The sequence below is a fragment of the Papio anubis genome, chromosome 8 (genome assembly GCF_008728515.1).
Source record: "Papio anubis isolate 15944 chromosome 8, Panubis1.0, whole genome shotgun sequence".
Lineage (NCBI taxonomy): Eukaryota > Metazoa > Chordata > Mammalia > Primates > Cercopithecidae > Papio > Papio anubis.
The window spans coordinates 36466086-36529484 of NC_044983.1; the positions used below are offsets into that span (position 1 = coordinate 36466086).

A 63399-nucleotide genomic window follows, 5' to 3' on the forward strand; every position below is an offset into this window, starting at 1 on the left:
AGCGAGAACAAAGGCAGTTGATCAGTCTTTTACATTTATCTATACTACATGTTCTACATCCTTGGGAAACTGTTTCTGTAACATATGCTTGTAACTTTGCAGCTGTACTAGGGAGGTGAAGCAGGAATTTGCTGAGCCTCAAGGAATGTGAAACTGGTGAGCACAGATAAGGCTTGCTGAGCACAGAAGGAAAAACAGGCAGTTAGTATGCTTCTCTAAGTTAGACTACATGGGGTGGGGCGGGGCTACCCTACACTCAGCTTTTGAAGGAAAAAGTAAAACTTTCTTGGTGGTCTTTGATTATACTTGTAAAATTCATTAATTCCTTCTTCACTACTGCTGCAAAACCTTGGTGTGGATATCTACTTTTACTGCACCAGGCAATTGGACCCCATTCTGGTTTAATAACAGTTTCTTCATTTCAGGTTGACAGTAGCCTTCCACCAGCTGCCCCACCTGGTTGGTGTTCAGTTATGGGCCCATATGGGGCTATGGATCATTGCATTATGGTCACTGAAGCCCCAGCCCCACAGGTCCAGCAACTCCCTTTGGTACTTCTGGTATTGAGGACATGGAAGTGATTCTGCCTCAGTTGTGCCACACTGGGGCTTGAAAATTCCTGTGAGGCTAAGTTCATATCTAGAGTTACTAGTGAAGCAGCCACATTGTCTGGGGTAAATACCCGGGGTTGGTCATCTTGGGCCAGGAAATTTAGGACATGGGCACACATGAGGAGTTTAGGAGCAGAGGTTTAATAGGCAAAAGAAAGAGAAAGGAAAACAGCTCTCTCTCTAGTGAGAGAGAGGGGACTTCTGAGAGGAAAAGACCAACCAGCAGCAGATGCACCAGATTTTATAGTCAGGTTTGAGGAGGTGATGTCTGATTTGCATAGGGCTCACAGATTGGTTTGATCAGGTATGATGTTTACAAAGTGTGGGGGAAGGCTGGCCGCCCCACCCTAATCTTGTTATGCAAATGTGTTTTCCCCTTGGCCAGCGCCATCTTGTCTGCTCCTTACTGTACGTATGACTGGCAGAGAAGGGAAGATGGAGCTACCATCTTGAACATGATGGGCTCAACTGCCACCACGTTGTCTTCAACTCAATTTTACAGGCTGCTCTTTGTTAGAAAGGAAAATAATTTGGGGCTGCTTTTCATTAAAAGAAAAACCTTACCAAGGACTTCCCTACCCTCACTATCTACCTATGTAATGTCTTCTTAACTCCTACATCATTACAAGGTCATGGCCCATTCCCTTCTCATCTCCCAAGTAGGCTTTTGTGTGGTGGTAAAAGCCTTATCCCAAATATTTCAGTTATGTTCAGAGTTCTTTCTCTTTTTCTAAGGAACACGTATAATAAACCATTTCTTTTTCTTTTTGTTTCTTTTTGTTTTAATATAGGATCTTGCTCTTGCTCTGTCACCCAGGCTGGAGTGCAGTGGTGCAATCATGGCTCACTGCAGCCTCAAGCTCCTGGGCTCAAGTGATCCTTCCACCTCAGCCTCCCAAGTAGCTGGGACCACAAGAACATGCCACCATGCCTGGCTAATTTTTACTATTTTTTTGTAGAGTTGAGGCCTCGCTATGTTGCCCAGGCTGGTATCAGTCTCCTGGCCTCAAGTGATTCTCCTGCCTCAGCCTCCCAAAGTGCTGGGATTACAGGCGCAAGCCACCATGCCTTGGCCCAATGTCTCTTTTTCTGTGTGTTAAAAAATATACAAAATACTCCTTTTTTGTTGTCAAGTCCAGAAGATCCATCAGTCAAAATAATTGCTTCTTAAATTTATTAACTCCATCCAAAATAACTAATTCTTACAGGTGAGACAATAGTCACAATACTTGCAACTTCCTTTTTAACATTTGTTGTTCTATGCAGAATATCCCAAGCAAAAACTGAGGCAAAAAGTGAACTGATTGTGGAGTGGGGAACTGGTGGCTTTTTAACATTTTAGAGAAATGTATTATGAGTAAGACATCATAATTGGTTTTGAGTGAAATGATTATCTGTATCAGACTTCATCATACAGTTGAGCCAAATGAGATTAAGGACTCTCGTATCCACAATAAAATACTCTAGTTTGTAACTGAGGACCATCATATCACACAGATTTTCCATAAAAACTGAGTGAAGTGAGGTTTTGCGGGGAGATAACTTTCAGGTGGGCCTTGATGTGACAGACAAGGTTAGGAGAGCAGGGTTGGGGAGAACAAGGGCAATCCAGGTGGGGGAAGGCAAAAGTCAGGAGGCAAGACCACATGGAGATGCGGATGGGGTGGGTGCACTGAAAAGCAGTGGGTTCCAACAGGACTGGGCGATCACTTGCTGGACCCACTGAAACACTGAGCTGAGAAGGAGTCTGAGGTTTTTTTGTTTGTTTGTTTGTTTGTTTTTGAGACTGAGTCTGGCTCTGTCGCCCAGGCTGGAGTGCGGTGGCCGGATCTCAGCTCACTGCAAGCTCCGCCTCCCGGGTTCACGCCATTCTCCTGCCTCAGCCTCCCGAGTAGCTGGGACCACAGGCGCCCGCCACTTCGCCCGGCTAGTTTTTTTGTATTTTTTAGTAGAGACGGGGTTTCACCGTGTTAGCCAGGATGGTCTCGATCTCCTGACCTCGTGATCCGCCCGTCTCGGCCTCCCAAAGTGCTGGGATTACAGGCTTGAGCCACCGTGCCTGGCCAGGAGTCTGAGTTTTATCCGAAAGGCAGGTAGCAGCTTCTTAAAGAAAGTTGTAACCTTTCATCAGGGTAGGAAAACTTGAAACAGGAAGACTTGGTTGTGATAATCCCAATGAGCAGTAATAGAACCACAAATAGCAGGCTGGTGGGAGGTAGTAGACCTAAGGAGGGACAAATCTGAGACATGGTGGGGGAGAGTGACAACGAGGACACAGGACACTTTATTCCAGGAAGTATCTTGCTGTTTCACCAAGGGTGGAGTACAGTGGTGCAGTTGTAGCTCACTGAGACCTCAACCTCCTCGGCCCAAGAGATCCTCCCCACTCAGCCTCCCAAAGTATTGGAACTACAGGTGCACACCACCACACCATGCTATTTTATTTCTGATTTGAGCAACACAGGCACAGTGGCTCAGGCTTGTAATCTCAACACTTTGAGAAGCTGAGGCAGGAGGATTGCTTGAGCCCAGGAATTCAAGACCAGCCTGGGCAACATAGCAAGACTCTGTGACATGGTTTGGCTGTGTCCCCACCAAAATCTCATTTTGAACTGTAGTTCCCATAAACCCCATGAGTCATGGGAAGTGGGAGGTTATTGAATCATGGGAATGGTTACCTACATGCTGTTCTCGTGATGCGAGTGAGTTCTCACGAGATCTGATGGCTTTGTAAGGGGCTTTAACCCACTTTGCACTGCCCTTATTCCTGCTAACATGTAAAGGACATGTTTGCTTCCCCTTCCACCATGATTGTAAGTTTCCTGAGGCCTCCCAGCCATGCTGAACTGTGAGTCAATTAAACCTCTTTCCTTTATAAATTACCCAGTCTTGGGTATGTCTTTATTAGAAGCATCAGAACAGACTAATACAGTAAACTGGCACTGGCAGTGGGGTGCTGCTATAAAGATATTCAGAAATGTGCAAGCAACTTTATAACTGGATGACAGGCAGAGGTTGGAACAGTTTGAAGGGCTTAGATGATATGAAAATGTGGGACGCTGGGCACGGTGGCTCAAGCCTGTAATCCCAGCACTTTGGGAGGCCAAGACGGGTGGATCACGAGGTCAGGAGATCGAGACCATCCTGGCTAACATGGTGAAACCCCATCTCTACTAAAAAATACAAAAAAAAAAAACTAGCTGGGTGAGGTGGCGGGCGCCTGTAGTCCCAGCTGCTCGGGAGGCTGAGGCAGGAGAATGGCTTAAACCCGGGAGGCGGAGCTTGCAGTGAGCTGAGATCTGGCCACTGCACTCCAGCCTGGGCAACAGAGCGAGACTCCATCTCAAAAAAAAAAAAAAAAAAATGTGGGGAAGTCTGGAACTTCCTAGAGACTTGGAGGGCTCAGAAGACAGGAAGATGTGGAAAAGTTTAGAACTTCCTAGAGGCTTGTTGAATAGCCTTGATCAAAATACTGAGAGTGATATGGACAGTAAAGTCCAGGCTGAGGTGGTCTCAGATGGAGATGAGAAACTCATTGGAAACTGGAGCAAAGGTCACTCTTGCTATGCAAAGGGACTGTCCGCATTTTGCCCCTGCCCTAGAGATCTGTAGAACTTTGAACTTGAGAGAGATGATTTAGGGTATCTGACAGAAGAAATGTCTAATCAACAAAGCATTCAAGAGGAAGCAGAGCAGAAAAGTTTGGAAAATTTGCAGCCTGATTATGCAATAGAAAAGAAAACCCCATTTTCTGGGGAGAAATTCAAGCCTGCTGCAGAAATTTGCAAAAGTAATAAGCCAAATGTTAATCTCCAAGACAATGTGGAAAATGTCTCCAGGGCAGGGCACGTCAGGGACCTTCAGAGCAGCTCCTCCCATCACAGGTCAGGAGGCCTTGGAGGGAAAATGGTTTCCTTGGCCAGGTCCAGGGCCCCCCTGCTGTGTGCAGCCTAGAGGCTTGGTGTCCTGTGTTCCAGCCACTCCAGCCATGGCTAAAGGGGGCCAAGGTACAGCTCAGGCCATGGCTTCAGAGGGTGCAAGCCCCAAGCCTTGGCAGCTTCCACATGGTGTTGAGCATGCAGGTGCACAGAAGAATTGAGGTTTGGGAACCTCCACCTAGATTTCAGAGGCTGTATGGAAATGCCTGGATGTCCAAGCAGAAGTGTGCTGCAGGGAAGAGCCCTCATGGAGAACTTCTGCTAGGGCAGAGCAGAAAGGAAATGTGGGGTTGGAGTTCCCACACAGAGTCCCCACTGGAGCACTGCCTAGTAGAGCTGTGAGAAGAGGGCCACTGTCCTCCAGACCCCAGAGTGGTAGATCCACCAACAGTTTGCACTGTGTGCCTGGAAAAGCTATAGACACTCAATATCAGCTCATGAAAGCAGCCAGGAGCGGGGCTGTACCCTGTAAAGCCACGGGGCAAAGCTGCCCAAGACTTTGGAAACCCACCTCTTGTATCAGTATTGCTCAGAACAGGTCTCAAGACTGACCATAAACAAGATCTCTGCAGCACTGTGACATGCTTGTGATGGCTATGACACTCACGCTGGAGGTTGCTGGTTTACTGGAATGAGGGCAAGAAACACCTGGCCCACCCAGGGTGGAAAACCACTCAAGGTGTTCCTAAACCACAAACAACGGCATGAGCAATGAGCGATCTGTGCCTTAAGGACACATTCCTGCTGCAGATAACAAGCCAGAGCCTGTCCCTTTGTTCCCCATAAGGAATACTTTTAGTCAATCTATAAACTGCAGAAACGACGTTAATCATGGGCTTACTGTCAATAAATAGGTGGGTCAAACTCTGTTCAAGGCTGTCAGCTCTGAAGGCTGTTAGCCCCCTGATCTCACTGTGCACTCTATTTCTGTGTCTGTGTCTTTATTCCTCTAGTGCCACTGGGTTGGGGTCTCCACGACCAAGCTGGTCTCAGCAAGTGTGACCTGGATGTGATACATGTAGTCAAAGGAGATCATTTTAGAGCTTTAAGATTTGACTGTGGTCTGGAATTGAAACTTGTGTGGGTCCTGTAGCCCCTTTGTTTGGCCAATTTCTCCCATTTGGAATAAGTATTTTTACCCAATGCCTGTAACCTCCATTGTGTCTAGGAAGTAGCTACCTTGCTTTTAATTTTACAGGTTCAGAGGCAGAAGGGACTTTACTTGTCTCAGATGAGACTTTGGACTTGGACTTTTGAGTTCATGTTGGAATGAGCTAAGACTTTGGGGGACTGTTGGGAAGGCATGATTGTGTTTTGAAATGTGAGAACATGAGATTTGGGAGGGGCCGGGGGCAAAATGATATGGTTTGGGTCACCCAAATCTCATCTTTTTTTTTTTTTCCCCAAGATGGAGTCTCACTCTGTCAACAGGCTGGAGGGCAGTGGCGTGATCTTGGCTCACTGACTCCCAGGTTCAAGTGATTCTCCTGCCTCAGCCACACATGTAGCTGGGAATACAGGCATGCACCACCATGCCCAGCTAATTTTTGTATTTTTAGTAGAGACAGGGTTTCACCATGTTAGCCAGAATGGTCTCAATCTCTTGACCTCGTGATCCACCTGCCTTGGCCTCCCAAAGTGCTGGGATTACAGGCATGAGCCACTGTACCTGGCCTCCAAGTCTCATCTTGAACTGTAGCTCCTATAATCCCCACGTTATGGGAGGGAACTGGTAGAAGGTAATTGAATCATGGGGGTGGTTACCTCCATGCTGTTCTTGTGAAGTGAGTGAGTTCTCACAAGATCTGATGGTTTTACAAGTGTTTTCCCACCCTCCCCTTCACTCGGCACTTCTCCTTGATGCCGCCATGTGGAGAAGGATGTGTTTACTTCCCCTTCTGCCATAATTGTAAGTTTCCTGAGGCCTCCCCAGCCATGCCGAACTGTGAGTCAATTAAACTTCTTTCCTTTATAAACTACCCAGTCTCAGGTATATCTTTCTTAGCAGCATGAGAACACACTAATACACTCTGTCTCTACAAAAAAAATAAGAAAAATGAGCCAGGCGTGGTGGCACATGCCAGGAGTTCCAGCTACTAAGGAGGCTAAGGAGGGAGGATTGCTTGAGACAAGAAGGTTGAGGTTGTAGTGAGCCATGATCTGCACTACAGCCTGGGTGACAGGGTAAGACCCTATCTCTTAAAAAACAAACAAACACCACCTGGAAAACATAGAGAAAAGAAAAGCTATCTTTATAATTTATAAATTATGAGAATTGGGAATTCTCATAATTGGGAATCATAATTATGGGAATCATAATCATGAGCATTCTGAATACTGTATTTGAGGATGTGAGAATGGCCTCCATATTTTCACCATGGTAGAATAATTCACACTCCAGTCGGCATCTGCATCAAATCAGCTTTCTGGTAAACTGAGTGAATTAAGCAGTTACTGGAGAGAGAGCTCCTAAAAATATCTTTTTCCTGTTTGGCCATCCTAAACTTCTAACCTGGTGTTCTGGTAGTGATTTTCATTAACCTTATCATGAGAGGGTACCCAGGTTTTTTGTTTTGTTTTTTTCCTTTTTTTTTTTTTTGAGACAGAGTCTCGCTCTATCACCCAGGCTGGAGTGCAGTGGCCAGATCTCAGCTCACTGCAAGCTCCGCCTCCCGGGTTCACGCCATTCTCCGGCCTCAGCCTCCCGAGTAGCTGGGACTACAGGCGCCAGCCACCTCACCCGGCTACTTTTTTGTATTTTTTAGTAGAGACGGGGTTTCACCATGTTAGCCAGGATGGTCTCGATCTCCTGACCTCGTGATCCACCCGTCTCGGCCTCCCAAAGTGCTGGGATTACAGGCTTGAGCCACCGCGCCCGGCCCCCCTTTTTTTTTTAAGCAGAGCTTCACTCTGTTGCACAGGCTGGACTGGAGTGGTGTGATCTCGGTTTACCGCAACCAACTCCACCTCCTGGGTTCAAGCCATTCTCCTGCCTCAGTCTCCTGAGTAGCTGGAACCACAGGCACATGCCACTATGCCCAGCTAATTTTTGTATTTTTAGTAGAGATGGGGTTTCACCATGTTGGCCAGGCTGGTCTCAAACTTCTGACCTCAGGTGATCTGCCTGCCTCAGCTTCCCAAAGTGCTGGGATTACAGGCTTGAACCACACAGGTGAAACCCCATCTCTAGTAAAGATACAAAACTTAGGCGGGCATCATGGCACGTGCCTGAAATCCCAGCAGCTGGGGAGGCTGAGGCAAGAGAATAGCTTCAACCCGAACCCGGGAGGTGGAGGTTGCAGGGAGCTGAGATCGCCCTACTGCACTCAGTCTGGGCGACAAAGCCAGACTCTGTTTCCAAAAAAAAAAAAAAAAAAAGGCTGGGCGCGGTGGCTCACACCTGTAATCTCAGCACTTTGGGAGGCCGAGGAGGGTAGATCACTTGAGATCAGGAGCTGGAGGCCACCGTGGCCAACATGGTGAAACCCTGCCTCTACTAAAAATACAAAAATTAGCTGGGCGTGGTGACAGACACCTGTAATCCCAGCTACTCGGGAGACTGAGGCAAAAGAATCGCTTGAACCTGGGGCGGAGGTTGCAGTGAGCCAAGATCGCACCACTGCACTCCAGCCTGGGCAACAGAGCGAGACTCTCTCAAAAGAAAAAACAAAACAACAAGAAAACACACAATTTTGCGACCATATGTTAAAACTGCTACAATAATATGTATTTGGGAGGAGATACTTAGAGCAAGCATCCCTTTGGAGTACCATCTCTTTGGAGTACCAACACCTGATTTTAGTTTTTATCACCAATTTTAAAATGTCACCTGGCAACTCAGGTCTTTCTTCAATTTTGTTGAAAACCAATAATTGGGAACCAATTGGGAAATCAGTATCTACATATTTTCCATGGCGTTCAGTGGCCCGGACGTTCCTACCCTATTGGTGGACACATCATTGTAAGATTGGAGTGAGGATTGGCGAGGGGTGCGCCCTTCTTGTGTAAAGCGGGAGAAGAGTCTATTGTTAGGCAACATTTTAGGATATAGGATAATAAACATTGGTGTCCTGAAAACGTTCCTGGCCGCAACACTCAGAGCTTTGCATTCTCCAGTTTGGAAACCATGGCTCTGAAAGACTCAACTCACTCCAGTGATGCCAGCCACCAGCTACTGTCGATGACTTCGCAAGTTCGTACTTTCAGTCCACACCTCTTCCTTTCGCTGGGCACCAAACTTGTCTACGTTCCGAGTGTCCCGGCACCCTCCCGGGATTCGCTTTCCACCTCTCACACTAGGAAGCGGCAAGCCGCTTCCGGTGCCCACACCGATCCTCTGCTGCCCGCCCTGGGTCCTCCACCCTCGCCCCTGGAATCGGCCTCCCTAGATTCCCTTCCCTCTGAAGGTCATTTGGAAACGGGCTCCAGGGGGCGACCCTGCGCAGAAAACCAAATTCCATCCGGGTTGGGCAGGGAGTGCTAGTCTCCAAGGAAGACGTTTCCCACTTTCGGTGGTGAGGAGTGTTCGGTGGCACGGCCAGCGCTCTCAAAGCTCCTCCTCTACGCGGGGATATCCAGTCGTAGCCACGAAAATACGCTGCATCCGTCCCTGATTCCAAAGGAAGTCCTAGAGGGAGTCCTACCAACCATCTAGCTTCCTCCGCCTTCCCCGTGCCAGGCCAGCGGCCACCGCAGGCTTGGAGGCCCGGCCCACCTCTGCCCGCGCGACTGGCCTTAAAGCGGTAGTGTAGTTAGGCTTCCTCAGGCAGGCAGTGGACCCACCGCGAGTTTTTCCTGTTTGAAGACTACAGCGTCTCACAACAACGCGCGCGAGAAGAGAGGGTACTCTCGCGAGAAGTCCAGGGGTGGCCGTGATGGCGGCGGCGGGAGCAGGACCCGGCCAGGAAGCGGGTGCCGGGCCTGGCCCAGGAGCGGCCGCAAATGCAACAGCTGCAGAAGAGGGGGAGATGAAGCCGGTGGCAGCGGGAGCAGCCGCTCCTCCTGGAGAGGGGACCTCTGCTCCTCCGACAGCTGAGCCCAGTTCCGGCGAGGCTGAAGGCGGGTAAGAGGTCCTGCGGCCAGAGGAGGACGCGGGAGGGAGGCCCGCCCCTCCTGAATTCCGCGGCTCTTGGAGCCCTGCCGCCCGCCCCCTGCGAACTCAGGCCCAGCCGCCAATGGCTCGCCCTGCCCCTGCGCAGGTTGGCCCGTCCTCTCTCAAGAATATCTCAGATAACGCCCCTTCCGCACCTTTCACGGGCGGTGGGAGTTGAGGCGCCTGTCATTATCACTGACTCTTGCTCCCCGGCAGGAAGCTGGTAGCTCACTCTTTAATGGGAGGCCTTTACATATTCCAGAAAAAAAAAAAAAAAAAAAAAACCAAAAAACTACTTTTGCAGTGCCAGACTGGAAGAAGTAACGGTCACTCTGAAAACAGGGTGGGAGAGCTGCCTCTCTTTGAACCTCTCCCAGGACCACCTCTAACCCAGGTAGATTTGTCTGTAAAAGCTGATTAGGCGTCCGTGTGCTCCGTAGGTCCGCTACTGTCTTGTCCACCTTCTCAATATCCTGACAATACCTTGGGCATCCAGTCTGAGAACAGGCGTAGCTGAAAAAGCTGCAGGAATATGAAGTTCGACTGTAATTTGATCATCATTTTTGGGAATAGGTATTTTGAGGTTTGTTTGTATTGAGAATTCTTGCTTGAGCTCTTTCATTATCTTATAGGGAGGCAAACTTGGTCGATGTAAGCGGTGGTTTGGAGACAGAATCATCTAATGGAAAAGATACACTAGTAAGTATTTCTTTTTAGTTGTTTGCAAGACAACATAGGGTTTGGTTTTAAATTTTTTTTTTGCGGCGGAGCCTCACTCTGTCGCCCAGGCTGGAATGCAGTGGCGCTATCTGGGCTCACTGCAACCTCCTCCCGGGTTCCTGCGATTCTCCTGCCTCACCCTTCCGAATAGCTGGGATTACAGGCACCTGCCAACACACCCAGCTACTTTTTTTTTTTTTTTTTTTTTTAGTAGAGACGGGGTTTCACGATGTTGGCCACGCTGGTCTCCAACTCCTGACCTCAGGTGATTCTCCCTCCTCGGCCTCCCAAAGTGCTGGGATTACAGGCTTGAGATACCGCACGCGGCCTTGTTCTTAAATTTTTAAGCGAATCAAAAATACATTCAGTCCAGGCACGGTGGCTCATGCCTGTAATCCCAGCACTTTGGGAGGCTGAGACCAGCCTGGGCAACATAGGGAGACCCTTGTCCCTTAAAAAAATAAAATAAAGTAAAATACATTCAAGTCAACTGATTTGATTCTCGAATTGCTCTGACACAGGAAGGTGCTGGGGATACGTCAGAGGTGATGGATACTCAGGCGGGCTCCGTGGATGAAGAGAATGGCCGACAGTTGGGTGAAGTAGAGCTGCAATGTGGGATTTGTACAAAATGGTTCACGGCTGACACATTTGGCATAGATACCTCGTGAGTACTTTTCATAGTTTTTGTAAGAATTACTCGGTAAAATAAATCTGAACATGCTCAACAGTTAGTTTCTGGGCAAAATAAATGCGAAGTATTTCCTATGTCTCCTGACTCCTATTCAGCAAGTAGGATGTTGAATCAGGGATTGTTTTAATTCCCTTAGCATGTTATCTGCTTACTGACGGCACAGCCCTGATAGATACAATGGTGGGTATTGTCCCTCCATTTGAGTTTACAACCTGGTTTGGAGACCAAAAAAAATGCAATTACAAACTGTTATATAAACAAATTTAGGACAATATAAACCTTGTGTTGGTGTTTTGGATTTTTCAGAAAGAATTAGTGTATATGTGGATAAAGCCTGTTGTCCCAAATTTGAGATGACCCATGCTCTTTATGCCTGAACCGTCCTCTTTTTCCTTTCTCATTGCTGCTGACTTACTCCTTTAGGTATGTTGTCTGCTCTCCTCAGCAAAGCTATTTCCAATCATGTGCCTCTTCTAGTGAATTAAAATAATATTGTGATTGAGAATGAAAGACTTTTTTCCTTATACCGACTCGTGTCTATTGGAATAACTGTACTGCTCGCTCTTTGTAATGTTCTTTATGGTCTATATTATACTAATACATTTATATAAGACTATATAAAAATAAGGCTGCATATGTGTGTGTTTTCTTGTTTTTTTCTTGCAACCGGGTCTCGCTCTGCTGCCCAGGCTGGAGTGCAATGGCAGGATCACAGCTTGCTGCAGCGTCGAACTTCTGAGCTCAAGGAATCCTCCTGCCTCACCCTTCCAAAGTATTGGGATTACCGGCATGAGCCACCACACCCAGCTTTCCTTTATAATCCGTTGTATACTTTCTAGTTAAAAGGTTAAAATGGGTTTTAGAAATGCTGATGTCTTAATTAACATGTGACTTGTGATTTAGGAAAGAGTGTTTTTAAAAAGAAAGAAAAATACTGAAGGATCAGGAAGAAATAATTGATCTTGGTAGCAACACCTGTTGGGAAAACACACTAGCTAAGTGAGCCTGGTCTCTTAGAGAGGCCTAAGATAGGGCCACTTTTGCCGGAAGAATTTGTTTGGATAGACAGTTTAGGAAAGGAAATTTACTAGTGAGATAACTGGGAGGAATTCAAGGAAAAATCAAATCACAGTTCAAAATTTTGGTAGCTTTGGAGACAAGAGTTTGTAACCGAACTTGAAAAGTTGTATCTAAAGCCCAGTTAGATCCTATCCGTGGTATCAAGTTTAAAAAAAGCAGGGGGCGGGGGCCAGGCACAGTGGCTCACGCCTGTAATCCCAGCACTTTGGGAGGCCGAGGCAGGCTGATCACGAGGTCGGGAGTTGGAAACAAGCCTGACCGATATGGTGAAACCCCGTCTCCAAAAAAAATACAAAAATTAGCTGGGTGCAGTGTTGCACACCTGTAGTCCCAGCTACTCGGGAGGCAGGAGAATCACTTGAACCTGGGAAGCGGAGGTTGCACTCCAGCCTGGGCGACAGAGTGAGACTCTGTCTCAAAAAAAAAAAAAAAGGCAAGGCATGGTGGCTGACACCTGTAATCCCCGCACTTTAGGAGGTGGAGACAGGAGGATGACTTGAGCCCAGGCGTTCTAGACCAGCCTAGGCAACATAGTGCGATCCTATCTCTATGAGAAATAGAAAAAATGAGCTAGGCATGGTGATGCACCCCTGTAGTACCAGCTACTCAGGAGTTTTAGGTGGGAGGATTGCTTAAGCGCCGCAGGTTGAGGCTGCAATGAGCCATGATTGTACCACTGCACTCCTGCCTGTGTAACAGAGTGAAACCCTGTACCCCCCCAAAAAAAAAATAAAGCCCAGTTAGGTGGGATGGATTATCTTTTGCAACTGAGATAGAGAATGTGAGCTAGCAGGGTATGAAAAAGGCTGCTCTTTACACCTGTTTGTGTTTGAATTAAAATAACTATTTACCTACCTATCTTTAGTATGAGGCTTTGCCTTCTGTAAATGAGTTTATCACAATAAACTGTTTAACAGAAGAGGTTCTACAGAGAAGTGAAGGTAAGGAAACTCAGCCTTAACATTTGTAAGAATGTTTCTTAATTCCATGAGGGTAACAATAGTTGGTAAATGCTTGGTAGTCTTCTCTGAGGATACCCTAAGCTAGTTTCAGAGTCCAAGATAAACATTTGTTCTGGTTTCTTCTCTTCTAGCTTAAGCCATTTATACTAAAGGTCTTCTGTCCTTCTGTTACTTTGCCCTTTGCAAGACTAAACTCCTGTCCTTTTCCTGTCACCCTGTGCAATCACTACCATGTTTCCTCAAATGCGTTGATTCCTCTGTTGCATCCCATGTCTGCCATATTGTCTTTCCCCTCCTGGCCTCTTCCTCTCTTGACCTCAAATAGGCAAGTCTTCTCTTGATGTCAGGTGATCTACCCGTCTTGGCCTCTCAAAGTTCTGGGATTACAGGCATGAGCCACCACGCCTGGCCTAGTTACCTACATTTTTAATTCATTTTTTCTTACATTCTGCCTGCCCTTTCCAACCACATCATTGACACCATAGAGATACACCTTAGACTACTTTGTCCTTTTCTACAGCTGGCCTGGCATATTCTTTTTAGGTGCTCAAAAAATAAACTAACAAGATACCTTGTAAGAACAAGTGAGAACCTTCTGGATGCCGAATTGTCCAGTATAATGGATAAAGTCTTATTAATTTTTGTGACAGAAAAATCCAGGTATTTTTAAGAATATGAGCCCTGTTTTGGTTTTGACAACCTTTTTACATTTTAAGACTATGTTGGCCGGGCGCGGTGGCTCAAGCCTGTAATCCCAGCACTTTGGGAGGCCGAGACGGGCGGATCACGAGGTCAGGAGATCGAGACCATGCTGGCTAACACGGTGAAACCCCGTTTCTACTAAAAAATACAAAAAATTAGCCGGGCGAGGTGGCGGGCGCCTGTAGTCCCAGCTACTGGGGAGGCTGAGGCAGGAGAATGGCGTGAACCCAGGAGGCGGAGCTTGCAGTGAGCTGAGATCCGGCCACTGCACTCCAGCCTGGGCGACAGAGTGAGACTCCGTCTCAAAAAAAAAAAAAAAAAAAGACTATGTTAACATATTAACATTTTAATTTACCTGTCACTGAGGGGAATGGATGCATGTTAACTTCTCATAAAGAAGTGGACAGCCTGGGCAACATGGTGAAAGCCTAACTCCATAAAAAAAATACAAAAATTAGCTGGGCATGGTGGCTCATTCTTGTATCCCAGCTACTTGGGGGACTGAAGTGGGAGAATCAACCTGAGCCAGGGAAGGTCAAGTCTGCAGTGAGCTATGATTGTAACACTGCACTCCAGCCTGGGTGGCAGAGTGAGACCCTGTCTTAAAAAAAAAAAAAAAAGAAGAAGAAGAAGAAGTGTGTGTATTCACAAGTTCACTAATTTGTATAATTTGTCTCTTCTGTAGATCCTGTCTACCTTTCATGACCAACTACAGTTTTCACTGCAATGTCTGCCATCACAGTGGGAATACCTATTTCCTCCGGAAGCAAGCAAGTAAGAACAAACTCTGGAGTATTAGAAGATGATTATGCACTGGAAAAGAAAAGGGATCTGGGCTTAGCAGAATCAGGAGACCTTTGCCTAGTAGCTGGTATAAGTTCAGTTGGGGTTTAGCTCTGAATAATTGCAGTTGCCCATTTCAGGTCACATGATGACTCCATTTTGCTGCTGTAATTGTTATTTTCTGGACCACTTATTAATTATTCCCTTGGTAATAGAGATATAGTACTATAGATAACTGTTTCTTCCTTTTTGTTTTTGATAGACTTGAAGGAAATGTGCCTTAGTGCTTTGGCCAACCTGACATGGCAGTCCCGAACGCAGGATGAACATCCGAAGACAATGTTCTCCAAAGATAAGGTAGAGGTGGAATTAATGTAATTGCAATTATACTAAAGAGTTAGGTGGAACTTCTAAATATACTCCCTAACAAGTACTTTCTTCCCAGTTTTTAATGAATATATGACAGTGGATTCAGTGATTACCTTGTTCTTTTTTTCTTTTTTTTTCAAGACGGAGTCTTGCTCTATTGTCCAGGCTGCAGCGCAGTGATGCAATCTCAGCTCACTGCATCCTCTGCCTCCTGGGTTCCAGCGATTCTCCTGCCTCAGCTTCCCGAGTAGCTGGGATTACAGGCTTGCGCCACCACGCCTGGCTAATTTTTTCTATTTTTGGTGGAGACAGGATTTCACCGTGTTGGCCAGGCTGGTCTCCAGCTGACCTCATGATCCCCCGCCTTGGCCTCCCAAAGTGCTGGGATTACAGGTGTGAGCCACCGCACCTGGCCTGTTCTGTTTTTTTTAAGAGAGAATCTCACTCTGTCACCCAGGCTAGAGTGCAGTGGTGTGATTATGGCTCACTGCAGCCTTGACCTCCTGGGCTAAAGCAATTCACCTTCCTTGGCCTCTCAAAGTGCTGGGAGTACAGATGTGAGCCACTGCGCGTGGCCCATTTTTAGTTTATTTTTTCCAAAATTATTTTGAAAATTTTCAAGGTGGAATGTAGCGACACCATCATGGCTCACTGAAGCCTTGACCTCCTAGGTTCAGGTGATCTTCCCACCTCAGCCTCTCGAGTAGCTGGGACTCCAGGTGCACGCCACCACACCCAGCTCATTTTTGTGTGTGTGTTTTTTTTTAAGAGACAGGGTTTCGCCACGTTGCCTAGGCTGGTCGAACTCCTGTACTCAAGTGATCCGTCCGCCTCGGCCTCCCAAGTTGTTGGGATTACAGGTGTGAGCCACTGCACCTGGCCTGTTTCTTCTTCGATTTGCCAGTTAACATTTTGCTACATTTGTTTTATCTCCCCCTATCTCTGTTTTTCTTTTAAGCTGTATGAGACTACCTTGTAGGTATATTTTACCCAATATTCTGTTAATACAATCACAATGCAATGATCATAGTAAAGAAATTTAACATTGATGCAGTACTACTAATTTACAGTTCATATTTGTAGTTTCTCAGGATTATTTTTGTGTTAATAATATCCTCCTCCATAGCTTCTTCCTCCATCCAGGATCTGGTTAGGATCACCCGTTACATTTAGTTGTAATGACTCTTTTGTCTCTAATCAATTAATAAAACAATTCCTTTATTCAGTTGGGTTTTGCTCTATTACCCAGCCCGAAGTGCAGTGGCACAGTCACGGCTCACTACAGCCTCAACCTCCTAGGTTCAAGCTATTCTCCCACCTCAGCTTCCCGAGCAGCTGCACTCATGCTACCACAGCCAGCTAATTAAAAAATTTTTTTATTGGAGATGTGGTCTCACTATGTTGCCCAGCTGGTTTTGACCTCCTGGGCTCAAGTGATCCTCCTGCCTTGGCCTCCCAAAGCTCTGGGAAGACAGGCATGAACCAACACACCCAGCTCCTTTATTTATTTATTTAATGAATTAAAAATTTTAAAGTGCTTAGACAGTTGTTTGGCATGATATTCCTCAATTTGCATTTGACTGTTTCTTCATGATTAGGTTCAGGTTAAACTTTTTTTTTTCCTCTTTAATAGGGACGGGTCTCACTACGTTGCCCAGGCTGTTCTTACACTCCTGGGCTCAAGCAATCCACTGGCCCTGGCCTCCCAAGGTGCTGAGATTAAAGTTGTGAGCCACTGTGCCTGGCCATGTGTTAAACATTTTTGGCAAGATTATATAGGTATCGTGTGTTTTTTAGACCGCCACATCAGGAGGTATATAAGATATTGGTTTGTTTTATTATTAGTGATCCTAAATTTGAGTAGTTGGTTAAGGAGGGAGCATTTTTATCTTTGTGCTAAGTAATCCTTAAGCCATACATTGAGTACCTTATTCTCCTACTCCTTTCAACTAGTGATTTTAGCCACCATTGATTATCCAACCCTGAATCAGTTGTTAGAGTAGTGGTTGTAAATCAGAATACATTCTTCAGTTGCAAGTCTTCTGTAAATAACTTCCCCTCATTCTTTTTTTTCCCTTGGAAATATCACTGTGGATTTTTTTAAAAAATCAATGTGTCCATTGTTGGAAATTTTTTTTTTTTTAAATTGAGATGGAGTCTGGCTCTGTCACCCAGGCTAGAGTGCAGTGGTACGATGTTTTGGCTCACTGCAACTTCTGCCTCCTGGGTTCAAGTAATTATCCTGCCTCAGCTTCCTGAGTAGCTGGGACTACTGGCGCATGCCACCATGCCTGGCTAATTTTTGTATTTTTTGGTAGAGACGGGGTTTAACCATGTTGGCCAGGCTGGTCTCAAACTTCTGACCTCAAGTGATCTGCCCACCTCAGCCTCCCAAAGTGCTGGGATTACAAGCGTGTGCCACTGCGCCCACACTTGCAAATGTTGTTGCATTTTTTTTATTTCTGACCCTCAGATTGTCCCAGATTCAACCATTGTAGCCCTATTGGACTGACTCCTGAAACTCTTTGATACGCCCCCATCCATTTTTGAACTCTTCCTTACTTTCTGGAATAACAAAATATTCCAGGCTTTCTTTGTACTTCCCCTGGTTCCTTTTAGTAAAGATTTAGTTTTCATGGAACTAACTCTGGTGGTGGAACTTTAGAAGATTATCTGCATAGGAGGCCAGAAGATGAAGGTCAAAAGTCGTTTCAGTCATGTAAGCAGGAGTTGGTGAGAGCCACAGTCACAGCAGTGGGGATGGAAGGGAGGCCTGATTGGAATGACATTTCTGAAATTTTAAAATTTATTTGGTGACTGTTTAGGTATAAAAATTGTGAGAGAAGCCGGGCACGGTGGCTCAAGCCTGTAATCCCAGCACTTTGGGAGGCCGAGACGGGTGGATCACAAGGTCAGGAGATCGAGACCATCCTGGCTCACCCGGTGAAACCCCGTTTCTACTAAAAAATACAAAAAACTAGCCGGGCGAGGTGGCGGGCGCCTGTAATCCCAGCTACTCGGAGGCTGAGGCAGGAGAATGGCGTAAACTCGGGAGGCGGAGCTTGCAGTGAGCTGAGATCCGGCCACTGCACTCCAGCCTGGGCGGCAGCGAGACTCTGTCTCAAAAAAAAAAAAAAAATTGTGAGAGAAGAGTCAAGGACAGCTCTTATTGTATCTAGCTTATTTGGGTGATTACTGGTTCTAAGTTATCGGGAGCAAGAATAGAAATCTGAAAAGCAGATTTATGAGGTAAGATACCAAGTTCCATTTTAGTCACAAGAAGTTTGAGGTCCCTTTAGGATGTCCAGATAGATATGTCTCAGCTGGTAGAAATAGGAGCTCAAGAGAGAATAATTTGGGAGTCATCTTCTAATTGATAACCAAGGGACTGTGACAGAGCTTTTCCCTCCAACTGGAGTGTAAGCCCCACATGGCTAAGGTTTGTTTCTACTTGTGGAAATCCCCATAATCTGTATATTGTGTGTATACAATGAAATATTCAGTGATTAAAAGACAAACATGTAAACCTTGTATAACATCATAGGGGGAAAAAACTAACATGGATTTTTCTCTTGATTCTAACAAGGTCTTTGAAAAATGCTGTTTTCTTTCTTTGTCAGCATATTTTTGACTGCAGTGGTAATAGTCTTAATTTATTTTTAAAATTAGGATATTATACCATTTATTGATAAATACTGGGAGTGCATGACAACCAGACAGAGACCTGGGAAAATGACTTGGCCAAATAACATTGTTAAAACAATGGTAAGTAGACTACAATTGATTAGACTTGACATTTAAGAAACCATTGTTCTTTGTAAGAATTAAATAATATTTTATCGTCTCACTGTGAAATGATAAAATTAAAACAACTTAATGTTATATCTTTGAGTGTGAGATACAGCTAATTGTGAATTTTAATAGTTTTTGGACACAGAATCAGTGAGATGCATATTGTGTCTTATGTGAACATTGCCCACATACACCTGGTTTTATGTATTGAAACTTTTGTCCACGGTACTTTTGCAAGAATAATTTTGTATTGAAATTAGAGACCATTTCTTTTCTTCTATTAAAAAAAATGTTATGGGCAATATTGTCCTTAAAATTAAAGAGAACACCTGTGGAGAAGTCAACAGCAAGCTGTTAACAGTGCTTATCTTTGTGAGATAGAAGGATAGGTGAGGATTATGAAAAACTTGGGCACTCTTCGTGTTTTCTTTGTTTGAATTCTTTGATGGTAACGGATTATTTCTTAGAAGGAAAAACAATACTATCTTTTTTGGACACTACACCTAGGAACTGACTTTTGGAGTTGGTGGTTGATTATTCATTCCATACTTTTAAGTATAAAATGTTCATTAATAGTAAAACACTGCTTCTTTTTAGAGTAAAGAAAGAGATGTTTTCTTGGTAAAGGAACACCCAGATCCAGGGAGTAAAGACCCAGAAGAAGATTACCCCAAATTTGGACTTTTGGATCAGGTACATTAATATGTTTTATATTTACTTTTTGATTTTAAGCCACTTGGGGATAGGGAGTCAGGTTCTGTTTACATGTGTATATTTGCCACATAACACACTGCCATTACATGCGCATAGCATCGTGGACTCCAAAAAAATAGTGACTGATACGAGAGTACTCACCTTCAACCAAGAGATCAGTGTCTTACAGTGTTTTAGTTGTGGGTCTTCTCCAAAATGTTATGAATTTCTTCAAATCACTTTATTTTAACTTTAGTTTCCTCACTTGTAACATGTAAAAAATGCTATTTCAAATTACTTCTAATCTTTCTGACATCTCAAATTTTGCTCTTAAAAACATTCTTTGTTGTGAAAATAATTTGTTATGAAGAATTTGTGTTGCATATCTAACATAACAGGCAAATGAAAATTGCCGTTTTTTTGTTCAACAGCAGGGTTCACATTTGGCCAGTCAGAATGTCAAATCTTAAAGCTGTGTCTTTACACGTTTTATTTGCCAGCTTTGAAAATGCAAGATTCAGCCCGGTGCAGTGGCTCATGCCTGTAATCCTAGCACTTTGGGAGACTGAGGCAGGAGGATTGCTTGAGTCCAAGAGTTCGAGACCAGCCTGGACAATATAGCAAGACCGGTCTCTCAAAAAAAAAAAAATGCAAGATTTCACATAGAAATTTAGATTTCTGTCTTGTAAAATGAAAACATCTGACTACATGGGGCCTGAATTCCCACAGGAGCTGAGTGAATGGGGCTTAGGCACTCTGGTTTGCCCTGTGCCCTCTCGTGCCTCTACCCAGGTTGATTGATTAATTGCCACTTATCACCATTCTGAAACTATTCTGGTCCTTACACTTGGCCTGCCTCACGCATACTTGCAAGAGTGCTTGCTGGTCCACAAAACACCCAAGTTTGGGACCCTGCAAGCTTCATTGTTTAGAATTGTCGATTTCAGGCCTGGCATGGTGGCGCACGCCTGTAATCCCAGCACTTTGGGAGGTTGAGGCGGGCAGATCACTTGAGGTCAGGAGTTCAAGACCAGCCTGGCCAACACGGTAAAACCCTGTCTCTACTGAAAATAGAAAAATTAGGCTGGGCATGGTGGCTCACGCCTGTAATCCCAGCACTTTCGGAGGCCAAGGCAAGTGGATCACCTGAGGTTGGGAGTTTTGAGACCAACCTAGCCAACACGGTGAAACCCCATCTCTACTAAAAAATACAGAAATTTATCTGGGTGTGACAGCAGGCGCCTGTAAATCTCAGCTACTTGGGAGGCTGAGGCAAGAGAATCGCTTGAACCTGGGCGGCAGAGGTTTCAGTAAGCCAGTATCAGTGCCACTGCACTCCAGCCTGGGCGACAAGAGTGAAAGTCTGTCTCAAAAAAAAAAAAAAAAAAATTAGCCGGGCATGGTGGTGTGCACCTATAGTCCCAGCTACTCGGGAGGGTAAACCAAGAGAATCGCTTGAACCTGGGAGGCAGAAGTTGTAGTAAGCTGAGATTGTGCCACTGCACTACAGACTGGGCGACAGAGTGAGACTCCATCTAAAAAAAAAAAAAGTCAATTTTAGTTCCCATTCTGTTAGAATTTCTCTTGTTTTATGAGCATCCAGATTGACTGACTTATGTAGACTCCTATTTTAATTGGATATATTTTTGCAGGACCTTAGTAACATTGGTCCTGCTTATGACAACCAAAAACAGAGCAGTGCTGTGTCTACTAGTGGGAATCTAAATGGTAAGTGTTTACATATCTCATTGCTGAAATATTTGGAAGCTATTGAATCCAGTTGTTCCTAGAATTGGCCTTTCTTTGGGTTGACTCTTAACCTGGATACTTACTAAGATGCTTTTATAGTTCAAGCTCAATTTTTAGGAGCTAGCCAAGGATTTGGCAGATGGTAATAGAGGAGAACTTTTTGTCACTTTACAACACAGTTTGCTCTTGAGTCAGACAGGCTTAGCATAAAACAAGGAACCATTTCTTTTTTTTTTTTTTTTTTTTTTTTTTGAGACAGAGTCTTGCTCTGTAGCCCGGGCTGGAGTGCAGTGGCCGGATCTCTGCTCACTGCAAGCTCCGCCTCCCGGGTTTACGCCATTCTCCTGCCTCAGCCTCCGGAGTAGCTGGGACTACAGGCGCCCGCCACCTCGCCCGGCTAGTTTTTTGTATTTTTAGTAGAGACGGGGTTTCACCGTGTTAGCCAGGATGGTCTCGATCTCCTGACCTCGTGATCCGCCCGTCTCGGCCTCCCAAAGTGCTGGGATTACAGGCTTGAGCCACCGCGCCCAGCCAAGGAACCATTTCAAGGTCAGATTTGCTGTGTTTATATCTGTATCCTTGTAACTAACATTAAATTTAGAAAGATTCAGCTCCTCTCCACTCTTTTTCTGCTATTCAGTTGCTACTTTTAACAGATTTCCTGTGCCCATCTTCTAATTTTTCTTGCCCTGAAACTTCAGCTCATTCATGTGATAGCATTTCTATATTAACCACCGAATACAGCTTGTTCTTCTGTTAACCCTTCTAATAATGGGAAAAGCCCTCATTACTAATGGTTATCTAATATGAGTTGGGGTGGCTGAGAGATTTTAGCTGTTCATCTGATACATGGCATCATTAACCTGTCTTTTGGAGTGGTAGGACTTAAATAGCTGATCGTTTCTACTGTTACTAATATTCTAAGATGGGTTGGAAATAGCTAAGTGTGTTGTTTATCTTTTTACAACATATTTTCCCCTTTTAATTGTTAAAATTTGACAAATACATGGTGCCACTTCTGTTCTTACAGGTGGAGCCACTTTTGGAGGTGAATTCCTCCACTGTCTTCTTTCAGCCTCTCAGACTTAAGTATTTTGTGGTTTGGAAAATGCTTTTTGCTGAGCTGTGGTAGAAGCTAAAACTACATAATTTTGAAGCATTGTGAAAATGGCAGCAATAGCACTTAATATGAAACAGTAGTTGAGTTTAATGTTAGTCTTTAAGAGCTTGTATGTTGTCATATTCTGCCTAACATGGCCAGCTACCCCTCTTTTGTATTGTTTGCTCTGTTCTGGATGGATCTGAAGCTTCTTAAAATAATTAAAATGCAAACGACAGTTAAAAATGTAATTCTGGCCAGGCAAGGTGGCTCACGCATGGTATCCCAGCACTTTGGGAGGCCGAGACAGACAGATCACCTGAGGCCAGGAGTTCAAGACCAGCCTGGCCACCATGGCAAAACCCCATCTCTACTAAAAATACAAAAAAATTAGCCGGGCATGGTGGCAGGCACCTGTAATCCCAGCTACTCGGGAGGCTGAGGCAGGAGAATCACTTGAACCCAGGAGGCAGAGGTTGCAGTGAGCCAAGATCATGCCACTGCATTCCAGCTTGGGCAACAGAGCAAGACTCCGTCTCAAAAAAACAAAAACAAAAATGTAATTTTTTTTGATTACAGTGACTTAAACTAGAGATGATGACATTGCAGCAGTTTAACATTAAACTTTTGCCATGTGCGGTGGCTCACGCCTGTAATCCCAGCACTTTGGAAGGCCTAGGTGGGCGGACCACAAGGTCAGGAGGTCGAGACCATCCTGGCTAACACGGTGAAACCCCATCTCTACTAAAAATACAAAAAATTAGCCAGGCGTGGCAGCGTGTGCCTGTAGTCCCAGCTACTTGGGAGGCTGAGGCAGGAGGATGGCGTGAACCCAGGAGGTGGAGCTTGCAGTGAGCCGAGATCGTATCACTGCACTCCAGCGTAGGCGACAGAGCAAGACTCTGTCTCAAAAAAAAATAAATAAATAAAAATCTTTTATGAAAAATAGAATAACATCTGAGGTGTTCATCAAAGGAAATTCTGCATAAGTCTGGTCCTGTATATGCAGAATATGACCCACCTTCAATGTCTTGATCCTTTTTATTGCAGCAGAACTGCTGATAATTCCCAAGCTTGCCCCAAATTAAGATTTAGTACTCTGCAGTTGTTTACGTAAAGGTGTTTTCCTGCAGTTCAGGGACATTTCCTGGAAGAAGGAAAAATAAAACTAATTGAGAGGAATTTGAACCGGACAAAATTTTCAAAGTACCTATTTCAGAAATACACAAGGTAATATTCCTTGTGGCTTTAGTATGTAGCTAAATTTTTTGTATAAAATATGTAAATTTTCTATTCATATTAATTGCTTTTAGTTCCACAAACCAGGTTAATCTAACCTGAATTTTAGTACATTGGCACAATCTTAATAAATGTTGTATTGACGAATGGGTATGGAACTAAAACTTGCCTAGCAAATTGAAAGCCTTCTTTCTTATTTGTGTCATGTGCAACCACGATGGAGATCTAGCAGTACTGGAGAGAAACACCTTTTTAGTACTTCTGTTTCTGTTTTCCATGTTGGATGTATTTTGTCTTGTTGGATATTCAAGTTCAATGCTTTAGCAGATATTGTGCCTTTATGATGTTTATGGACTATATTGTGTAGTTCAAGCAAGTGAACATCGACTTACAGTGAGGATAGTCTCTCTTTATGGGTGTTTATATTAATTTGGATGGAAAAAAAATGTACCCATACAGTTGTTTTCATTCTTTCTAGCTGAGGGTGTTTGGGATCTGAATGAGTGAAAATGCATTTGTGTCACACCCTCAGAAAGTATACTAATAGTTGCAGTTTATTACGAACAAAAGTTGAAACTGTAACCTGACCATCACTAGTGCTGGATTCATTTGAGCTTATTGCCAGAACCCAGTGTTCCGGGACTGTGAGATGCCTAGTAGATTTTTTCAAAACCAGTGTGAAATCCAATATGTCTTTGGAAGGAAATCCTCCTGTGGTGTTACACAAATGCACACTGGGTGTGTTGGTCCCCATGGAATTTCAGTATCCACATGGTGCTTCCCTCATGGCTCATTGAAAGTGATCTGCCTTCTCTTCAAAGGGGGAATTGCAGCAGGAAGCAGCGGAAAAGGACGAGGAGCCAAGCGCAAACAGCAGGATGGAGGGACCACAGGGACCACCAAGAAGGCCCGGAGGTGGGGAGAGTGCCCACCCCACCCCACCTCACTGTTTAAGTATTATTTGGTGCTGGGAAAGTCGAGCTAAGGGAAAAGAGCTCAAGGGTTTAAGGTTTAAAAGCCTGTCGATTTATTTTCCAAACCTTGAGCACTTTGAGGGGCAAAATAACCACAGGTTGGAGGCCGGGCATTGGTGGCTCATGTGTGTAATCCCAGCACTTTGGGAGGTCAAGGCAGGTGGATCACTTGAGACCAGGAGTTTGAGACCAGCCTGGTCAACATGGCAAAATCCCATCTCCACTAAAAATACAAAATTAGGCAGGCGTAGTGGTGAGCACCTGTAATCCCAGCTACTTGGGAGGCTGAGGCAGGAGAATCGCTTGAAGCTGGGAGGCGGGTGGCAGTGAGCCAAGATGATGCCACTGCACTCCATCCTGGGCAACAGAGTGAAACTCCGTCTCGAAAACAAACAAAAATAGTAATCCCAGGTTGGGTGCAGTGGCTCATGCCTATAATTCCAGCACTTTGGGAGGCTGAGACAGGTGGATCACCTGAGGTCAGGAGTTCGAGACCAGCCTGGCCAACATGGTGACCTCATCTCTACTGAAACAAAAAACCAAAAAATTAGCTGGGCCTGGGGGCACATGCCTATAATCCCAGCTACTCGGGAGGCTGAGATGGGAGAATCACTTGAACCCAGGAGGCAGAGGTTGCAGTGAGCTGAGATCACACTATTGCACTCCAGCCTGGGCGACAAGAACGAAACTCTGTCTCAAAAAACAAACCCAAGTTTAAGTATTATGTTTTATACATTTGTTAGTGCAAAATTTATAGTAGTAACAAGGACAGCGTCTTCTGTCATGATAAGCCTGGGGAACCTAGGGAGTGAAGTTCTGTTAAGGCAACTTGAGAAAGGATAGGTGGGGAGGGAATGAAACCAGTGTTGAATGTTAGCTGCTTAACTTTCTGCTTCTCCCTTCTCATGCCTTTTCCCTTCCCTTTGCCTAATATTGAGACAATGAAATCCAGGTTACTTATTTATATATTTTTGTGAGACAGAGTTCTGCTCTGTCGCCCAGGCAGGAGTGCAGTGACGGAATCTCAGCTCACTGCACAAGTTATTTACTTAGATTAGCAAGATAGCAAGTGCTTATGTCTCTGAGTTTCTGTTCATTACTTTATAATAATCAATACACTGAAGAATATCACCCTAATCACCCCCATTCCTCTTCTCCCTTCCACCCCATGATGTACCAGCTCAGTTTCATAGACATCAATTCATGCTTAATAGACCACCGGGAAGATACCCACAATCTGCAAGTAATTTGACCAAAACTACCTTGCTCAATAAAGCTAATCCTTTTCACTTCCTTGTTTTGCCTGAAGAGGGCAGAGTTATCTATTTGAGTAATGAGAAGTATTTGCTGTGAAGTTGCATGTATTCTAGCTGAAATCTAATAAACCAGAGGACTTTCTTACACAGTTGAATGCAGTTGAGTTAGAGGGGGTTTTAGTTTCTTGATTTTATTTTTTCCTTTCTGCAGTGACCCTTTATTTTCTGCTCAGCGCCTTCCCCCTCATGGCTACCCCTTGGAACACCCGTTTAACAAAGATGGCTATCGGTATATTCTAGCTGAGCCTGATCCCCACGCCCCTGACCCCGAGAAGCTGGAACTTGACTGCTGGGCAGGAAAACCTATTCCTGGAGACCTCTACAGAGCCTGCTTGTATGAACGGGTTTTGTTAGCCCTACATGATCGAGGTATGTAAAGTATTGGATATCATATGGATGCAGGGTTACTTTGAACTGCCATCATTAGCCTTGTCAGTCTAGAATTAGGTGTACATCTCAGTCTGTTGCCACTGCCTTACCCCCATCTCAGACTAGATTCTTCCAGAATGTGCAGGAAATTCTGTTCCTTCCTATGAGCTCCAGCCGTTTGATATACATATATATAGTTTTTTAAAACTTTCTATTTTGAACTAATTTTAAACTTGCAGTAAAGTTGCCAAAAATAAGTTTTTTTCTCATCAAGCTTTTCCTAATGATAATATCTTAGAAAACTGTAGTACAGTTATCAAAACTGGGAAATTAACATTGGTAAATATTATCAGCACAACTAAAGAAAGACCTTCTTTCGATTTTACCACTTTTTCCACTCACACTTAATTCTCTTTAGTCTGTTGCAGTTCCAAAGCCATTGTTTATCTTTCATGACCATGATATTTTTTAAGTGTTTTAATGAGTTATTTTGTTGAATATTCCTCAGTGAGGATTTGTCTGATACTTTCTCATGATAAGATTGAAGTTAGGCAGTTTGGGGAAGAATAACACAGAAACAATGTCTTATAGCATCATCTCATGGGATTCGTGATGTCAGTAGGTCTTACTGGTTACGTTGACCATGATAATTTGGTTAAGGCGATTCTGCTAGCTTTCTCCACTGTAAAAAGCTACTGTCTTTCCCTTTATACTTAACAAATGTCTTCAGCAAAAGTACATCGAGTCTATCTATGCAAATATCTTGTTTGTTTTTAAACTTATGTCCACTAATTTTAGCACCCATCAGCGGATATTGTCTGCAACAATTATGACCGTGTTGTTTGATGATTTTCTATTTCCTCTTTCCCTTTTCCATTATTTAATTTATTATTTGTATCAGTATGGACTCATATATATTTACTTTATTCCAGGGAGTGTAATCCAATACCTTATTTTGTTGTTTAAATTATTCCAGCTTTGGCAAGTAGGAGCTTCTTCAAGAAGTTGGTTCTTGTGTTTTTTCAATAAACTGCATCTTTTAAAAAAAAAATTTTTTTCTTACTTTGAGGCATCAAAAGGTGTTCCTGGCCAATTTTATATTTTCTTTGCCCCAGGCCTACTTCTTCACTGAGCTCTGGTTCCTTTGATTGGAGCATATTGTTTAGAAATTAACATCTAGGTGCTCACTTCCGTATAGCACATATACGAAAATTGGAATGATACAGAGAAGATGCGTGGCCCCTGTGCAAGAATAACATGCAAATTTGTGAAGTGTTCCTTATTTTTTTTAAGTAATGAAGTAAATAAACAAATAGAAATTAATAGCTAGGTGTTAGGTGTGCTATTACTAGGCGTCATTGCTTCTAGACTCCCTCAGTGGTCAGAGATAGGAAATGCACATGTGTATGTACAAACCTGCATGTACACACATAACAATTTATATTGATACCTGGGATGACAGCCTTCTTCCTTTCCTTATTTGTAACATCTTCTTCCAACAGTGGGAAATGTGAATAATTAGATAGATAATTATCTACAATATATTTACTTTATTTCACAATATACTTTATTTATTTTGTTATAGAGATCAGGGTCTCACTCTGGCCGGTATGCAGTGATGCAGTCCTGGCTCACTGCAGCCTCAACCTCCTGGGCTCAAGCGATCCTCCTGCCTCAGCCCCCTGAGTAGCTGGGATCACAGGCACACACCACCACACCTAGCTGGGTTTTTTTATTTTAATTTTTTAGAGGTGGGGTCTTACTGTGTTGCCTAGGCTGTTCTGAAACTCCTGGGCTCAAGCCATCATCTTGCCTCAGCCTCCCAGGGTCTTGGGAGTGAGCCACCATACTTGACCTTGTTCATATTTAATATGCACATAAAGTAGTTTCAGAATTTCTTTTTATTTTTTTTGAAATGGAATCTCACCCTGTCACCCAGGCTTGAGTGCAGTGGTGCAATCTCGGCTCACTGCAACCTCTGCCTCCCGGGTTCAAGTGATTCTTCTGCCTCAGCCTCCTGAGTAGCTGGGATTACAGGTACATGCCACCACGCCTGGCTAATTTTTTGTATCTTTAGTAGAGACGGGGTTTCACCATGTTGGCCAGGCTGGTCTTGAACTCCAGACCTCGTGATCTGCCCGCCTCAGCCTCCCAGAGTGCTGGGATTACAGGCGTGAGCCACCGCACCCGGCCAGTTTCAGAATTTCTAACCCCTGGAAGAAACATTTGCTGAGTAGATTATAGCATTTATGTATAGCTCTTTTTTTCTTTAGCCTTGCCATTACTCAGTCCAAGATACTGGTAACTTAGATTAGTTCTTTTCTTCCCCACTTCCTTTAGTGTGGCCATGTCCAGTTAAGTTAGGTTAATTTACTAGTGTTTGATGCCATTTTGGATTCTCCCACATGTTGATTGTTTCTGTGTATGTATGTTTGGAGTGAGGATGTGTGAAACATTACTGTGGTTCTGGGAGTCAGAGTTGTACAGAATGGTTTACAAAATATCACTCCCTCATCACCCCTAAAATGCCCTTCTCATTCTCTTTTTTCCACCATCTTCCCACCCACACTCTAGTTTCTAGTTTATCCTTCCTGTATTTCTTCCCAAATAAGCAGATACAGTACATGTATATATTCTTTTATCTCCTTTTTTTTGGTTTGTTTTTGGGTTTTTTTGGTTTGATTTGTTTTCTGAGGCTGAAAGATAGTGGCGTGATCTCGGCTCACTGCAGCCTTCACCTCCTTGGCTCAAGCAATTCTCATGCTGAAGCCTCCCAAATAGCTGGGACTACAGGTGTGTGCCACCACCCCCGGTTATTTTTGTATTTCTAGTAGAGATGGGGTTTTGCCATGTTGGCCAGGCTGGTCTCAAACTCAGGTGATCACCCATCTCAGCCTCCCAAAGTGCTGGGATCACACATGTGAGCCACTGCGCCCAGCCTTGTCTCCTTTTTTATACATGAATAGCAGTGTACTATAGTCTTTGCTCCATGCAATTATTTATTTTTATTTTTATTTTTATTTTATTTTATTTTGAGAAAGGTTCTTGCTCTGTCATCCAGGCTGCAGTGCAGTGGTGCGATCTCAGCTCACTGCAGCTTCGACCTCCCAGCTCAAGCAGTCTTCCCATCTTAGCCTCCCAAGTAACTGGGACTACAAGCACACATCACTGCACCCAGTTAAATTGTAATTATTTTTTTAGGGGCAAAGTCTCCTTCACTGTGTTGCTCAAGATGGTCTTGAACTCCTGACCTCACGTGATCCTCCTTCCTTGGCCTTCCAAAGTGCTGGGATTACAGGCATGAGCCATTGCATCTGGCCTCATTGTTTGTTTTCAAGATGGGGTCTCTGCCACCCAGGCTGGAGTGCAGTGGTGCAATCATGGCTCACTGCAGCCTCAACCTTCCCTGATAAAATCAGCCTACAAAGCCTCGAAATTCTCTCCCACCTTTTGCCATTTTTTCTTTCTGTGGAAGTCATGGGGTTCTCCCCTGATTATTTATATTGCTCCCTTATCTCACATAATGGCCTGGTAATAAAGTAAGATTCAAACCATATACAGAGGTAGAGAGATGAATTACAATGAATACCTGTCTTAGTCCCTTTGTGTTGCTACAAAGGAGAACCTGAGGCTGGGTAATTTGTAAAGAAAACAGGTTTATTGGGCTGAAAGAAGCATGGCACCAGTGTCTGCTGCTGGTGAGGATCCCAGGCATGTCTACTCATGGCAGAAGGCAAAGCGGAGCAGGCATTAGATGGCAGAGGAAGCAAGACAGGGAGGGAGGTGCCAGGCTCTTTTTAACAACCAACTCCTCAGAAACTAATAGAGTGAAAACTCACTCACACCCCCACACTCCTCATTAATCTGCTCTTGAGGGGTCTGCCCTCATGACCCAAACACCTCCCTTCAGACCCCACCTCCAACATTGGGATCAAATTTCAACCTGCACTTGGGAGGGTCAAATACCCAAGTTACAGCAATACCTTATACACTTTTCACCCAGATTTTAACAGTTCTAGATTTTGCCATGTTTGCTTTATCTGTTTATTTCTTCTTTTTCTGAATTAAAAAAAACACATATCACCCTATATATGCTAAAAACTATGCATCTCTTAAAAAAATGCGGCTATTGGGGCCAGGTGCAGTGGCTCACGCCTGTAATCCCAGCACTTTGGGAGGCTGACACGGGCAGATCACCTGAGGTTGAGAGTTCAAGACCAGCCTGACCAACATGGAGTAACCCCATCTCTACTAAAAATACAAAATTAGCGGGTGCGGTGGCGCATGCCTATAATCCCAGCTACTCGGGAGGCTAAGGCAGGAAAATCTCTTGAACCTGGGAGGCGGTGGAGGTTGCAGTGAGCCGAGATTGTGCCATTGCACTCCAACCTGGGTGACAAGAATGAAACTCCATCTCAAAAAAGAAAAAAAAATGCAGATATTTTCTTTTATAACCGAAATAATTCCTTGCTATTCAAATTCAGTTCATAATCAGATTTCCTTGATTGTCTTAAATACCTGTTCATCTCCTGAAATATTAGTTACAAAAGGAAAATTGTCATTTCGCAGTGGAGAAACCTGGCAGGCATCATCTTGATCAAGTGACCAGAGTGAACATCACTATTTTGATAGCATATATGATACACTGAGGGGCACAACATTACCTCATTGGAGTTCTGAGTAAAAGTAACAATAACCTTGACCTTAAAATGAGGAAACACCAGGTCAGGCACAGTGACTCACGCCTATAATTCCAGCACTTTGGGAGGCTGAAGTGGGTGGAAAACCTGAGTTCAGGAGTTTGGTACCAGCCTGGTCAACATAGCGAAACCCCATCCCTACAAAAATACAAAAATTAGCCAGGCATTATGGCAGGCAACTGTAATCCCAGCCACTCGGGAGGCTGAGGCGGGAGAATCGCTTGAACGCAGAAGCCAGAGGTTGCAGTGAGCTGAGATTGCGCCATCACACTCCAGCCTGGATGACAGAGCGCGAGACTCCATCTCCAAAAAAAGAGAGAGAGAGAGAGAAAACAGAAAACACCAGACAAATGTAACTGAGGGACATTCTGCAAACTGAAATGACCAGTATTCTTCAAAGTGTCAAGCTTATGAAAGGTTGAGGAACTGTTTGAGATTGGAAGAGACTAAGGAGACATGACAACTAAATGAAATGTAGAATCTAGGATTAGAACCTGGGCCAGAAAAGGGGTTATTACTTGGATAATTGGCTTAATTTTAAGACGATCCATGGATTATTTAATAGTGTTGTTAATTTTCTGGTTTTGATGATTACGTTATGATTATACATGATGTGAACATTTGGGAAAACTGAGTGAAGCACACACTAGGACTCTACTATTTTTTGAAAGTCTGAAATTGTTTTAAAACAGTTAAGGTTAGGTGCAGTGGCTCATGCCTGTAATCCCAGAACTTTGAGAGGCCAAGGAGAGCAGATTGCTTGAGTCCAGGAGTTTGAGACCAGCCTGGGCATCGTGGCCAAACCCTGTCTCTACAAAAAATTAGCTGAGTGTAGTAGCACTTGTAGGACCAGCTACTTGGGGGCTGAGGCAGGAGGATTGTTTGAGCCCAGGAATTCAAGGCTGTAGTGAGTCAAGATGACGCCACTGCATTCCAGCCTGAGCAACAGCATGAGACCTTATCTCAAGGGAAAAAAAAAAAGAACTAGTTAAGAGGCTAGGCACAATGGCTCATACCTGTAATCCTGTTACTTGGGGGGCCAACACAAGAAGATCACCTGAGGCCACGAGTTCAAGGCTGTGGTGAGCTGTGGTTGTGCCACGACACTCCAGACTGAGTAAGAGAGCAAGACCCTGGCTCTGAAAAAAAAAAAAAAAAAAGATGGGTGTGGTGGCTCACGCCTATAATTCCAACATTTTGGAAGGCTAAGGCAGGCAGATTTCAAGCCCAGGAGTTCAAGACCAGCCTGGGCAGCATGGCAAAACACCATCTCTACAAAAAAAAAATGAAATATAGAAATTAGCTGGGCATGGTGGCACGTGCCTATAGTCCTAGTTGCTTGGGAGGCTGAGGTGGGAGGATTGCTTGAGCCCGGGAGGCAGAGGTTGCAGTGAGACGAGATCACACCACTGCACTCCAGCCCAGGTAATAGAGTGATACTCTGTCTCAAAAAAAAAAAAAAAAATCTTTTAAACAAAAATTTATTCAAATTAAGTTCCAAACTCATCACCATTGGTTTTTATATTTTAGGGAATATGCAGTATAATTAATATCAATCAGATGTCTTAAAGATAATCAGATGTAGGCCAGACACAGTGATTCAGCCTGTTATTCTAGCACTTTGGGAGGTCAATGCAGGTGGATCACCTGAGGTCAGGAATTCAAGAGCAGCCTGACCAATATGGTGAAACCCCGTCTCTACTAAAAATGTGAACATTAGCCGGGCGTGGTGGCATGCACCTGTAATCCCAGCTACTCAGGAGACTGAGGCAGGAAAATTGCTTGAACCCAGGGGGTGAAGTTTGTGAGCTGAGATCGCACCACTGCCCTCCAGCCTGGGCGACAGAGCGAGACTCTATCTCGAAAAGGAAGGATAATCACATGGAATAAAAACTAGGTAACCTAACGACTTTCTCTTTTTTGTTGCTTTCTCATTCTTTGCCAGTATCTTATGTTGAGATTTTTAAACTCCTCAAACACCTGACCTGATATTTGTGATTTTTAAATTTTGTTTTATTGGACTAATATTTTTGTAGCAATTGTCCCCAAGAACCTCAAATAAATTGCAAGCCTTGTTTTAATCTCTCACCACAGCTCCCCAGTTAAAGATCTCAGATGACCGGCTGACTGTGGTTGGAGAGAAAGGTTACTCTATGGTGAGGGCCTCTCATGGAGTTCGGAAAGGTGCCTGGTACTTTGAAATCACCGTGGATGAGATGCCACCAGATACCGCTGCCAGACTGGGTTGGTCCCAACCCCTAGGTAAGCTGGGGCCTTAATATGGACATCACAGCAGATAGAGAGGATAGACCATCTGGCCAAGGGCTAAGGCTTCAAGGCTGTTGAGTTTACCAGATTGTGGGCATAGAATTCAGTTCCTGAGAGTTGAGCTGGTTTGCAATTCCTGGGATATTTTTGTAACTCTTTGCTTGTGAGAAAGTTTCTAAGCAATTTTACAAAATTAACCAAAAACCATGAATAGGATCTTTTTCCACCAGCAAACCAGATTTGACTTGCAATCTTCTGACTTCCTGTGTATCTTTTTATTGGGACAGGTAATCTTCAAGCTCCTTTAGGTTATGATAAATTTAGCTATTCTTGGCGGAGCAAAAAGGGAACCAAGTTCCACCAGTCCATTGGCAAACACTACTCTTCTGGCTATGGACAGGGAGACATCTTGGGATTTTATATTAATCTTCCTGAAGACACAGAGACAGCCAAGTCATTGCCAGATACATACAAAGATAAGGTGAGTTTGTCCTCCCCCGGCAGATTCCTGGCTTTGAAGATCTGTGGCAGCCAGTGCTTATCTCTGCGGCTTGCGTGATCTCTTAGGAGCTGACCCACAGCTCACGTTTTTTCCTAACCTGTTATGACATTTTCAGAATAACAATCAGTACACAAATAGTCATCCATTCATTCTTCTACCCATCTATCATTTGTCTTTTTTTAGTGCACTGCAGAGAAAATAGACATCAGGACACTTCACTAAGTACTTCAGGATACATAAACTAGAGTTCAACCTGTTTAATTCATTCTTTTGATACAAAATTTATGTAAAATGAAGTATACAAATTTTAACTGTATATTCACTGAGCGTTGAGTTTGACCTAAACTCCTGTTGAAATGTAGGATCCACCAGGCATGATGGTTCATGCCTATAATCCCAACAATTTGGGAGGCCAAGCTGGGAGGATTGCTTGAGCCCACGAGTTCAAGACCAGCCTGGGTAACATCACAAGATCCCATCTCTACAAAAGACTAAAAAAATTAGTAGGGCATGGCAATGGGTGCCTATAGTCCCAACTACTTGAAAAGCTGAGATGGGAAGATAATTCAGCCTAGGAGTTCAATGTTATAGTGAGCTGTGATCACACCACTGTACTCCCCCAAAAAAAGAGATGTAGACACTTACCATCACCTCAGGAAGTTTCCGCCTGCCTTTTCCCAGTTAGTCCCCAACCCCACATAGAGGCAACCACTGTTTTAGCTTTCTTTCCCACTATACTTTAATTTTTACCTCTTCTTGAACTTAAATGGGCTCATGCAGTCTGTGGTCTTTTACATCTGGCTTTTGAGAGTCGTCCATGTTGCTGTGTATATCTGCACACCCTTTTCAGTGCAGGATAGTACTGCATTGCATGAATGTGCCCCAGTGTGTTTATGCGTTTTCCTACTGACAGACACTTGGGCCGTCTCAGGTTTGGGGCTACTATGAACAAGATGCCATGAATATTCTTGTACAAGTCATTTTGGATCATTGGATAGTTACATATTCAGCTTTATAAGAAATTGCCAAACTCTTTTCCCACCATGTATGAGAGTTTTAGTTGCTGACATTTATGATTGTCTGTCAACTTAATTGTAGCCATTTTGATGGGTGTATAGTAATATCTCATTGTGAGTTAAATTAGCATTTCTTTGATGACATACTGGACATTTTTCATGTGCTTTTCAGCCACTCATCTGTTTTTTTGTGAAGTTTCTCTTCAAATATTTTGCCTGTTAATATTGCTATTCTGAGACTTGTCTGTTCATTTTTTTTTTAAGTTTAAATTTTTTTGGTAGAAACAGGGTTTTTTTGGGGTTTTTTTTCCATGTTGCCCAGGCTGGTCTTGAACTGCTGGGCTCAAGCAATCCGCCTGCCTCAGCCTCCCAAAATGCTAGGATTACAGGCATGAGTCACTGCACTTAATAGTGTCTTCTGAGGAACCAAAGTTTTAATTTTTATGAAGTCTAATTTATCAAATTTTTCTTTTATAGTTATTTCTTTCCATGAATTGAAACAAAATCTTTGGCTACTCCCAGTCATGAAGATATTCTCCCATGTTTTCCTTTGAAAATATTATGGTTTTAGCTTTTACGCATAGGTCTCTAATTTACCTTGGATTAATTTTTTTTTTTTTTCTGTAGATGGAGTCTCGCTCTGTTGCCCAGGCTGGAGTGCAATGGCACGATGTTGGCTCACTGCAACCTCCGCCTCACAGGTTCAAGCAATTCTCCAGCCTTAGCCTCCCGATTAGCTGGGATTACAGGCACCCGCCACCACACCCAGCTAATTTTTGTATTTTTAGTGGAGACAGGGTTTCACCATGTTGGTCAGGCTGGTCTTGAACTCCTAACCTCAGATAATCCACCTGCCTCGGCCTCCCAAAGTGCTGGGATTATAGGCATGAGCCACTGTGCCTGGCCACATTAATTTTTACATATAGTATGGAAATTAATTTTTTTTCCATATGATTACACAATTATCCCAGCACCATATGTTAACTCTTTCCTTTCTCCACTGGATTTCTTTGATGCCTTTATTGAAAATCAGATGTTTGTGTTAAGGAAAGGTTTACTTTAGAGCTCTGTATTTCAGTGATCTATTTCTTGTCTTTTATGCCCGTATCACAGTGTCTTGGTTATCATAGCTTTAGAGTAACTCTTTAAATTTGATAGTGAAAGTACTCTGAGTTTATCTAACAACAAGCAGCCTACAGTCTCATTTTTATTGATTATATCACACTACTGACTCTTATTGTACCATCCTGCCTTCTGGAACTCTTTAAATATATACCACACTAATGCCTGGTTTTACAGAACACAGAGGTCTGCACTTAAAGGATTCTGTAGGAGTTTTTTCAATGATTCATTTACATTACAAAAAAAAATTTTTTTTTTTTTAATTGGAAAAAAACAAATTTTTTGACCAGGCACTGTGGCTTCATGCTTGGGAGGCCAAGGCAGGCAAATCACTTGAGGCCAGGAGCTCGAGGCCAGCCTGGGCAACATGGTGAAACCCTGTCTCTACAAAAAATGCAAAAATTAGTTGGGTGTGATGGCACACACCTGTAATCTCAGCTACTCAAGAGGTTGAGGCATGAGAATCTTAAGTCTACTTGAGCCTAGGGGACAGAGGTTGCAGTGAGCCAAGATCGTGCCAGAGAACTCCAGCCTGGATGACAGAGAACAAGATTGTCTCAAAAATAAATAAATAAATAAATAAATAATTTTTAGTGATATGTCCACATGACAGGCTACTATGGATCTATTCAAAATCCACATATATACTGATTATAAAATGGTCTCTAATGTAGTTGCCAAGTTAAAAACTCAGATGCAAGACAAAACCTATAATATGTTACTATTTGTATGGCTTTTTGGGCCTTTTTTTTCTTTCTTTCTTTTTTTTTTTTCTTTCGTATGTTTATCTGGTGTTTTATTTTGAGAGAGTCTCGTTCTGTCACCCAGGCTGGAATGCAGTGGTATGCAGTCTCGGCACACTGCAGCCTCCGCCTCCCAGGTTCAAGCAATTCTCCTGCTTCAGCCTCCTAAGTAGCCAGGATTACAGGCGTGCACCACCACGCCCAGCTAATTTTTATATTTTTAGTAGAGACGGGGTTGCGCCATGTTGGCCAGGCTGGTCTCGAATTCCTGGCCTCATGTGATCTGCCTGCCTCAGCCTCCCAAAATGCTGGGATTAGAAGCGTGAACCACTGCGCTCAGCCACGTGTGTTTTTTAATTTTGAAGACAATATATGCCTGGATTCTCTGGAAGGATACAAGGACACTGGAACGGTGATTACTTTTTGCAGGGGAAACTGAGGATAAGGGGCATAGTAAGAGAGAGAGACTCATTTTATATGCTTGTATATCTTGGGAATTCTTTTTTTCTAACCATGTTTAATACATATATATGTTAAGAAATTGAAATTTTTAAAATTAATGTCATATATTTGTCTGGAAGTGAATAAATAGACTCTTAAGAACCAGTAAGAAAGAGGCGACCCAGAGACCACCTGTGGGAACAGATGGGAAACTAGGACGTGGAAGAAGGTGACCTTCAAAATATTTTCTTTTTTTTTTTTTTTTTTTTTTTTTTTTGAGATGGAGTCTCGCTCTGTCACCCAGGCTGGAGTGCAGTGGCCAGATCTCAGCTCACTGCAAGCTCCACCTCCTGGGTTCATGCCATTCTCCTGCCTCAGCCTCCCAAGTAGCTGGGACTACAGGCACCCGCCACCACCCCCAGCTAATTTTTTTGTATTTTTGGTAGAGACAGGGTTTTACCGTGTTAGCCAGGATGGTCTCGATCTCCTGACCTCGTGATCCACCCCTCTCGGCCTCCCAAAGTGCTGGGATTACAGGCTTGAGCCACCGCGCCCGGCCACCTTCAAAATATTTTCATACAATAAGGGATTGTAGTCTGGTGCGGAGGCTCATGCCTGTAATCCCAGCACTTTGGGAAGCTGAGGCAGGCAGATCACCAGAGGTCAGGAGTTCGAGACCAGCCTGGCCAACATGGCGAAACCCTGTCTTTACTAAAAATTCAAAAAGTAGCCGGGTGTGGTGGCGCATGCCTGTAATCCCAGCTGCCTGGGAGGCTGAGACAGGAGAATTGCTTGAACCTAGGAGGCCGAGGTTGCAGTGAGCCAAGATCACACCACTGCACTCCAGCCTAGGTGACAGAGTGAGACTGTCTCAAAAAAATAAAAAAAGAATAGACCGGGCTCGGTGGCTCACGCCTGTAATCCCAGCACTTTGGGAGACCAAGGCGAGTGGATCACCTGAGGTCAGGAGTTTGAGACCATCCTGGCCAACATAGTGAAACCCCATCTCTAACTAAAGATACAAAAAATTAGCCTGGTGTGGTGGTAGGCACCTGTAATCCCAGCTACTCGGGAGCCTGAGGCAGGAGAATCACTTGAACCCGGGAGATGGAGGTTGCAGTGAGAAGAGATCGCACCATTGCACTCCAGCCTGGGCAACAAGAGCGAAACTCCATCTCAAAAAAAAAAAAAGAGTACGAGATTGTAGACTCAAGAAACTTGTCATTTCTTTCAGTGAGATTATTGGAAAAGATGTGTGAATTTAGCCACTTTTATGGGTATTTTTATTGTGGTATGTATGTATTTATATTATTAAGTATTTTTTCACATTTCTTACTAAAGGCCTTCTGAAAATGTTTTAATAAACATGTGCCATCTGGTATTTTTTAAGAAGTGTGTAATAATTCAAAATCTAGCAAAACTCAACTGCAAAGATTTTTAATATCTGTTGTAGAGCTCAAGGGGTTAACGCTTTGTGTGCGGATGCATTTTTTTTCATGATGATGGAGCCGATGCTTTATTGTGCTTTTTTTTCTTTCTTGGTTTTCAAGGCTTTGATAAAATTCAAGAGTTATTTGTATTTTGAGGAAAAAGATTTTGTGGATAAAGCAGAGAAGAGCCTGAAACAGACTCCCCATAGTGAGGTGAGTCATGGCCATAAGAAAATTAGAATCATAAGGCCTTGAGGGTTAGGACCCATTCCTTCATTATAAAAGTGAGGAACACAAGGCCCAAAGGGGAACAAAGGGGCATCTGGTAGCCCCACTAGCCAGTGGCAAGCTCGCCCTCTGCTTATTGTGTTTTGCTCTTTATGTAGTACCATGCTGCTGCTGTTAGAGGCATGATCCTGTTCTTTCAGGATCATTCTGTAGAGAAATCTGTAAGAGACTGAGGAAGCAAATCCAGTGTCTTTATTCTTTATCAGAGGAGGTATCAAGTCCAAAGGGAGGGAACCTGGAGTGGGAGAGTAGACCTTGTGGTATGGTCCAGGGGCACTAGGAGCTGTAATATCTCACTCAATGTCCTTCAGAACTTTCTCTGCCTCCACTTCCGGAGTTGCTGGAAACATGTCTGCCCAAGGTCATAGGACAGTCAGAGAAAGGCTGGCACATCTGGGCCAACCACAAGGGCCAAAAATAAAAAGGGAAGTTGGGTGGAGAGGAAGAAAGTTAAGCTGGAAACTTTTTTTTTGTAAAAATGCTAATGCTGTAAAGCCACCCAGGACACTAATACAAAGAGATGTAGGTGAAATAAAGTAGAGTTTCAGCTGTTTTTAGGAAAGAAATACTAAAGAGAAAAAATTATTAGATCTAAAGATGTAATAACCAGAAAGCCCCCTCTTGCTAAGAAGAGAAGGCAGCCTTTTCTGAAGAACTGAAGTGGTCAAGAGAGAATATTCAGTCTAATTCTGGGAGAGAAAGGGAAGAACATGAGAATCCAGAGATGTGACGTAAGAGTCTTAGAGAACTTCAAAGTGAAAAAACAGAAGTGAGAACTGACACAAGGGAAAGGGATTGATAAATAAGCACTCTTAAACAGGTGTGGTCCCAAGGAGTCCATGGAAGGCCAGCTTGCTTTAAAAAAAAAAAAGATTGTAGAAATGAGGTCTCACTATGTTGCCCAGGCTAGTCTTGAACTCCTGCCCTCAAGTAATCCTCTCTCCTCGGCCTCCCAGCTTACTTTTATAAATACAGTGCAATGAATAATAAAATATAGAACTGTTTGGTGTATGTAGCACAGGAATTCAGAAAACAAAGCCCAGGAGTTTGAGACCAGCCTGGGCAATATAGTGAGATCCTGTCTCTATAAAAAATTTTTTTTAATTAGCTGGATATGGTGGTGTATGCCTGTAGTCCCAGCTACTTGGGAGGCTGATGTGGGAGGATCACTTGAGCCAAGGAGGTTGAGGCTGCAGTGAGCCAAGATCACACCACTGCACTTCAGCCTGGGTGACAGAGTGAGATCCTGTCTCAAAAAAGAAAAAAAGAAGCCTGAATAGTGCAGATTAACATGCTTGAAAAATCAAAAGTATTATAAAAATTGAAGATACTGTTGTTATTACACAAGTTATGTACTGTCTTTGGGTGTGTGATTAGCAGTCTGGCAGCAGCACTTCTAACATATTTTCCTAGAGAGTTCTTTTTTTGTTCTTTTTTACAATTCTGAAGTAAAATCATGGTTTTTGTTCCAGATAATATTTTATAAAAATGGTGTCAATCAAGGTGTGGCTTACAAAGATATTTTTGAGGGGGTTTACTTTCCAGCCATCTCACTGTACAAGAGCTGCACGGTACGTACATGTTTCCATCCCATGGGCAAAACTTGAGGGAAGCAGATGAATGGGTTGCGATAACAAAGCTACTGAGTGCTGGAAAGAAATCCAAGCAGCCTTAGAGTTGCACGTGTGTTGCTACCATTACTGTTTAGTCCAAAAACAGCTTGGGCATCTTAGGGAGTATTTGCTGGATAGAAAAAGGTCCTGCAATTAGTGTGTGCTATACTTTTCCTTTGAGTGCGTGGTGTGGTGTTACTCTTCAGTAGGAAGGATAAAAATGCACATACACAGATCCTCCTGGTGGGATGTCATGATAACCCACCATTATTAGTCATTGTTGCTTACCTTCATTTTTTTTTTTGAGACAGTGTCTCACTCTGCTGCATAGGCTCACCATAGCCTTGACCTCCTGGGCACAAATGATCCACCTCAGCCTCCTGAGTAGCTGGGGTGTGCTCATTTTTTGGTTTTTGTTTTGGTAAAGACAGGATCTCACTACATTGCCCTGGCTGGTCTCAAAGTCATGGGCTCAAGCAGTTTTCCCAGCTCAGCCTCCCAAAGTGCTGGGATTACAGATAGGCATGAGCTACTATATCTGGCAGGTTTTTTTTTTTTTTAAATATGATCCAGCATGAAGAAGGGTACTATCATTAGGGTCTATTGGTCTTAAAAATATATAGGTAGGTAGGTAGGTAGGTAGGTAGACACAGATGTAGATATATAGAAAAGTTGGAGCCGGGTGCACTGGCTCACGCTTGTAATCCCAGCACTTTGGGAGGCCAAGGTGGGCGGATCACTTGAAGTCGGGTTCGAGACCAGCCTGGCCAACATGGCGAAACCCCATCTCTACTGAAGATACAAAAATTAGCTGGGCTTAGTGGCACATGCCTGTAATTCCAGCTACTCAGGAGTCTGAGGCAGGAGAATCACTTGAACCCGGGAGGCAGAGGTTGCAGTGAGCCAAGATCATGCCACTGCACTCCAGCCTGGTGACAGAGCAAGACTCCGTCTCAAAAAAGAAAGAAAATGCATGAAGATTTCCATGTATTTTCAGTCTGTCAGTAGGCACCATTGAAGCAGGTAAAAAAAAGGAAATCTTTAGGTTGTAAACAGTGTAAACCAAAAACTGTCTTGAGACAGATCTCAATCAATTTAGAAGTTTATTTTGCCAAAGTTAAGGACCTGCCCATAAGAAAAAAACATAGAATCACAGAAACAGTCTGTGGTCTGTGCCTTTCTCCAAGGATGAATTTGATGACTTAAAAATTTTAAAAAAAAGGGCTGGCCGGAGTGGCTCATGGTGGTAATCCCAGTGCTTTGGGAGGCCAATATAAGAATCAGTTGAACCCAGGACCTTGAGACCAGCCTGGGCAACATAGCAAAAACTCCTGTCTACAAAAAATACAAAAAATTAGCCAGGCCTGGTGGTACATGCCTGCAGTCCCAGCTACTTGGGAGGCTGAGGTGGAAGGATCCGCTGAGCCCAGGAGGTCAACGGTGCAGTGAACCATGATCACATTGTTGGCGCTGCAGCCTGGACAATAGAGTCAGAGCCTGTCTCAAAAAAATAAAAAATAAAATAAAGGGGAAATGCGGGCTGGAGGGGAAAGTGGGAGGGTATCGTCATCCACATGTTGCAAGAGAAAAGGAGCAGATAGGGGAAAGTCAATTATGTATTCATCTCATGCCTAGTAAATCGGTACTTCACATAAGGTAAGGTGAACATAAAGTAGCTGCCTATGGGGATATTTAAGCTTTTATCTGTAGGTGTCTGCTTAGCAACAAAAGGAAAGGCAGTTTCTTGCATGACTCAGCTTTCAGCTTAATTTTTTCCTTTTGACAGAGCAAATTGGGGTCCTGAATTTTTATTTTCTTTGACAACAAAAATCAACACTGATCTTTTTTAGTTACCTAATTCTTAATGGACATCAGGATGTTGACCACTTTTAGTAATATTTAATATATATCTCATTTGTTCCATTTATCCCCCGAGTATTGTAGCCACGTTTAAAGTGAAAATTTCCTGTGTCAAATTAACTTTTCCAATATTTTTTGTTCATTTTTTCCATGTCTGCTTGAATTGAATTCGCTCCAGGTTTCCATTAATTTTGGACCATGCTTCAAGTATCCTCCGAAGGATCTCACTTACCGCCCTGTGAGTAACATTACAAATGCCTGCATGCATCCTCGGCATTGCCGTGGCTGCTCTAGTCACCGTGTTCTGTTTCTAATTCCTCCTGCAGATGAGTGACATGGGCTGGGGCGCCGTGGTAGAGCACACCCTGGCTGACGTCTTGTATCACGTGGAGACAGAAGTGGATGGGAGGCGCAGTCCCCCGTGGGAACCCTGACCAGGTCCCTCTTTTCTGTCAAGGACTTTTTGGGGAATAATACTGGGGGTTTTGTTTTTGTTTTTGAACTGTCTCAAATGTTCTCCCAAAGATGCTACAAAACACAGCCTCTCCTTTTAGCAAGTTAAAAGGCTGGGTAGGACTACAGGAGACTGCCTGCCTTTCACCATTTTCTCCCAACTTCCAGTGACTGCTCTTATTTTGTGTACCACAAGCCAACAACCGCTGACTCCAGGATTGTGTAAGCTCCCTGTGAAATCGGTGCTGTACTGCATACCCTGCCAGCTGTGACTTGTTATCCTACTATATTTTCTAAAGAGTGAATAATATTGTCTGAGTAACTTATTTGAAAGACATTTCCTTCTGTGGGCATTGACTCCATCCCACCTGTTTTCCAAGGAAATGGTAACCTGTTTCTGAGAACACCTGAAATCAATGGCTACACATTCCAAACCAATCTAAACGCTATTTCCCTTTGGTGTGGGTTTGGTTTTGTTGTTCATTTTGAAATATACTTTTGAACACTGAGATCCCTAAAACTACTAGATCTCTAGAAGTGTAATTGTGAAAGAAACTTGCTTGCAGCTTTAACAAAATGAGAAACTCTTCCCAAATAAAACTTGTTTTGAAGTTTGTGTGACACTTTGCTTCCCTTCAGGTTGGGTGCCTCTTGGTGACAGTGTTCAGAAATGTAAGCAGCATGAGGAAGGGAGCTGGCACTGGGAGGAAGAGCCAGGTTTCTGACTTGTGTTTTGGCCGCTTTCCTGTTGCTCCTATTCTTGCCAATCAGCCACCCCATTTCCTGTGAAAATCTGCCACCTTGAGGAAAGGAACAAGAATTTTAAAGGGCTAATGCGGCCGGGCGCGGTGGCTAAAGCCTGTAATCCCAGCACTTTGGGAGGCCGAGACGGGCGGATCACGAGGTCAGGAGATCGAGACCATCCTGGCTAACACGGTGAAACCCCGTCTCTACTAAAAAGTACAAAAAACTAGCCGGGCGAGGTGGCGGGCGCCTGTAGTCCCAGCTACTTGGGAGGCTGAGGCAGGAGAATGGCGTAAACCCGGGAGGTGGAGCTTGCAGTGAGCTGAGATCTGGCCACTGCACTCCAGCCTGGGCAACAGAGCGAGACTCCGTCTCAAAAAAAAACAAAAACACGGCCGGGCGCGGTGGCTCAAGCCTGTAATCCCAGCACTTTGGGAGGCCGAGGCGGGTGGATCACGAGGTCAGGAGATCGAGACCATCCTGGCTAACATGGTGAAACCCCGTCTCTACTAAAAATACAAAAAACTAGCCGGGCGTGGTGGCGGGCGCCTGTAGTCCCAGCTACTCGGAGGCTGAGGCGGGAGAATGGCGTGAACTCGGGAGGTGGAGCTTGCGACATGAGCCGAGATCTCCGTCTAAAAAAAAAAAAAAAAAACAAAAACAAAAACAAAAACACAAAACAAAAAAAGGGCTAATGGTCTCCCTCCTGGTCTTCCCTTGGAACGTGGATGTTGATATGTGCAGGTGGTTTCCTGTCTTGCTTATCTTCCTTTGCCCTTAGCTGATGGCTAAAGGGCGGTTTTCAGACTATTAAAGACTGAAATGTAAGAATGAGCCTTCCAGGCACCGTGGCTCATGCCTATAATCCCAGCATTTTGAGACATTAAGACAGAAAGATTGTTCAAGACCGCCTGGGCAACATAGTAAGACTCCTTCTCTGTAAAAAATTACCCAGACGTGATGACACATGCTAGTAGTCCCAGCTACTTTGGAGGCTTAGGTGGGAGGATCCCTCGGGCCCAGGAGTTCCAGGCTGCAGTGAGCCATGTTTGCACCACTGCACTCCAGCTTGGGCAACAGAGCATGACCCTGTGTCCAAAAATAAAAATAAAAAATAAACCTTCCTTTTGGATTCCTATATAGTTTCCTTGTCTTCCTTTTTCTTTTCTTTTCTTTTTTTTTTTTTTTTTTGTTTCTGTTTTGTTTTATTTTGTTTTTTTGAGATGGAGTCTCACTCTGTCACTCAGGCTGGAGTGCAGTGGCACAATCTCAGCTCGCTGCAACCTCCGCCTCCCGGGTTCAAGCAATTCTGCTTCGGCCTCCTGAGTAGGTGGGACTACAGGCACGTGCCACCACACCTGGTTAATTTTTTGTCGTATTTTTAGTAGAGACGGGGTTTCACTGTGTTAGCCAGGATCATCTCGATCTCCTGACCTCATGATGTGCCCACCTCAGCCTCCCAAAGTGGCTGGGATTACAGGCGTGAACCACCACGCCCGGCCTGTCTTCCTTTTTCAATACATCAGTCTTACAGCAAAGACAGCCCTCCCAGGATTGCCCAAAGACTCTCCTGCATTTACCTCTCTACCTTGGTTAATAGATAGAGTGGCTCACCACATGGAGGGTGACATGCTGCTGCAGAGTCACCATGTTAAGCCTGTGACTCTTCTGAATATCTTGTCATTTTCCTGTTTAAGAGAGTTCCCACACTTCAAGACAATATTGGTATTTTAACATAGTAGCATTGACTAATGTATTTGTCTCCTAATGAATCACCCAGACAGGTTGATTTGGCCACTCTGTATCTCTGAACAGGAAAACTTGTACAGGTCGAGTGTGATTGGAGGCTGAGGCTCAGCCCTAGACACCTATTAATGCATGAGCTGGTCTTCAAGGGCAGACCTGGTTATAAAGCTTCTAGGTCATCGGAGTTTGAGGGACTCCAAGAAAATGAGGGTGGTGTTATTTAGAGGAAGCTGAATGTTAATTCTTTGTAATAGAAATTATACCATATATAAGTTGTATACCCACTCTCCATCTAAATTATAAAATTAGCTTTCTGTATATATTTCATTTTCACAAATCAAAGGTTACAGGTAATGATGTTCTTCTCAAACATCAAAAGTGTGTGTGTGTTTTAATACAGTTCATTTGAAGGGCTCAGAGAATATCTACTCTTCACATAGTCCTATATAAAATAGTTTCTGTAATCAGATCAACAGTGATAACTTGTTTTATTCCAGTGTAAAATTAAACAAGTGGAAAATATCTCCACAGAGACCAGAAAGGCACAATTACATAGTTTGAAGGAGGCAATTAGAATCCAGCAAACGAGTGGGTTTGTTAAAAGCCCATTTCTTGACTGTCGGCCTGTTCTCTTGAAACTAGAACATATGTTGCTTTAAGATATCTTTAAACACGTAACTGTTTTCTCTTAGCTGGTAGTGGATGATAATTCCATTTGAGAAATACTTTTCTACAACTATCCTCTCTCAACTCTGAGGCACTTAGGTAAACAATAACTTTATCCATGCAAAAAATAAACTAAGAAACAATCCGAATAAATTATAATAAATACCTCTACTAGTTGTAAAATTTTAATATCTCAATAAATACCACAGTGTTCCCACTAATGCTGTTTTTTAATTTAGTTTGTCATAATTTGGTTTCATCAACTCCTTTGTCTTTTTTTTTTTGAGATGAGGTCTTACTATCTTGCCCAGACTGGTTTCAAACTGCCCTCCAGCAGTTCTCCCACCTCAGCCTTCAGAGTAGCTGGCATTGTGGGTGGGCACCACTGTGCCCAGTTCCTGCTTTCTAATAAATAAGCCAGAGCTCTGTCTCCAAATGGTGCAAATCATCAATGCTGTTAAAACAAGAATGGAAAACTTTCACGTGGTGATGGTGATTTTTTTCATCCTCCCTACCCTCCCATCCCAGTGTGTGCGTGTGTGTATAATTTTTTTTTTTTTTTTTTTAAGACACCCTTGCTCTGTCGCCCAGACTGGAGTACAGTGGCTCGATCTTGGATCACTGCAACCTCCGCCTCTCGGGTTCAGGCAATTCTCCTGCCTCAGCCTCCCAAGTAGCTGGGATTACAGGCATGCACCGCCACGCCCAGCTCATTTGGTATTTTTAGTAGAGATGGGGTTTCTCCATGTTAGTCAGGCTGGTCTCCCCCGTCGGGCGATCGCCTGCCTTGGCCTTCCAAAGGGTTGGGATTACAGGCGGGAGCCACCTCGCATAAATTCTCTTGACTTTTGAGAAAGGAAATTTGCTTTCACCATATTACCCCTTCTTCCAGCCACTTCTCCCAAAATACTAAAGTTTAGCCTATTTAAGCAGAGAAGTTGCCAGCCCCAAACAAAGTTGACAGCTGTGGAATTATCTTACTACTAACTGGCATCATAAATAACAGAAATGTTAACTAATATTGTTTATTCTCTCATATTTGGCACTGCCTTTAATTTTAATTAGGTAAATAAACATTCTCAGTTATAATCTTCCTCTTCCAGGGCCCATTAATCAGCTATTGCTTATAGAATTCTTTAAGAACTCGGCGCGGTGGCTCACGCCTGTAATCCCAGGACTTTGGGAGGCTGAGGTGGGTGGATCATGAGGTCAGGAGATTGAGACCAGCCAGACCAACATGGTGAAACCCCGTCTCTACTAAAAAATACAGCAAAAAAATTAGCCGGGCATGGTGTCGGGCACCTGTAGTCCCAGCTACTCGGGAGGCTGAGGTAGGAGAATGGCGTGAACCCAGGAGGCGGAGCTTATAGTTAGCCGAGATTGTGCCACTGCACTCCAGCCTGGGTGACAGAGCAAGACTCTGTCTCAAAAAAAAAAAAAAAAAATTTAAAAACTCATGTAGGTTGTGCTTATGGAAATTAAATTTTTATGAAGGATCCTGGTAACATAGTCTAAATAATTGAATTGCATAATTTCCCAGTAGCTCTTTTCCTTTTAATGAGCCTGTCTAATTTAGTTTGACTAATTGAAAGCTTTGTCCAGGACTCCTCTAGTGTAGAGTTGTAATCTACTAGCATAGATTTTTTTTTTTTTTTTGAGACAGAGTCTCACTCTGTCACCCATGCTGGAATGCAGTGGCACAATCTTGGCCCACTACAACCTCCGCCTCCCGGGTTCAAGCGATTCCCCTGCCTCAGCCTCCCAAGTAGCTACGACTACAGGTGTGCACCACCACACCCAGCTAATTTTTTGTATTTTAGTAGAGACGGGGTGTCACCATGTTGGCCAGGATGGTCTCGATCTCCTGACCTTGTGATCCACCCGCCTTGGCCTCCCAAAATGCTGGGATGACAGGCGTGAGCCACCGTGCCCAGCCGCATAGATTTTTTTTTAACAGTACGATATTAAAACATACAGACTGATGTTTTGTGTGAATTGTGATTCTTTATTCTGACGGGTGCCTATGGAAGCAATAGGGAAACCTGTCTACTAATTAGTTTTGTCTTTTTCCATAGAGAAAGCTTGGACTATATTTCTGGAAGGCACCCACTGTGGGGCGCTGCTTGTTCTGTGGTGTTGCTGTGCAGTGAATGGGAGGAGCAGAGGGCTGCAGGAGACACTCTGAGATTCTGCTTTGTACACACGCACTGCTAGTGCATGGCATTCTTGAGCCGTAAAGCAAGACTTCTCAGGCCCTGTGGTTAGCATCCCCCACACCCATATCAGCCACTAGCATTTTAAAGATGGTTTTAGGGGGGAATGTAAGGGCCCAGAAAAAGAGTTTTACAATTATTTTAGGGGCCTTAACCTTCATGTCATAGCTAATCAGTGAATTAAATTACCTTTTAATCCAAGAGCCTCATCCCTGTTTTCTTGGTGCTAAAAACTTCTACCAATCTGAATCCTAGTGTCATACTCTAAACACTAACCCCACCCATCCCACTGTCGCCAGATGGAGATCTTAGACTTGCAGACTTCCAGCAGGGATTCTCCTGATGAGCATGCATACCAGTGTAGCTGGGCCACTGGGGAATAGCAGGCTGGTCTTCAACACCTGGCTTCAGAGGCAGGGCGGGACTCCAGGCGCCTGCGCAGGTGGTTGGCAAAATCCACCTGGGTCTGGGACAGGACCTGGTTGATGATGCTCTTGGGCAACCACCCCTGCAGTAGGAGGTAGGAGAATTTGGCCATCTTGTGGGTTTTGGCCCACTCTAGACACTCCACCCTATCACAAACAGGCTGTCAGGGGCTTGGTCTTCAAGCTCTGTTAATAGGTGCAGCCTTGGGGTTGCCTGGTCAAGGGTGGGAGGACTGCATTGCTGCTCTGCTGTCATGACTTTCAGAAGCACAAGACTAGCCAACAAGATGTTTCAGCCTGGTCTTCCCAGCTGTGTGACCATGAACAAGTTATATTGCCTTTTTCACCCTTCAGATCTCTGGACCTAAGTTTCCTTCTTTCTAAAATGGTAACTACATATAGAGTTGAACTTAACTGTGAGACAGAAGAGGGCCGAGCACAGTGGCTCACGCTTGTAATCCCAGCATTTCGGAAGGCAGGCAGATCATGAGGTCAGGAGTTTGAGACCAGCCTGGCCAACATAGTGAAACCCCGTCTCTACTAAAAATACAAAAATTAGCCGGGTGTGGTGGCACACGCCTATAGTCCCAGCTACACGGGAGGCTGAGGCGGAAGAATCGCTTGAACCCAGGAGGCAGAACTTGCAGTGAGCCGAGACCACACCATTGCACTCCAGCCTGGGTGACAGAGTGAGACCCTGTCACAAAAAAAAAAAAAAAGAAGAGGGAGCCATCACAGGCTTTGGAGATGGTAGAGTAGCAGTTAGGCCATCACTCAAGGCCCTTCCCTGTCTTACAGCCTGTGATTCTATCAGAATAGAAGAGGATTCTTTCTGTTGCATGGTAGGGATGGGAAGAGCCTGTTTTTCTCACTACCACCTGCCCTCCAGATCCCCCTCTCATGCCCTTTACCTTGAGGTCGATGCTGAGTAGCCACGTAAGTTTGGTCTTCGAGGGACTTCCAGCCAGTGGGTGAAGCACCATGCAAGTGGGACCGTGCTCCGCCCTGGCAAATGGAGAAGTCAAGTCAGGAGGACAGTTGTGAGTTCTCTCTTGCACTGGCTGCTTACACTAGTACCACAGATACACGTTTCTACGGTACCTTGCTTTTCTAAGTTTTATCAGGGAACTGCCCTTTGCAAAGGGTAATTATTTGGCAATTGGCATGATTACCAGCTCATCAGAATAAAGGCTGCTTGTAGCTGGAGTGGCCCCTGAGGCCTCTTGTGCCCTTTAGTTGCTGGATTACAGGGAGGTCAGGGAAAGGATTCAGGCTGGTGACTGGGCTAGGGCCTTGGGAAATTCAGGAGGCCATGGTGTACTGAGTGGTATGGATTATTTCAATATTTTAGTCGACATTACAGCTGTACCTGAGCGTACCAGCTGAACCTCAGCCCTGCCCCATGCTTCAGCAAATGATTAAGGTTCTTAAACTTTCTGGGAGGGTCAGGACAAGCTGTTTGGCTGTTGAAGTAGGGCCTATCTTGTCTTTGTCCCTCCTTTGGTAAATAAGTATGTTCTTTTGTAGAAGGAAGCCATGGGTGCACCAAGGGTTGGTTTCTTGGAGCTGGGGATGCAGTCCACATGCTTGGGTCTGCACCCGCAGGCCTGTGTTATAAGGGGGGGTTTGGAACCTGCCGCCCGTATTACCTGATGACACCTTTCTGCTCAGGCATGTTTCCGAAGTCTGTGGCCATGCCAGCTAGCACACAGGTGGAGCCTCGGCGCTTGGCACAGCGCACGCTCACAAAGTCACGGGGCCCCACCAGGTTTCCTGCTGCCTCTGCAGCCATCTCGTGAGTAATGAATGTATCTTTTCCGATCTTCTGCAGGACCTACCAGGCCATGGGGAACCAGAATCACGACTCAGCCTGTGTTGGGCTGAGCACCCCCCATAGCTAGGGGTCCTCTCTTTGATACAGCATTCACACTGGGCTGTCCTGGGCCCCTGCCACCCGCACCTGGACTTTGCTCACCTTGATCTCCTTGACATTAGGGTTCCACTCCCCCATTGCTTCCATGCGCTCCACGAGCTCTTCATAGAGCCTTTCCATGGGCTGGTCCACCACGACCTCCAGCCGGAACACCTTGCCCACATCTGGGACCACTTTACTCATCACTTTGTCCCCATTGTCCTGTCAGAGAAAGGAGCCCCAGAAGGTGGTTAGACAAAAATATTCTTGGCCAGGCACGGTGGGTCACGCCTATAATCCCAGCACTTTGGGAGGCCAAGGCGGATGGATCACAAGGTCAGGAGGATGAGACCAGCCTGGCCAAGATGGTGAAACCCTGTCTCTACTAAAACTACAAAAATTAGCCAGGCACGGTGGCGGGCACCTGTAATCCCAGCTTACAGGTGGCACAATCATGGGTCACTGCAGCCTCAACCTCCTGGGCTCAAATCCTCCTGCCTCAGCCTCCCAAGTACCTGGGACTACAGGCATGCACCATTACACCTAGCTAATTTTTAATTTTTTTGTAGAGATGAGATCTCCCTGTGTTGCCCAGGCTGGTCTCAAACTCCTAGGCTCAGGCAGTTCTCCCGTCTCGTCCTCCAGGTGTGAACCACTGCACCCAGCTCCCCTGGACCCTTTGTCTTGCTGGGGAATGATGGTGGTATGGGTAGGTCCAACTGAAAAGACTCTTACTTGACTTCAGAAGCTCAAAGATCCCAAGAGAGAAACCTGGGAATAGGAAAAGTGGTTTACACCAGCTTGATTAGATACATAGAATGTTGAATGGGATCTTCAAGATTTGTTTTAGTTCAGTACCTCATTCCACACCAGAAGAATGTGAGGCCAGAGAAGGTCAGTGATTGGTCCAGGGACCCTTAGCTAAGAGCAGTGCTGATCTAAGTCCCAGGTTCCTTGACTCCCAAACTAGTAGTCTGTTAACTCCATTACTCTGAGAACTTAGGGAAGGAGGAGTTCTACCTGAACTTTGGGTAGTGGGCAGCATGTCAGCTTTTGCTGAAGGTAAAGCCACCAAAATCTCCATAACGGAGCTGCCAGCCTTTACCGTGAGCCTGGTTACTGTCCCCAGTGATGGTCAGTGCTCAAGCGCAGAGAACCCCAGAAGGCTGTGGACCACTCTGTGTTCTAGTCCAGGCCTGTTGCAGAGTGAGCCCACATCACCCCTGCAAGCCCAGCCACATGTGGGCTGACAGCACAGACAGTGCACTTTGGCGTCGTTGGGATATCTGACCCAGGGCGATGAGGCCTCACGTGCACTTGGAGTCCCCCTTGCATGGTCTCTGCCAAGTGGGTGCACAATGCAATCCTATTCTATAGCTAAGGACACAGGAATAGTGTTTCTCAAACAGGACTCTCCAGGGTGTCTTTTATGGGGGAAGAGCATTATCTGAGGATATATTCTCAGGAAAGGAGAGTTCTCAAGTTAAAACCACTTGCTACCCAGTGACTGCTGCATGAGACAGGAATTCTGGGAAGAACAGTAACCCCAGCTGGCCTTGAGGATGGCCGTAGAGCATGGAGGAACCACAGGCTTCTCCCCCACGCTTACCTGCTGCGTCTCCTTCTTCCAGCCCTCCTGGTTGCTAAGGATGCCCAAGGCCTTCTGCATGGCCTCCTCCCCCTGCTGGAGATAGGCCAGCTCCTGGTCACTGTAGAGAGTCTCTTCCAGCCGAGAACCTGGGTACACAGCCAAAGAGAAACAGAGCTTCCTTCTTCTCCCAGCCTCCACCAGCTCTCATCCCTGGAGCTCTGGGTCTGCTCATTGTTCTGAAGAGCCTGGACTAAAGCCATAGGGGCCAGCCTGCTGTTCGAGTTAGACACAGCCACCACAGGTGACCGGAGGGGGATCTGGCCTTGAGGAACTCTAGGCTGGGAACGTCCTTTCAAAATGAAGGAAGGGCAGGAGGGGAGCCCAGGCCACACGCACCACATCACCTCCCAGGAGCCTCCTGCCAGCCCCAGGAGCCCAGAAGCCTCAGCACTTACCGAGCAGAGAGCTCCGCCGCCGAACCTGGCTAATCCACGTGCTAGGGTTGGGGCCCCCCAGGGCCCTCCGGTTCAGCTCCTGGCCGATGGCCATCACGGCCTGTTGCCTCAGCCCTGCAGAAGGGAAGAACCCTTGTCTAGGAGCTGGAAAGCCGCTTAGAGATGGACCATTCCACCCCCTCATCTTGTCACAAATTAGGAAGTTGGCTTGGAGAGGGCAGTGACTTGCTCAGGAGCACACAGGATTCTAGCAGGGATCTGAACTACAGCCAGGCCCCCAACTCCCACCGCAGTGCTCCAGGGTCCGGAAATCTGCCTTCCATCTGGGGTGGTCAGGCCTGGCCCTGCCTGGAGATGGGCTATACCAGATCCTGCTGGAGTTTCTGTCCCTAAAAGGGGAAGAAGCTGTGTTCAAACAACCAGAAAAACCCTACTTCATAAGGAGAATACAACTCCTGAGGTCTGTGTGCTTGCATGAGTCTGTGGTTACATGAGTCTGTGTGCTTGCCTGAATCTGCTTGCATTGCATGAATCTGTGCTTCCATGAGTCTGTGTGCTTGCATGCCAAGAGCTGCTCTGTGTGTCCCTGGATTCTGGGCCAGGGAAGTCCTGTCCATCTAGTGAGGACAACCCCACTGCCGGCTGCAGATCTAAGCATGGCTTCTCGCTCTAAAGGTAGCTAATTCAATCCAGTGTAATTGGAAAGATCATGTCTAGATTGACTTGTGTACCCTTCAGTGGCAGCAGAGGATTCAAATGACCTTGGATGCTAATCAGCTGTACAAAAGTAGCTTCTTGTAGCTGGTTTCTGTCCCTTTCTGGGTATTCAATGATAACAGTCTTCCCAGCCCCACCATCTTCTCTCTTTACCTTGCCCACCTATCTTACTCCCCTGTCTCTCTTCTCCTCCATCTTTTTTTGCCTGTGGGAGTCAAGCCTAATATTTACTCTGGCACTGTGGGCAAGACTTTCCTGGGTACCCCTGCTACAAGCCTTGTCCAGCTCTGAAGGAAGGCAAAGTCAGGAATACTTCAAGAAAGATGGCCGCACATGGTGGTGCATGCCTGTGGTCCCAGCCGCTCAGGAGGCTGAGGCAGGAGAATTGCTTGAACCTGGGAGGCAGAGGCTACAGTGAGCCAAGATAGTGCCACTGTACTCCAGCCTAGGCAACAGAGTGAGACTCTGCCTCAAAAATAAAATAGGCCGAGCGCCATGGCTCATGCCTATAATCCCAGCAGTTTGGGAGGCGGATCACCTGAGGTCAGGAGTTCAAGACCAGCCTGGTCAACAAGGCAAAACCCTGTCTCTACTAAAAATACAAAAATTAGCCAGGCATCCTGGCGTGTACCTGTAATCCCAGCTACCCGGGAGGCGGAGGTTGCAGTGAGCTGAGATCGTGCCACTGCACTCCAGGCTGGGCAACAAGTGAGACTCCGCCTCAAAATAAATAAAGTAAGCCAGGTGTGGTGGCTCACACCTGTAATCCCAGCACTTTGGGAGGCCAAGGTGGGAGAATCCCTTGAGCCCAGGAGGTCAAGACCAGCGTGACCAATACAGCAAGACTTTGTCTCTAATAAAAATAAAAATAAATAAATAAATAAAACTAGCTGGTTGTGGTGGTGCACGCCTGTAGTCCCAGCTACTCAAGAGGCTGAGGTGGGAGGATGGTTTGAGCCCATGAGTTTGAGGCTGCAGTTAGCTATGATTGTTCCACTGTACTCCAGCCTCCATGACAGAGACCTTGATTCAAACAAAAAAAAGAAAAGGCGGAAGAAAAAAACAACGAACGAAGGAAAAGGGGAAGGAAGAAAGGAAAGGAAGAAGGAAAGAAGGATGAAAGAAAGAAAAAGATTAAAAATGAAAGAAAAGGAGAAAAAAAGATTGGAGTGCTAGAGGGAAGACCAGAAATTACAGAATCTGGAAGGGATATATCTTAGTAACCAGCCCACTTCTTCCGAGGGGAAAACTTGAGATTCAAGAAGGGAAGAAACTTGCCCAGGTTCACCCAGTAAGAGGCACAACTAGGATCAGAATTGGGTGGCCTGAGCCTCATCCATTGAGAGCTGGCCAACCCCTCATTGCCTCCTTCCCACAGCGCTCACCCTTCATGTTGCGCATGTGTCTGTAGGAGCTCCCAGCGCACAGCTTGAATGTCGCTAGCAGCATTGTTTCCTGGCAGATGTGGCAGTGGTGGGGTCGCTGCCGCTGCTGCTGCTGCCTCTTCTCTCAAGAAGTGGTTCTTTGTCCTTCCTGAGCCCCTCAAGCTTCGCCTGTGAGTCCCGCAGCTGCAGCCTGGACCTGGTGTTCTGCGTCTTAAATGCCCCCCGCTGAAGGCTGTGCATCATCATCAGGAGATAAAAATGCCATCACTCACTGTGCAAAGGAAGGGGTCAAGGATAGAGCGATTGCCTCACACTGCTGCTTTGGCCGTTTGTGGGGAGTGTGGGGTGGGGGAGGGTGCAGGGGAGAGTGAGGAGGACAGGGCCAGGCTGGAGGGATGGAGGGGAGAGAAGCAGGGGCAGCTTAGATGAAGGCACATAGTGGTTTTCAAGAGTTTAAAGTGCAGATTTCTAGCCCTTGTCTACAGAAACTCCAGGCTCAGCTGATCTGGAATTGAGGCTCAGAAACATGCGCTAGAGAAAAGAAAAGAAAAAAACTTCCCTTGGCCAGGCGGGGTGGCTTACGCCTATAACCCCAGCACTTTGGAAGGCCGAGGTGGGCAGATCACTTGAGATCAGGCGTTCGAGACCAGCATGGCCAACATGGTGAAACCTCATCTCTACTAAAAATACAAAAAATTAGCCAGGCGAGGTGGCAGGCCCTTGTAGTCCCAGCTACTCTGGAGGCTGAGGCACGAGAATCACTTGAACCCAGGAGGCAGAGTTGCAGTGAGCCAAGATCGCACCACTGCACTCCAGCCTGGGCGACAGAGTGAGACTCCATCATAAATAAATAAATAAATAAATACCCAGTGGTTGCAATGCAGGTGTTGTGTGGACTACACACTATGAGAACCACCGTCTCGGGAGAGTGAGCCAGGGTGTTTACCAGGCAGTAGAGACCGTACGGCTGCTGTTCTTCTGGGAGGGGACCCTGAAGTCCACAGAGTGGAACGGACTTGTTCAAGGTCAAACAGCTGGCCAGTGGCAGGGCCAGGACAACAACCCAAGCCTCTGGCCTTCAAGCCATCTGTACACAGTTCCTCCTGCGGTCCCCAGGATGCTGGGCATATTCAATTGTCCATTTATTTACTCATCCATTTCTAGAAACCACCTTTCCCAAAGTCCTGTTCTGAGTGAGGAGTCCTCTCAGGAGTCTGTGCTGGAGCAAGGATGACCTCTCACGGCTGAGTTGGGGGTGCAGCCCTATCAGCTTACAGCAGAGAGAAGATGAGGGCCTGGGCTATGCCCACACCCTTCCTCACACTTTCCCCCCAGTAGCTTTGTCTGGGTGAGCTGGGCTGGGGGTCTTGGTATGTGCTGAAAGCTTGAAAAGACAGGGCATGGGCTGGGCGCGGGTGGCTCACGCCTGTAATCCTAGCACTTTGAGAGGCCAAGGCGGGCAGATCACAAAGTCGGGAGTTTGAGACCAGCCTGACCAACATGGTGAAATCCCATCTCTACTGAAAATACAAAAATTAGCCAGGAGTGGTAGCGTATGCCTGTAATCCCAGCTACTCAGGAGACTGAGGCAGGAGAATCACTTGAACCCGGGAGGCAGAGGTTGCAGTGAGCCAAGGTCGCGCCACTGCACTCCAGCCTGGGTGACAGAGCAAGACCCTGTCTCAAAACAAAAACAAAAACCAAAACAACAAAAATTAGCCAGGCGTGGTGGCAGGCGCCTGTAATCCCAGCTACTCAGGAGGCTGAGGCAGGAGAATTGCTTGAACCTGGGAGGTGGAGGTTGCAGTGAGCTGAGATCACACCATTGCATTCCAGCCTGGATGACAGAGTGAGACTCCATCGCAAAAAAAAAAAAAAAAAAAGAAAAGAAAAAAAGAAAAGACAGGGCATTGGGGTGCTCACCCTAGTCTTTGCACTTTAGGGGCCCTGTCAGGCTGAGCAAGGCCCCGCGAGGCCTCTGCATTTCCCACTCACCCTCACCCTGGCGCAGCACGTGCTGGGCTCTGACGGAATTTCTTCCCTTTACAGTGACCTTGTGGCTGCTTTTAAGCCAGATTCATTGGGCAAGAATATTGGGAGTGGAAAAACTCACACTGGAACTGCCCATGGCCCAGGCCCTGCTCCCTGTGTGAGTTAGTTCTGTGTCCTGCCACCACCTCGCAGAGGCAGAGGGGAGCCCTAAAAATGGGGAGCAGTGCCAGGGCCCCATGCAGTCTTTTTGTCTCCCCCACTCCAGATAGGGTGAAAGGGACAGGATCTGCTCAGAACCAGGCCTGGCGCTTGGAGCCTATATAGAACAGGGGAGTCGTCCCCTTGGCCCCTGATTTCCACCCCGGTGATACAGTCGGGGGATCCTGGGAGCAGAGGCCACCCAGAGGCACCCAGCCCCTTCCTCTAAACCTTCTCCTCCCAGAAACCTTCTCCTCTGGGAAACCTTCCTAGACCATCTTCTGGAATGCTGGCTCCTCCCACCACACCCTTACTGTCAGTACACTCGAGGGGCTTAGCTCTGGTCCTGATTTGTTGAATGGTTTGTGTGTGTTTGCTTGTCTCTTCTGTGGAATTATCTCCCCAAGGCAGGTGCTGGGTCCACTTTCTCCCTTAAATGCTGTCCCCACCCTCAGCACTCACCTCCAGCAGAGACACAGGGGAGTCTTGCTCCTTCTCTATTAAAACTTTTTTTTTTAATTTTTAAAAATAAAGATGGGGTCTTGCTATGTTACCCAGGCGGTCTTGAACTCCTGGGGTCAAGCCATCCTCCTGCCTTGGCCTCCCAAAGTGAGCCACTGCACCTGGTGTGCTCCTCCTCTATTGAGTGACCAACTGGGAAAGGGTGCAGGTATATCTTTAGACTCAGGAAACCTGCCCAAAAGCATTGTTTCCCGCCCTCAGAGAGTGGCCAAGAAAGACAGCAGGGCCTCTCCCCTGCCGCCAGCCTGTGCGTAGGCCCTCTACCTTTCAGAGAGGAGTGCAGAGGATGAGCTAGGCAGGGGGGTGCCAGCTCCCCCAGCTCCTCCCTCTGATCTGCTGGGGCACGTGCCCCTTCTGCACATGTGTGCCTGCAGGCTTGCCTCAGCGAGGTGGGGGGAGTGGGGAGGCAGTTATTATGGGACAGGCCATGCAGATGATGATCAAGGCCCTGCTGCTGCCTTCCTGTGGAGAATTATGGCCATTCTGAAAGGGGTGGTGGTGGTGTGGGAGAAAGAGGATAGAGCCTATGGCTGTGGCTGATGTCAGAGGCTGCCACTGACTCCCGGGGAGGTGGTTGGGAGGTGGTGCTGAGTGACCTCTGCAAGGGCCAAGGCTCTCTTCCTCATCTTTTCCAGGCAGAATGACTCATTAACTCTCTCCATCCCTCAGAGCAGTAAATTGGTGAGAGGGGTCTGGGAATTTCCTCTGGTTCTGGACCATCTGTATCTGGCTCTGCTTTTTGATGAGGGCAGAGCTTCCAAGAAAGAAGGCCAGATGACCACGGCAGGCCATGGGGGAGGAGAGCCAGGGGACCAGCTCAGGTGGTGTGCATGTGCCATGCGGGAGAGGAAGGCCCCCAGGCCAGGCGAGACAGCCAGGGCTTTGGAGCAGAAAAGGGGATTCCAATCCCTTCCTTCCTCCCTCCCTCCCTCCCTCCCCTTCCCTTTCCCTTCCTCCCTCCTCCCTTCCTCCCTCCCTCCCTTCCTTCCCTGTGCCATCACAGTCCAGCCTGGGCAACAAGAGTGAAACTCTGTCTCAAAAAAAAAAAAAAAAAAAAAAAATCTGGAAAAGCATCCCAGGAAAACATGGGGGTGAGGGGTGGGGTTGGACAGGGAGCTGGGTGCTTCCTCCCTCCCTCCTCCCTCCTTCCCTCCTTCCTGCCGCCGCCGCCGCTTCTGCCGCCGCCTGCGCCGCCTGCCCAAAAATCGACGAAAATCCCCGACTGGGTTGAAAATAGAGAGTTGATGGGGTAAGGGTGTCCCAGGTAGAGCCGAGGAGACTCTGAGGGCTGCGAGCTGGCTGTCAGGGGGAGCTTGGGTCGTTCCATGTGGCCTCAGCCTCCCAGTGCTGGGATTACAGGCGTAAGTCACCACGCCTAGCCTCTTTTTCTTTTCTTCATCCTCTCAGGTTAGTTACAGGGTTTAAATGAGGTAACAATACATCAATACCTACAAGATAAAGTCCAGAATTCTTAGCACAATTCCAGTTTGGCCATTCCAGTTCTCACCTGGATTCTACCCAGCAGGGCTCAGCTCCCGCTGTGGTACCTGTTGCCATCCGTCTCCTGCATACCTTCTCTGTTCCAGGGAGGCTCGCAGTGCAGTCTCCCTTTGGAGGCTGTCCTCTGTGCCTTTCCTCACCCTACTCTTTAATTAGAATCCAATATTTTGGCCCGACATGAAGGCTCACGCCTGTAGTCCCAGCACTTTGGGAGGCTGAGGTGGGCGGATCACCTGAGGTCAGGCGTTCAAGACCAGCCTGGCCAACATGGCGGAACCCCCGTCTCTACTAAAAATATAAAAATTAGTCAGGCGTGGTGACAGGCGTCTGTAGTCCCAGGTACTCAGGAGGCTGAGACAAGAGAATCACCTGAACCCAGGAGGCAGAAGTTGCAGTGAGGCAAGATAGGGCCACTGCACTCCAGCCTGGGCAACAGAGCAAGACTCCATCTGAAAAAAAAAAAGAATCCAATATTTTACCTTTTGGCCCCACCTTGATAAATGTTTATCACCGGATCAATAAGATTCTTGCCAATATCTCCTTGTTTTACTTTTTTTTTTTTTTGAAATGGAGTCTCACTCTCTCACCCAGGCTGGAGTGCAATGGTATAATTTCGGCTCACTGCCACCTCTGCCTCCCGGGTCCACAGGCTTCTCCTGCCTCAGCTTCCCGAGTAGCTGGGATTACAGGCACGCACCACCACACCCGGCTAATTTTTGAATTTTTAGTAGAGACGGGGTTTTACCATGTTGGGCAGGCTGGTCTTGAACTCCTGACCTCAGGTGATCTGCCCGCCTTGGCCTCCCAAAGTGCTGGGATTACAGGGCGTCAACCACCACACTTGGCTGGAAAATTAACTTTTGATCTTTGGCCACTTAGGTGAGTACAAGACCAGCTTAATTGGTAAAATCAAGCACTCTTAAAGCAGTCTCTTGCTCCCATTATCCACAGGACCCCTATACGGTGACGTGCAAGATGGGAGTGGGCACTGCAGCCCACATCTGCCTGGAGGGCAATTAGGAGGAAAACAGGTAGAAGAAAATCTTTACTTCCAGCACCCCTGACAGGCACCCAGCTCCCTGTCCAACCCCACCCCTCAGCCCCATGTTTTCTGGGATGCTTTTCCAGATTTTTTGGGACAGAGTTTCACTCTTGTTGCCCAGGCTGGAGTGCGATGGCACGATCTCGATTCACTGCAACCTCCGCCTCCCAGGTTCAAGCGATTCTCTTGTCTCAACCTCCCGAGTAGCTGGGATTACAGGTGTGTGCCACCATGCCCAGCTAATTTTTGTATTTTTAGTAGAGACGGGGTTTCATTATATTGGTCAGGCTGGTCTTGAACTCCTGACCGTAGGTGATCCACCCACCTTGGCCTCCCAAAGTGCTGGGATTACAGGCATGAGCCACCACACCTGGTCTCAGAATTTTTTTTTTAACACCAATTACCTCCAAACTCTTCACACCTGAAGGGCTATGGCCTGCACTAAAGGCTGACTCCACAGTAGGGGAACATCTCCATATTCAATGTAAGGACTGATCACTACTAATTACCCTACTCCTGGCTGCTCAGTGGTTCCAGCTGTCTTCACCTTTTGGGGTCCTACTGGTCTCTGAAGTGTATTGGTAAGCCAGCCTGAACTTACTTCATGCTTCCATCCATCCATCCATCCATCCATCCATGCATCCATCCATCCATCCATCCATCCATCCATCCATCCATCCATCCATCCATCCATCCATCCTTCAATTCAACAAATACATACTGAGACTTAATGCACGTCAGGCATCATTCTAGATGCTGAGGATTTAAGAGTGAACAAGACGGACAGAAATCCATCCTTAAGGGTTTACATTCTAGTGAGGGAGGGGGGCAGACGGTAAACGGGTAAAACATATGTCAGATAGCAATACTTGCTAGGGTGAAAAGTTGGAAAATTATAGATGGGGGTAGGAGTGCTATTTGCTATTTTTTTTTTTTCCTTGAGACTGAATCTCACTCTGTCACCCAGGCTGGAGTGCAGTGGCGTGATCTAGGCTCACTGCAACCTCCACCTGCTGGGTTCCAGCGATTCTACTGCCTCAGCCTCCTGAGTAGCTGGGATATAGGTGCCTGACACCACACCCGGGTTTTTTTTTTTTTTTTTTTTTTTTTTTTTGAGATGGAGTCTTGCTCTGTCGCCCAGGCTAGAGTGCAGTGGCCGGATCTCAGCTCACTGCAAGCTCCGCCTCCCGGGTTTACGCCATTCTCCTGCCTCAGCCTCCCGAGTAGCTGGGACTACAGGCTCCCACCACCTCGCCCAGCTAGTTTTTTGTATTTTTTAGTAGAGACGGGGTTTCACCCTGTTAGCCAGGATGGTCTCGATCTCCTGACCTCGTGATCCGCCCGTCTTGGCCTCCCAAAGTGCTGGGATTACAGGCTTGAGCCACTGCGCCCGGCCTTTTTTTTTTGTTGTTGTTGTTGTTGTTTTTTGAGACAGAGTCTCATTCTGTAGCCCAGGCTGGAGTGCAGTGGTGCAATCTCAGCTCACTGCAACCTCTATCTCCTGGATTCAAGTCTCCTGCCTCAGCCTCCTGAGTAGCTGGGATTACAGGCGTGCGCCACTATGCCCAGCTAATTTTTGTATTTTCAGTGGAGATGGGGTTTCGCTATGTTGACCAGGCTGGTCTCGAACTCCTGACCTCAGGTGATCCACCCATCTCAGCCTCCCAAAGTGCTGGGATTACAGGCATGAGCCACCGCACCCAGCCAGGGGTGCTATTTTAAAGAGGCAGTCAAGGGAGGGGAATGTGACAGAGATCTGAAGATAGTGAGAGAAGGATTCATGCAGATTTCGGGGAATAGCATGTGTTAAGCACAGAGATCGACAGATTCAGCCCCATCCAGGACACAGGTGATTTTCAGGAGTTGAGAAGAAAGACATGAAAATGAACGTGGACTTAAAAAATTTTTTTTTTCCTGTACCTCAATGGATGCAAATACTCTTTTCCTTCCTAGTTGAAATAAGCACATACAAATTTACTATAAGTTAAGGTAGTATTTTTCAAATGTTTCTGACAGCCACAGTAACAAATTTATTTTACATCTCCAATATCTGCATACATGCAGATATCAAGTTTCACATGTCCTAACTTTGTTATGTGTGATGCGCTTTGATTTCGTTTTTTTTTTTTTGGTTTTTTTTTTTGACGGAGTTTCGCTCTTGTTGCTCAGGCTGGAGTGCAATGGCGTGATCTTGGCTCACCGCAACCTCTACCTCCCAGATTCAAGCGATTCTCCTGCCTCAGCCTCCCAAGTAGCTGGCATATGCCACCACGCCCTGCTAATTTTATATTTTTTGTAGAGACGGGATTTCTCCATGTTGGTCAGGTTGGTCTTGAACTCCTGACCTCAGGAGATCCACCTGCCTTGGCCTCCCAGAGTGCTGGGTGTCTTAATTTAATTTAATAATTGTCTTAATTTAATACTTAATTTAGGAGAGCTAAATAATTAAACATGAGGCCAAAGTACATAAGAAAGTGGCAGTCTTTTATTGCAAATATGCGCACACTCTCGGGCAAGGTTCTCTGGTCCTCAGGTGTAGGGGGCCAGGGAAGTCTCCCAGGCGCTCTCCGGTGAGGTTCTCCGGTCCATGAATGCCGGGGCGCTCTCGGGTGAGGTTCTCCGGTCCACGAATGCGGGGGCCGAGGAAGTCACGCCAGCTCCTGCCGGCAGCAGATCTTTATGCATTGGTACTGGAAGGGGGAGGGCAGTGGGCCGGGATAAGGGTGTGATAGGGGTGTCTCCATAGGCATGGCCAGGTAAGTTTCGATCTCTTCGGATTGACCTCCTGTGGTGCCTGCTCAGTTGATCTGCATTTTCCCAGGCGCGACCTGCATTTTCCCACGCGCAGGTAAGTTGGTGATGAAGAACCCGGAAGCAACAGGGGCGGTGCCTTCTTGTTTACCTTCCTCCATCTTGTCCCTTCTCCCTCACCCAAACACTGGGATTACAGGCATAAGCCACCATGCCTGGCCGTTTTTTTTTTTTAGATGGAGTCTCACTGTCACCCAGTCTGCTCCTGAGTAGGTGGGACGACAGGCTCATGCCATGACGCCTAGCTAATTTTGTGTATTTTTGGTAGAGATATTTTGCCATGTTGCCCAGGCTGGTCTCGAGCTCCTGACCTCAAGTGATTCACCGGCCTCGGCCTCCCCAACTGCTGGGATTACAGGCGTGAGCCACCTGCACTCTATTTTCTATTCTAGTCCACTCAAAAAAGAAATTCTGGGCGAGGTGCAGTCAGTCATCTTTCGCAGGCATGCCTACTCTGCCTGCTGGCCTACCCCTTCTGCTGTCTGCACTGTGCTCGGCCTCCCCGTCCTGGCCCACCCACACTCCTACGAGGAAAATGATACTTTCCAGCCTTCTTCACCTGTGGTATCACTAGGACTCATCCTGACCCGGCTTCCCTGAGCCTCCATAATGGACAGGATGAGGGTACTTGGTTCTGCTGAGTATCCAGAGCCTGTTGGGATTTTATCAGAGCAGCGAGGGGAGCAGATACTGCGGTTTAAACTTAGCTAACTAAGAGCATGCAGTCTAAGAAGGTCAAGGGCTAAGGGCGAAAAAAGAAGAGTAAGAGATATGCTGCTGTACTCAATTATTTCAGACTAAAGATGGCCAGAAAGGGGGCTTTGGTAGATCTTCCTTATTTATTTTTCTTTATTTTTTTTTT

At 45.7% G+C, this 63399-nt stretch overlaps 2 protein-coding genes and 1 non-coding gene across 11 annotated transcripts; 2 read left to right on the plus strand and 1 right to left on the minus strand.

Moving 5' to 3' along the window:
• Positions 1 to 8243: 8243 nt before the first annotated feature.
• ASH2L (ASH2 like, histone lysine methyltransferase complex subunit) lies at positions 8244 to 43234 on the plus strand. 9 transcript variants are annotated; one of them, XM_009212883.4, is made up of 17 exons: positions 8247 to 9611; positions 10274 to 10340; positions 10883 to 11028; positions 14485 to 14573; positions 14845 to 14939; positions 18621 to 18716; positions 19341 to 19436; positions 21089 to 21164; positions 22216 to 22233; positions 24345 to 24438; positions 25965 to 26182; positions 32977 to 33144; positions 33438 to 33631; positions 38525 to 38617; positions 40165 to 40263; positions 42344 to 42403; positions 42492 to 43234. In XM_009212883.4, the coding sequence occupies exons 1-17, from the start codon at positions 9424 to 9426 to the stop codon at positions 42597 to 42599; spliced, it is 1905 nt and encodes a 634-aa protein (XP_009211147.1). In that variant the 5' UTR covers positions 8247 to 9423; the 3' UTR covers positions 42600 to 43234. The 9 variants fall into 9 exon arrangements, with proteins under 9 accessions (XP_009211151.1, XP_021797900.1, XP_017817426.1 ...); XM_009212888.2 differs by lacking the exon at positions 8247 to 9611 and adding an exon at positions 9671 to 10035; XM_021942208.2 differs by lacking the exon at positions 40165 to 40263 and having other exon boundaries at positions 8245 to 9611.
• On the plus strand, positions 27363 to 27469 carry LOC116268695. Its single transcript, XR_004175868.1, has one exon. It is a non-coding gene; the product is annotated as a U6 spliceosomal RNA (small nuclear RNA).
• Positions 43235 to 47758: 4524 nt separating the features above from the next.
• STAR (steroidogenic acute regulatory protein) lies at positions 47759 to 54969 on the minus strand. Its single transcript, XM_003902652.2, has 7 exons — positions 54473 to 54969; positions 52371 to 52484; positions 51934 to 52061; positions 50388 to 50546; positions 50062 to 50246; positions 49324 to 49417; positions 47759 to 48495 (listed from the first exon to the last, which is right to left on the minus strand). Exons 1-7 carry the CDS (start codon positions 54534 to 54536, stop codon positions 48382 to 48384), a joined length of 858 nt encoding a protein of 285 aa, XP_003902701.1. The 5' UTR covers positions 54537 to 54969; the 3' UTR covers positions 47759 to 48381.
• Between the last annotated feature and the right edge of the window lie 8430 nt (positions 54970 to 63399).

Bases quoted from the DNA above. Each gene is read 5' to 3' on its own strand.
- ASH2L (XM_009212883.4), top strand. From the start codon at position 9,424: ATGGCGGCGGCGGGAGCAGGACCCGGCCAGGAAGCGGGTGCCGGGCCT. The intron at 26,183-32,976 runs GTATGTAAAGTA...CTCTCACCACAG, and splicing joins GTTAGCCCTACATGATCGAG to CTCCCCAGTTAAAGATCTCA. The intron at 38,618-40,164 runs GTGAGTCATGGC...TTTTTGTTCCAG, and splicing joins AACAGACTCCCCATAGTGAG to ATAATATTTTATAAAAATGG.
- STAR (XM_003902652.2), bottom strand. From the start codon at position 54,536: ATGCTGCTAGCGACATTCAAGCTGTGCGCTGGGAGCTCCTACAGACAC. The intron at 52,485-54,472 runs GTGAGCGCTGTG...TCCCTTCTGCAG, and splicing joins ACACATGCGCAACATGAAGG to GGCTGAGGCAACAGGCCGTG. The intron at 50,247-50,387 runs GTGAGCAAAGTC...ATGGCCTGGTAG, and splicing joins CTAATGTCAAGGAGATCAAG to GTCCTGCAGAAGATCGGAAA.